The sequence below is a fragment of the Lepisosteus platostomus genome, chromosome 7 (assembly GCF_059453375.1).
Source record: "Lepisosteus platostomus isolate fLepPlt1 chromosome 7, fLepPlt1.hap1, whole genome shotgun sequence".
Lineage (NCBI taxonomy): Eukaryota > Metazoa > Chordata > Actinopteri > Semionotiformes > Lepisosteidae > Lepisosteus > Lepisosteus platostomus.
The window spans coordinates 38,341,280-38,413,368 of record NC_142617.1 but is presented as its reverse complement, the minus strand read 5'-3'; the positions used below and the strand labels follow the sequence as shown (position 1 = coordinate 38,413,368).

Here is a 72,089-nt window from a genome sequence, read left to right as displayed (position 1 = left end):
TAAAAAGTTTAGAATCAGATTGCACAAAGGCTTTTGCATCCTGATTTGCAGTCATGCCAGTGGCCAAAATTATAAATCCAGTATCACCACTATTGTCTATGGTTTCAGAGCAGCAGAAGGGCTCTCGTCAGCACATCATGGGTTATTAAAGGTCAACACACGTCAATGTAGTACAACAGAGTTTAGTGCACAGCTGGAGAGTACTCTGAGTCTCGACAGATTACTGTATGTCAAACAGAGCAGAGCTGTGACAGTCCAACAGAGGGCAGCACAAAGCAATGTGTGGCTCAGAACAGTGGCTCCTCCAGCGCTGGAGGCACATTATGCCTTCTGGGTTTTATTCCAGCCGGGCTAGACATCTCCTGGGTCTTCAGGTTCATTAATAGCGAATAATAGCATTAGATAAAATAATTACATATCCATTTCATTTTATATTTAAACTTGGGATTCCTATCTGTTAATGATTCTGTGAAAGGAGCCCTTAGAAAGGTGAAATCTTCATTGGTTTATACAAAGAAACACCACAAAAGTTTCGGTTTAACAGCTTCAGCCGCATTAGGAAATGTTAGCTGATCGGTAAATTTGAACTCTGCTTTAGGACAGCCACAAGAGTCACGCACTAAAACGACTGCACGGCTGGCTGTTGGCGGACGTGACCACAAGATAACCACAAGAGGGCGTCCGCACACTACTGAAAAAACCATGTAGTACGCTATTTCTCAGCGCGCTACCAAAACGGAGGATTTACTGCATTCTAAAACTATAAAAAAACACATAAAGATAAACGCTTAATATTTCAATTTAATATTACTATTTTTATTTATATCCTAAAAGGCACGTTTGTTGTTGCTGTTGTTAGTAACACAAACAGATGTAAAAACAGACTCGTGGATACAATCTGGCCGGCTCAGCCCACTGACTCAGGCTAGAACCCCGCAACCCGCTCCAGACATGCTCTCATGACTCAAGCGACGCACCTCAGACCCTCTTCGGCCTATCACTGCATGGCTTACTAAGTGGTCACACAGACGGAGTAACCAAACACGGGCCTGATGAGATTCAGAGCTGTCCCAGCGACTCACAATTGCTTTAGAATATTTAGGTATCTATATATACAGTATATACGGATAAAAGAACTGAAAAATATCTAATATATTCTAAATTAATTACTTCATTAGCAATCCTACGTGCCACTAAATAGCATGATTCCACGGTCAGTAACCTTACAACTGATGTCACTCACGTGCATTTATAATAAAAACGCATTTTGCTTAATAATTCAGAAAATGGAAATAGACGTGGGTGTACATTTTTCTTCCGTTGCATTCACGATTGTGTTGTGTGCGCACCAGATTCTTTATAGACAAAGTGACGCAGTTATTGACCAAAGAAAAACGTAAACAAATAGTTTTGGAGGTTGCCATACGATATAAAAGGACGAGACTACTCGAAGTAAATAAAGAGTTAAACCGGCTTTAACCGTCCTTGGTTACTGCTGGAAATTAATCTAGGGGAAAGGTTAGCAGTCTGAAGCTGCAATTTTTCATTAGTCCACCGGACGTCAGCAAAACACAGCAGTTGGATCTTCTCCGGCGTGTCGGGCCTCGCCTGCTGAGACAGGCTGGGGGCGGAGAGTGCCCGGAACAAGTGATGTAGCGAAATTAAAAGGTACCACAAAAAAACAAGTAGAGAACAGATCATCGCCACCTGGTGCTGCCGAAAACAACGCGCAATGAATTGCAAAAACAAGAAAACTACCTCTCCTCTCTTCTTTCATTAACAACCAGTGGAAATTCCTTGTGTGGTGCTGCCAATAATAAAACGAAGCGTAATAATTCTATTTTAAAAATCCCCACATTGTCACAAGACATTCAGTAACAAGCAGACTGGGATTTCCTCCACTTTTCACTTTCAGCATAACAATTTAAAGAAAAACAGAGCTAAAATAAACACGACGCAGTTCCCACTCCAACTGTTAGTAAGTGTTGGTGTCTAGCAGTATGTTCATGTACTCACTGACTCACCAGGAAAAGATTAGTTAGGCCAGACAAATAAAGATGCTGATAAATACCAGTATATTACAGTGAGTGGCCATGACCCATGGATAAAACAGTAGCAGCTAAACTTTAAGCAGGCAGTGAAGTAACAACTCGCATGTCTGTGTCCATCAGGTCAAACTTGGGTGTCACACAGGGCCTGCATCAAACGGTTATGCTGAAACAATATTTATGCTCCAGGGACACAAACATCACGAGAAACTGGACAGTTACACTTGTGTTTATTTTCATAAGCCATGGCTCTGTTAACAAAGATGAGTGCTCAATCCTGTTTCAGTCTGCAGAAGAAACCGTGACTCCTATAAAATAGTCTGATTGTCAAAAAAACACATTTTATACAGTACGTGGAAGTGCTTTTATTTAGCAGAACAATGAACAGCCTTGTCTGTTTGTTAACAAAATTCATAGCACCGGCGTGACATTTGTTGTCAAGCAACAAATATCTGTCTGTTGTCTTTCGGAAAAGCGGTTTGCCGAGACATGTTTTTGGGGAAACATTTCGCAACAAATCCTGCTTCCTACTGTTGTCATCCGTAATAATAAGTGATCACGTGAACAAGAACCTTGATGTGCTGTAAGTACTTGTGTTTGGCAAAGTCGTCTCTGTTTTCCTGGAATATGGGGGGTGGGGGAACAGAAGCAAAATAAAAACAGCAACAGGGTGAAGTCAAAAAGTGAATTGAAAGAAAACTCAGTGAAAAAATGTTGGGAATGCGGGCTTAGTGTTGATACGGAAACTCTGTGTTTTGTTTGGAGGCAAACATGAACACTAGTGCTGGGGACCGGGTGTCTGTCAGCCCTGAACAGGAGACAGCCTGGCTGTTTTTCATTTCCCTAATGAGTGTTCTGTCCTGTGACAGGACACCACTGTTCTTATGGATGAACAGCTCTGTGGTCAACAGCCACCTGTGATGTCGCTTCTAGAGCTGTGATTTGTTCTGCAGCATGGAAATCTGAGAGAAGAAAATTAAAACTGGAATGAAGGAATAAAAATTATTTTGTTGACTATTTGCTGTTGTCTTTTGTGCCCAAGAAGTCTTATGGGGGCTGCCAAAAGAAAATTCATGGAATTATAAAAACAATTTAAACTCATGCAGGTGTAACATATCTTGAGGTCTAGTAATTTACCTAATGCATTACGCGCACATCACACAGTGCAGGGAACACTTTAGACATGCAACAAAGGGGAGCATAGCACTAAAAATTGTAATGACACACTGGCAATATGAATAGAATATGAGAAACAAGTTCTATTCAGATCTCGGAAAACCTGTTTTTTTCCTGCTGGAATGAAAGCCACATAGTCTACTGAAAACTATCTTTAGATTTTTTGATCACTAAGAAAAAGTCCAAGATTACCTGGGTAATTCCAATGTGGTGAAACAGCAGGAGTAACCATATCTAAACAGGAGAAGGTAGAGGAAAGCCTAGTAGTAAAAGGAGTAAATAATAAAACTGATGTCCGACAAACTATTGCTCAAAGATCTGTACAGGCTGTTAAAACAATTCTGTCATAACAGAAGTCTTAAAATGGACTGTTTTTTTGGCTAAGGGACAGCCAAGAGATCTGCTCTTTTGACAAACATTAAGTGTGGTCCACCTAGGAAGTGATGCGGATATGTGGTACTTCTTAATAAATGCTGAAAGATGTGTCTCGGAGAGAGAACCAGAACTAACTTCCTCTGCTCAGTCACGCACCATAAGTGTAGTCTGGCCTAGAGCAGCATGCAAGGCCATGAGACTCATCTTTTTCAGGAAGATATGGCCAGATATGAGCATGATGAATTTTCAAACGTCTGGCCTGTTAAGGTTCCTCTTGTGGTATTGATTATCAGCAGGCTATGTCTAGCACAAATAACACTCAGCAGCATTACAGGAGCAGCTCTGTGGAAGAAGTTCCTTTTTACTTTATATTGAATCCTTGAAACTGAAAATCAGTTGAGTTCATAGCACTTCCTTCCTATCCATAGACTAGCCATTGACAGGCAATTATAGATTGGTAAACATACCTATTAATTACCAATTTTCACATTCAAAATAATTTTCTTGCATTGTGAAACAGAAAAAAATAATGGTTGCATTCATAGTAACGTCCTTGTTTTTATAAAACACTATCACTCCAAAATAACCCCCAAAGCTGTACCTTGTAAGATATTTAGCTTTTCATCCAAATCTTTCTGCCTCCAGAAAAGGAACAACATACAATAAATGAGATTTTTTTGTGTGTTTATCCATTAAGGTGGTACAACACAGTAAAACGGGGATTCTGTGCAACCTAAAGCCAGTCTGCTGCCACCTCTGTCCTTCCAGACCAAATGCACTACAGGTGACAGGGGCTTGGTTCATGTATCTACAAAGCAGGTACAGTACAGGCAACAGGAATTCTGTCTGTCTATCTACAGGGAGATACAATGCAGACAATAGGCATTCTGCCTATCTATCAGGGAGATGCAGCACAGACAATGGAAATTCTATCTGTTTATCCATAGGGAGGTACAGTACAGGCAGTGGAAATTCTGTCTGTATATCCACAGAGAGGTACTGGACAGGCAATGAGAATTCTGTCTGTATCTCGATAGAGAGGTACAGCACAGGGAGTGGGCATTCTGTCTGTATATCCATAGTGAGGTACAGCACAGACAGTGGGAGTACTGTCTGTCCACTGGGAGGTACAGCACAATCAAAGGGAATTCTGTCTGTATATCCACAGAATCTATCATATAATTCCAACCAGGCTGTAGCTGTAAGAGCAGCAATAATAATTATAATATTTTCAAGACCTCTTCTCTTACAGTGCCTATGGATTTTTAATAATTTGGGACTTCAAATTAATATGTCATCCAATGAACAGCACCGGGGGGATTCTGCTTGGAAAAATCTCATCTGGAGGGAAGAGAACTAACTAGTGATCCATCTAGAATGTCAGTTTAGCCATTAAGACATCTGAAGTAAAATAAAATGCTTCCTTTGAATTTCTCTATCAAAAAGGTTACACTGGAATTTCAATCATTCAATCAATTTCAATCTTTTTGGAAAGGTTCTCAAAATGTAATCCGAAACATTCTTTTCCCATAGTGGCAGAGATTTACAGCAGAATGACCTCTTACTTTTACATAAATCCCTCCACCCCTTCCATCTGAGGGAGAAAAACAGGTTTGAATGAGAGTGGTCCCTTAGGTGGAGTGGGGGCTGGGGTCGTTAAAACTTTACATTAAACAGTCTCTCCGGGGAATGCAAACAGGCTGAAAAGCTAAGTGTAGTTAGAGATTTAACAGAAAAAAAATAATGACAATACTCTGAAGAATAGAAATCCGTGCTCTCCTGTCACTATGCATCTAAAAAGCCTTGCTTAACAAAGCTCACCTGACAAAGGCTTATAAAAGCGAGCTGTATGCTTGACTGCATTGCTGGATGTTATGTTGATCGTGAACATGGCAGTACAAAACAAGGGTGTGGAGGACCACAGTCCAGCAGCAATGTTTAAACATCTAAAATATTTGTTCTTCGTAATAAATAATTCTCAGGTGACTTTATCTTTCAGATCCACAGCTATTCATTGTCACCTTCTTGAGGTGTACAGCTTTGGTCTGCTGTTGGCTTTTTGCTTGTTAAAGAACTGTCTTTAAAACGTAGAACACACAGATCTTGTAACCTGGGCATCTGGCAGAGACTTGGCACTGGCCTATCAGTAAGTCATTTTGATATTTTCATGGTGATATTTTCAGCATCTGCTAGAAAAGAAACAAATTCTTGTTGAAAAACAATATGAGCCATAGGTTAGGAACTCATAGTGCTGCATTGCTTGTCAATTTAGTATCACAGAAGACAAGCAGTTACAGAGTACCAAATCCTCATCACTCCAACTAAATACAAAACAAAATCTCTGGAGGTTTGGTACTTATTGGGGGAATTCTCAAAACCTTCTGCCCTTTCTTCCTCTCTGAAACATCCAGCTGATATACTCCAATTCATTTCGAAAACATAAAAATTTCATTTCTCATTTTTGCATCAATGTTGCCTCTTTCTAGAAGTGGAGCACTGAAAGTGTCCAAAAATGTTTACAAAACAAGACCCACAGAAGAAGTACCACAACAAGAGGTTGTGTCGACTTTCTTTCCTTGATTTAGTGGTAGATTGGATCTCTATGAAGACCTGGAATATTCCGTAGAAAAAAGCAGGCATGTCACCTCTGCCTTACCCTATCTTAATTGGATAATCCCACAGTTGTGTTTGACCAATCAGGAATCTGTATCTCTGAGAGTGATACTTATGTTATAAACCTTGTCACCTTGTCCCTGGTGTCTTCCATCTCCTCTCTTGTTGAACAGCTGTGGCCTTCACTTGCCCCAAGCTTTGTGGCTGACAGAGTGAGGATATGTGCCATCATAGAAAGGTCACTGTCGTTTTTTCATGGGCTCTTACAAACCTAGTATCCATGGCGATGTCGCATGCACCGTGCAGTGGTGTGGTAAATAAGTCTTGAGACTAAGAAGGCCCTGCAGACGTAAGAGTAAAATAAGGCAGACTAGACTAGAATAAAACCAGGATTTATTAAGTAAACATTTAAAAGACTAGTTATAACATCCTTGTAATTGATGACTAAGGTAAGTTATCATATTATAATATTAGCAATCACGCAACATAAACATGGCAAAGCTAGTGGAAAGTTTAGTAACAACAAGCAAATTGGAATAAAACACAGACAAACGTTTGGTAACAGTGCACAATTAGGACAATACATTTTTTACAAACGAGTCCACTGAATCACACTCCTACACTGCTTCCAGACTTCCTGCTGGATATCTGTCTCAGAGAATTGAAACTGCTGGAGGAGGGGCACAAGCAACTCGCCCAATTCAGACCCCAGGCCACTCCAGGCAGGGCTGAGGCCTGCTTGTTGAAAGACGAAGAAAGAAACCGAAGGATGTCTGAAGCACAGCGTTCAAGGCAGGCGTTCTTTTCTCAGAGAGACAGAGAGCCCGCAGGAAGACAGGGAGGAAGGCAGGGAAGGTGAGAAGCAGACAGAATGAGGAACTACCATGATGACAGCCTTGGAAAAGAGAAACAGGAAAATAAGTAACATTTGGGGATTTTGTGGTGTAGTGTCTCGTCATGCAGCTGTCATCCCAATCATCTAATTGTATTACACTTAATATTTTCCTTTCTGACGTGGTGTCTCTGTAGACGTGATATCAGAGACACTTGGATTTGAAACCATGAACTCTGTCTGACCTACTAGTAACAAATTAAGATCCCTTTACTCATATGTTGCACCATTAACAGAGGAGAGCCATGATTTAATTTCTCTGAGGTCAAAAACTGATTGCACTTTTTTATCATTTAAAGCTCATCAAAATTAAATGTATATATAAATCACAAAGATAAAATGGTTCATTGTCACCCATGCATTGTTGTTATTATTTGAGTTGAGTGCAGCTCATGGTTGGAAAGTTGCTGGTTCAAATCTCATGGCTGGCAGCGGAATCTTACTCTGTTGGGCCCCTGAGCAAGGCCCTTAACCCCAACTGCTCCTGGGGTACTGTATAAATGGCTGACCCTGCGCTCTGACCCCAGGCTTCTCTCTCCCTATCTGTGTGCCTGTGTGTCTCATGGAGAGCAAGCTGGGGTATGCGAAAAGACAAATTCCTAATGCAAGAAATTGTTTATGGCTAATAAAGTGATCTTATCTTATCTTTTATCCAGAGAGACAACCAGTATATATCTGCCTATTCCTACAACTGGGCATTTTAGCGAAGCAATCTGGGCAAAGTACCTTACACACAAGCTGAACCCGCAACTATCAGGTGCTGAGTCAAGTTGACAGTGGGGTCCAGAGTGGCATTGTTACAATTACAGAAAGAAACACAGCTGATTGTAAAAAAAGAAAAACCTACCCGTCAAATGCTTGCCCAGTGCTTGTCTGTTAGGCTGTTGGATTCACTGAGGCAACCATGCAATGGAGCTGTCTCACTCCAGATTGATGATTATGCTGGGTTGGGTAGACTAATAGACTAATTCTTCTCTATTTCACTGCAATACACTTTCTTAAACAAAAACAAAGCACAGTACAGCAAAGTATAATCATGTGTAACAGTGAAAAACTAAAATAAACTATAATACTCTATGCTAACGAACTGTATAAACATTGGAAGATGCTGTAAAAGTGCTATGATACCCTTTCCCAGGGGCAACCTTATGCGTGCCACTGTGTATTTACAACATGAATAAGGTGCAGGCTGAAAGAGATTATTCAAGTACTGCAGCTAACAAATCAGTATTCCAGTCCTTGCCAAATGGCTTGATGACTATTCCTGGTTGCCCCATTGGGTGAGTTTGGTCTGTGTTCTGATTCACTGCTGACAGTTTACATTGAACAAGTAATTGATACAAGAGAACGGTCCTGAGCTGGAGTTTATTAGGCAAAAGTTTTAACATTATTTGCCCTGTCGGCACAGCAAGGGAAAGCCTGGAAATGCTGTTTTTGGCAGGCCGGTTGTGTCACTCTTAATCCAGGGACACACACAGTGTTAGCTTTGGAAAGCTAACCCATGTTCTTTTATGAGGGCATTTTTTCTTCATTGCAGGCTTGTCTGGATTGATGGAAATGAAATCACAGCCCACTGAGAGACAGAGTAAAGAAACACTCTTGCCCTTCTCCTTGTGTGATCCGTGTGTGCACCACTAAGTGTGGGAAGTGCTTTCCTCTAGTGCCAGTGCAAACTGTTCAGCCATAAAAGCCTAGAATTTGAATTCCATTTCAAAATAATTCAAATTTAGCTCTCGCTTTTATCCAGCCTCCTCAGAGATGCAAGCAGAGAGTGTCGGACACACCCACACACACAAGGAAGTCTTCTGCTTCATTCGGAGACTCTTTGGCACATGCTCATAAAACATTTACTACTATTCTTAGCTTCTTTTGTATAATCAGGAAACAGTACAATAAAGCTATAAAGTGTCGTTCCAGTTCTTCAGGAGGCTGATGCATTTTAAGCCTTTTTTAAAATTATTAACACTAGGATTGTGTATTTTTATTTTTCAATAAAGAATAGGAAATCTAGCATGATGCCATATGTTGTTATGAACATGGTGTTTTCCCAGTATGGCTGTGTGCAGTTAATTGTATAATTGTTAAGATCCACCCTGCAGCATCATTCAGCACCATGATAGGGCCAGTAGGTATTTCTCATGGTAACTGTGAGGTAAGGCCTAACAGCCCTATTTTATCAATCAAGTTCATTCCAGAGTCACCCCATCCTCGTTAAGCCTCAAGATCGTTAAGCTTTCAACTACCTTTCATTCTGGTGTCTCTGTTCTCGGACACATTTTATTTTTTACTTCACATTTTCGTCAATCAACACAGCAGCTGTAACTGTTCCTTCAGGCAACAAGACAGTAAGAAACCACTATTTGAGGTCTCCCCCCACCCCCCCACCCCCCCACCCACCGTCCAGCCGAGATCAAACAAAGAAGAGCTTGGAGACACAAAAGAACATTTTTAAGAGCCACTTAAAGCATCTAATGTTTCTTCAAAAAGATTAATGAGGCTGACTCTCCCCCAGTGCACACAGACACACAGCCACTGCTGCTGAGCCATTGATCTGGGACCAGCTCTTGAGTGGTTTCTTGTGCTAATAACTCCTGCTGCCTCCTCCTCCCTTACATTGAGGTGGTTCTCTGAAGCAACCCACTTCCTCCCTGAAAAGAACGAAACCCCCAAATCACACTAACAAAAGATAGCTGTGGAGCTGCAATACCACAGACTGAAGCCCACCCCACCTCCCACCCTCCCATTTAAACACAGGAACACTCTTAGGTGAGTCTCTGCAAACTAGGGGTGTTGAAGTATTGTGTAATGGATTTGAATGCTTTACTCAAACAACACATACCTCCCAGATTTACCTGGAGTCTCTTTTTTATTGACACTTCTTCCAGCCAGCTCCCTGGAATGTTGTATTCCCTTACTCTGTTGTTTTTAAATAAATGCATCACTTAACTGGACTCTGGTACTGTACGTGTCAAGTGGATGATAAATGATGACTGTTGAACTGATGTAGTTGCTCAGAGAAACTTGTGTTCTAACCAAGTCCTGAACAGTTAACAACTAAAGAGGTATAAAAAGCAGCGTAGACTACAAAATCTACAAAAAAAACCAACGTCATAGTGTAACAGTAAAAGGTAAAAATGTCATAGCAAACATCGAGATGAATCACAGAGATGGCACCTGAGCAGGCGGGTCATGAGCTCTCTAGAATGTGGTGCTGATGCTTCTAGGGCAGGAGAGGAAAGAAAGCTGAAAACCAAGTGATCAGCAGAAGAGGAGGAGAGGGGGGACAAGGAGAGATTGGGAAGCAGAGACAGAAGCAATGCAGGGAGCGGTCAAGGACAAGAACATGAGTGAAGACAGATAGCCAATGAAAACTGCAAAGAGAAGGAAAGACTGTATGCATGTTAGTTTATACATCTTCCTTTGACTAAATGAATTCGCCTCACAAAATACCCTGCAAAATCCAGTTGTAGAGCTTTTCCCCTCAAAGTATCCCTTACGCCAAAAGCCCAAAGATGATCTGTTTGACCAATGAGGTACATTGTCATACCTAAGATCCTCAAGACCCACAGCTTTGTCACTTAATTTGAACTATGCTTAATAAAATGTCTGGATTAAGGGATTTTTTTTCCCAGCCCCAAAACTGACAGTTTATAGAGACCTGACAAAAGACACAAAAGCTGTGCAAACCACAAAAGAGTTCCCTAGGGCAATGCTCACACGTTACCCTAGCAACTGCACTGCACGACTAATGCAATGCCATGGTGAGGAAAGCCAGGAGCCACACCAGCAATAGGGATCAATTCTGCAAATCACCTCTTTACTGGCACTTGCTCTGTCAATGGCTGCCAGAGGCTAAGACTGTTAATAATGCCGGAGAAGAGTTCATGAAAAATGCTGTTCCACAAGGAGGCTCCTGGTTCAAGTCCCAGTTCTGTCGCTGACTCTGGGAAGGTTACACAACTTCCTTGTGGTCCACACTTTGGATGAGCTGCAAAACCCCTGTGGCTCTGCAGCAATAGCTCTCAGCACGGCTCAGTTCACTGCCTGGTCTGTGGACATTGCTCTGGATGATAACCAAATGGCTACCTGTAACAGTTCGTGGAGCTGCAACAAAAAGGTCACGATGACAAAATTCCTAAGTGACATTCCAACTTAATTTGGAGACGCAATGGGAGTTTTGTTTTCTTAGACACACATAGAAATGGCACTTCTGAGGGGAAGGAAATTGTAACAACTTCACCACCTCTTGCACATCCTCTTCCAAGTCCAAATTCAGTGTGCAGGTGACGAATACAGAACATTTATGTAAGTCTTGCGCTCTGGCCCACTTTTAGGTCTCTTATGCCAGTGATTCCGGCTTTGAGTCAGACAGCCACACAATCCAAATAATGTAGGGTAGGGAACTGGGTCATTCCAGCAACAAAGTAGGTCACTCTCTCCCTAGGTTTATGAATGAAAAGAGGAACTGTATGAAGTTGTAAACTGTGCCACTCACACAACAGTTATCACGGGCAATGGATGCTACAAGATTAACACTTGTTTTTAAGAAGCTTAGCCTAGCCGTCAGATTCTGCCAAAATCACTGTCAGTGCTGTACAAGTGGCATTGCTATATAAACCCTCATTCAGGAAAATTAGATTAAAATAAGATATTTTAAAAATAACATTCAAATGAGCTCATGTAAATTCAGGCAGTGACTGATTACAGTGTGAGGGATGTTTGAACAAATGACATTCAGAGTAAAATACTGTGTTGCTAGGAATTTCCTTCATGGGCGCTGGGGAGCTGGTTATTAATGATGGGTGTACTGAACAACGCGGTGTTAGCAGGCCTGTGTTCCCCAGCCTAGAAAACTGTGGGTACAAGCCCAGATCACAGGGACTATGTGAACAGACGTCTGTTGGGAACCCCTCCCTTAAAATTCCCATGGTTGTTTTCTATCTTTCCACCACTGGAAATCCGTTTTCTTTTTTCTCAAGTCAACAGATATATTAATGGACTGCCTGAGCTTGATGACAGAAACAGATGAAGGTGCATTTCTCAGCGGCCTAATGAATTCCCTTGCTTCATGGCTAGAACACCCCATCTCTGTCACATGTTCTTCCTTTCTGTTCACTTTCACTGCCCTCCAAAAGCTTTTTCTATGTCTAAATTAGGACACCACAGACTCCCCATGATTAGTGTTCTACATTTTCTGTGTTTATTTTACCTCTCTTTAAAATACAGTTAAAACTAATTGTGTCATCTCTAGACATCAATATCAGAAAACATTAATAGCCATCTGAGAAAAGGTTTTTTAATCAGCATCACCCATGATAATATGAAATATAAGAGCTCTGATTACAGTGCATTATATACATCTCTAAAGGGTAGAGAGGTACAGAATGGAAAGTTAGTAAAGCATGATAGAAGACACAGTTCTATATTACATTTACAACACTTAAGTGGGGTAGAAAACAAATTCATTTCTATTACTATGTCGATGACATCTGTTTCCATGTCGAATGAATAATGGGCAAGTTAATGATTGATGTCAGTTTGCAATTTAGTTCCTGTCAAGTGGCCGGGGATCAATATACTTTGCTTTCATCTGGGGGTCTGAAGAGTGGGCACCTTGGGTTATCAAAATGAAAACCTGTCTCATCTGGCCTTCAAGCTCCTGTGTCATTTCTCCGAGCTGTGTGTTTAACAGCCAAGCCTGATAACTCCAAGAGACAAAGACAGCAGCCAGCGGCCCTTCAAAGCCAAAGATCCAGTTGATGATCAGCCTGTGATGCGGACGTAGATGCTTTGATGGCCTGGCTGTGTTGTGTGTTCCCTGCTCCTAGTGAACTCTAGCAAATAAGTGACTGGCAGCTCTGCAGGTACATGTTTATATATTTACAAAGCCTGCAATTCGGGCTGAAATAATAAGATAGCATCAGGTGGGAGATTTTCTGAACAGTGTCCAGAGTCTTGCTGGTCATCGAGAGCACTGGAATTAAAATAGCATGACTTGTGTTAAGAGTTTTAATAGTTTTAATCACATTTGTAAATGGTTAAGATCATGTTTTCCTACTGTATATATAGTGCTTAAATAGTAGCAGTGCCAAACTAAAATGGAGATCTCCTAGGCACTGTACAATTATCTGGTTTTCCCAAGATCCCTCTAAGCCCACTGGACAAATTTATACCTTTTGCATGAGCATCTGCATCAGGCCCTGCAAGGTCAAATAACAAGAGTGAGTGAGTGAGTTTGTGTCTGATCTGGTTGGATTTAACCATTGTGCATATGACCTCCATGTTAAAACTGTATATTATAAGAAAGCAGAGGCCTGTATATTGAGCCCGATACAGTTTTAGCTGTAAAGTAGTAGGTGCTGATTATGTACTATAACCACAAAACATTAAATCTGAAGTTTGAATTACTTTAGAATGCAATGGTTCACTTCACAGAAAAGTTTTTAATTATCCTGATAAAACATCAGTATTAACAGCATAAGCACATTTTGGATAACAATAGTCAGAGTACTTAACCAGAGAGACATTAAAAAATTGACACCAGTAGGTCCACATTCAGAGAACAGAGCTGAAATTGCACAAATTAAATCAAGTATCTAGCTAAATTATCTCTGAACACTGGTCAGCAGAGAGACAGGTTTTATGGCGCAAAATTTCCCAAATAATCTCGATGGGCCAAATGGTCTCTTCTTGTTTGTAACATATCTTATAAAAGCTTACAGGTTGGTGGAAAACCCCCAGTTTCCTAGCAGCACAGAAGTAGAGAAAATTAGTGACCATGGCAAATAGCTGGACCTCAGTGATAAATGGAGAACCTAGACTACTGAATTGCCAGGTGGGGAGGGGGGTTGTTCCCAGGGCTGTTTTCGCTCTGCTTTCAGTGTTGTGACAAACAGGGTCTAGTTTCCACATTAACTTTGTTTTGAACTGGAGGGCCTCTGCCTTCATAACTGTAGCTGATCCAGCAGCCTGATGGAAGAGAGCGAGACAAAGACAAACAGGATAGGTAGAAAACAGTGGGTAATGAAAAACACACACAGTCTGCTTCTTTGGACTTCAACAACAGCTGAGCCACCCATCTGGTCGTGATGGACTGAAGCCCTTCCTTTTTAAAACATGGTACATTTTTTAACTATTTGATATCATTGCTACAATATGATTCAAATGATCTAAGTAGTTTGATTTTACCCATGCTATAATATCATGTAGAGCCACATAAAATTCAAATCACAACCACCAAATCCAATAATTTGAATGGACAAAATCAGAACACCATGCCAATCCATTGCAGATCACACACACAAGAGCACAATTTAGAGATACCTGTTAATCTATCCAGCATGTCTTTGGACAGTAGGAGGAACATAGGGCACCTAAAGAGGAAACTCACATGAACAAAGGGATGCTGACTCCACACAGAAGGTGCCCCAGATCAGAATCGAACCCAAAAACCCAAGAGCAATGAGGCAGAGGCCCTAACTCCATGTTGCCTATGAGTTCTCACCTTACTCTCGTGCACAGCTGAAATAACTAAAATAACAAATTTGCTATTAATATACAAAGACCTATAGGTGTAGGTTATAAATTCCAAATAATTTATAATATACTAGTTGTGTCTTATTGTTTTAGAGCTGGGCATTTATATTTTAGTTTTTGTGGGCTTGTGGACACAGATTCACAAACAGTGAATCCGCTAACTACTTGGCTTGTGGTAGTTACCATTATAAATTGTAACAGGAAGGATCTAGAAGAAGGCAAGCTGTGGTTACCACTGTAGAAACTCTAGGAGTTTCACCTCAAGCTCTCTGATTTTTTTTCGCAAGTTCCATGGTACCACGATAGAGGACTGGAATCTGGAATCTCTCAAAGGGATGCTCAAAACTGTTCTTTAAAGCAATACCTGTTGCCAATTTCTCAAAACAATTGCAAACATTCAATGGCAGGGATTTGCCACATGGCAGCAAAGCTCCTTTAACTTTAGTGCAGTTTTGAAAAATTACCTGTTGGTGGAGTTTATCTGGAAAATAATATGGGCTATCACAACATGGGAATGTGCCATATTGATACCACCTTAATGTGTGAACTCATAAGATCTCAGAAGCTAAGCAAGGCTAAGCCCATTCAGTACTGGGACAAGAGAAGCAAATCAGATTGTTACTGTGTAAATAGTGCTGCTGTTCTAGTAAGAGGCATTATGACAAGTGAGGTGGCTTCAGGATCACCAGATTGGAGCACAGTATTAATTACACTTCTAATTCACAGCAGGAATTCTGGTGCTGTAGAAGGTACCGATTTCAGATGAGGTCCTTGGTTGGGGTGTTAATCTCATAGGTTTTGAATCAATTATTTTTTTATGAATGTGCTAAGTTGGAAAACTAAGGCGACAAAATGTGCTTTTCATGTTGTTTTTTAGACATTCCAAAGCCTTCCTGCTCCGAAGCTTTTCTGCTTTGCTGTCATGAAGGTGACTAATATCATAGCTGTTATTGTTTTGCTCCTCCGAGTTACAACATTCCTGTTTTTGCTGGAGAGCACTGACCTTGCGGAAGTGACTTCCTGTTATTCTCTCCCAGTCTCCACACTCAACAAAGCCGCAGGCCTGCAGTCACAAGATCAGCCTCCACCTCCTCACCACTTACTCAATCACTAATGCTCTGTGGACTTGGGGGCCAAGTGCAAGCTGTCAGCACACAGAAACTGGGAAATAGGTTCATCCTCACGTGATTTGCAGGAAAACAGAAGTCAGAGGAGATCTTGCATGGACTTTATTGCAGATTAGACTGGGCAAAGACCCACATGGTTGCAAAAAGACAGCAAAGTCAAAGAACACATTGTACTCATTGACACCCACTCTGACCAATGTCCAATCATCTGCTTTTGGACTCCTTTCCATTTATGCACAATTCAAAAATTGGGCAGGGATTCTTAAGTTGATCAAAATGAATTACTATGAATCAATTACTCTACTTTTACAACTATTATCATAGCTTATACAGTAATTCATAAATAAATCATTCAGATATAGAAGACTCTCACTGCACAGCAGCTGCATCCTTTTCACGTTACATGATCTGCAGGCTCTCATGTAAATTGTACGACTGAGGCATGAGAGCAGTGTTGCTTGAACTCCACATGCCATTCTTTGGTAAATCAGAATAAATCAACCAGCTTAAAACTATTTTATCAAGCACCTGGTGCTGGTTTAATAATAACAGACTACAGCTCCCATAGCTTGGAATAGATCAAGCTGCTATGAAAAGTGAGTCCCTCACTGCATCATCCTCATCATTATTATCATTATTATTATAGCTGACAGATAGCTATCATTCCAAGTGTACAGAGCAGCCCAGGATAAACACAGAAAACACATAGTCAGTGTGTGTTGTGATAACTGAAAGACTGCCCAGGGTTCCCAGCAGACTCGATGTAATCAGGGGTATCGATTCTTTCTTGGCAGCAACAAGGGTTGTTTCCTGATTTACCCTTTTCCCTGCTACAGTATCATTAGAGCTTAAGTGACAACGCGAGGCAAGCGCCCGTGGCACAGATCTCTGCCCCAGATTTTTTGGGGGGTGGCTCCTCATCTTCTCCTCTGTGTGTCATTTTGAGTTACGTTTAGAGCAGTGGCAAGAGGGCAGCCTAAGGCAGGATGCCCCCGAGATCAGCCCCCGAACAATTGATCAGTTGCATTCATCTAAAGTCTGTAGCATTACAATGACAGCACATGTCTCTGACCTGTTCTTCCTAAAGCATGCCCATTGAGGTTAAAGAACATTTTTTTAATTCTCCCACATTTGTTCTTGCAAGTATCCTGGGTCTTTAAGGTCATATATATCTTTAACTTAAACAGATAAAGATTGTAACTCCTCAATAAGATAAAAATACATTACAATATTATACTGTATCTCTAACTGCTTTATTCTCACTATAGCTAAAATGTCAGTCCCGATGTCACAAAACAAAACTCTGATTCTTATTGTACTGTGTGAGTTTATACTAGCAGCACTGCCACCTAATGCAACCTAGGCCTGGTCAGTACAGAGCCTGGGATGGGAGACTTCCTGGGAGGAGGTGTTGGGGGATGAGTAGGTGGTGCTCTTTCCATTGGATGGAAGAGCTACCCTTCATGAATTTGAAAGGAACTTTAAAACCTCTAACACACTTTCACGTACATGCTGAAAAGCATGCAGAATTTATAATAAAGAGAACTATCTTGTTCATGATGCAGCCATGGTCACATATTGGCCAATGCTAACTAAAGTGTCTTTGATGGGAAACCTCACTTTTCACATGTGCACCAATCTCCAATCTCAGTACACACAGAACCCAGTCATACCTGCTTATATAATTCTGGACAATGGGAGACAAGCCAGAGTGCCAGTGGAAAATGTTAGGAAGCAGCTCTAACTAGCACATCAGTGTGCCAAACCATCGAAGGAACTGATTTCTCAGTACCATCTACAGTTCTTCAATTTCAGAAGTTTCTCACCTTAATCATTTGATATTGTGGTCACCCCTCCTCCATCATGCTGTTTCTCAGAAGATCCAAGGAATCACCTTTTAACTGCACTGTTGTGTTTCAATTATGTGTGCAAAGAAGTGCCTTCCGATACCCCTCAATTTTAAGAGCACTAGTACACAAAAAAGGCATTGCTAGCACTGTCAAGGCATCATCACCAATGGACCAAAGCTTTCACAATACATTACATTTGTCTTCTCAAAGCAAAGCTTTCTTTATTTAGAACTCAATCAATTTCTAACCTGTACACAACATCTTTCATCGCAAAGCACCTTATCGACAGGAGAGGACTCATTTCACCCACCAGTGAAGAGCAGCGGCTTCTAGCTCATCACAGCTGCTGATACGAGAAATGAAGAATTAGTTAGCCATGTAAATGATGGAGAGAGGGGCGAGATGACTGGAACCAATAAATAACAATTTGGCAGCGCGTGTAGTCTTTTGTAGATATCAGATAATGTCCTGCGTCTGACAGTTCTGCTGCCCTGCTGAACTCTCAGAGACAAGGAGGATGTTGACTGTGAGCACTGCTTGCCTGTAGGTCATGTCAGGACAGAAGCGGGGTAGGGTGGGGGGGGGGAGTGTGCAGTTTAGGGCTCTGCCAACATCCTTCTTTCTGAACTGTGCTGCACACATAAGCACAGGAGAAGGAAATCCGAAATTAATAGGCTGTTCTTGTTTTCAGTCCTGACAGGCATCCTGCCATGAGCTTTTTCTTTTTTTTTTTTTGCAGGCGAATCAGAAACAGAAGAATTATACTAATAATAAACATGTTCTCCACCTGAAACAACCTCAGGCCCAGAAGGGAATTTCAGCATGAGCACATTGTGTGGCTGGCAGCCAGAGATGGAGAATATAAAGCAGTAACCATAGTCCATGGGGGGATCACCACTGAGACTGTGCAGAAAAGAAGCTTTGATTACTATGAAGAGACATACCTAATCACAACACAAACCTCAGTGAACACTCCCACTGACACAGCCCCCTGGACACGGCACACCTGAAGTGACACACCCCTTGCTCACCCATTGTACACTAGCTGTTGCTGATAACAAAGCCAGGGAACAGGAGGCTGAGGCAGTGGGAAACAAAGCAGTCTGTTTTCACCACAGTAAAATGTTGGAATGCCTTGGCAACATCCAGGGAGACCACAGGGCAATCATGTGACCACATCACCACATGGGCTCACTTCCTGGCCAAAAACACAATATTTGAAATCACACGATTGCCATATCGTCAGCAATACCCACTGCTTTGTCTCACAGGACTGCCACAAGAACAGTGTTCATCCAGCAGAGGAGTGCTTTAATTCAGGGAAAGTCTTGGTTTTTCACCAGCTTGGCTGTCTTCCGGTTTTGAAGCTGAAAGCACTTATTCCAGCATTACATAAGTCAACAGCTGTAGTGCGATAAGGCGATCCAACATTTAAAACTCATATAAGTGCTGAGTTAAAAAAGCACAATAAGATACAGATTTTGAATTACGCACAGCTCTTCATGCCAAGACACTTCAAAGAACCATGCTGTACAGGCCTTAAAAAAGCACATTCAAAGCCATTCCTTTTCAGCTTACACTTGAAGTATACAAAGGTTTGGCACTCCTAAAGTAAATCAGAATATCCTAGTTTCACCTCCATAGAAAGATGGTAGAGGGGCAGGGCAACAACACTTTGTAATAAATAGACTGCAATGAGACTAATTTCTTAACTCAAGCATCTGGAGCAGATAGAAGCAAGGTTCCACATTCATTCCTCATGGATTAGGACATAAATTACAGAAACAATGCACAATGCAAGTTTACAAACACAAGGAGGTCATTCAGCCCATCAATCTTGTTTGTTTCATAGTAGCTAAATTAAGTGAGGACCTTATCCAGCTGTTTCTTAAAGGAAGGCAGAAAATCAACTTGAACATCGTAGCTGGGTAGCTTGTTATAGACTTCCATCATTCCTTGACTAAACATAATGCCTCCTATTCTCCATTCTTCCATTTAGGTTCCACTTGTGTCTTCTATTCTCATAATACTCCATGCTGGCTTTGCAAGAAGCCAAGGATTTAAGCTACTTTAAGACACCTTCAGTCCCTTAAAAGTTCTGCTTGAATTTAAAAGACCGAATAGTATCCTGTTCATACAGTTTATTACACCTTCTGTGACTTATTTTTTTATTGCACTTGCTGATGATCATAGTACCTGATTATATTTCATACAATGTATCTTCACACTCAAAATGCCCTATGTCAGATTACTAGAAATGTTTTCAAGAATAATAGTTACCAAATCACCATTTCTCAGTGGTACTTTCTGTAATCAATGGTACTTTTCTCCTAGGTCAGGATTGGAAATGCCAATAGACTTGAGTTAACCTGTACTAGGTGGACTAAAACAGTATCTAATACAGGCAAGAAACACAACATTTGAGGTGGAGCTCACAGTGAGAAAATGCTCTACGACACAGACAGACTGTTTGTTGACTGGGCTTGATCGATTGGCTTGTCATCGAGTCCCTGAGGATGAACTAGACACAAGCCCATAGCAAAGCCTTGAGCAGTGAGAAAGAGAGACAGCTCAGCTTTACAAACAAGAAACCACAATGACTCTCCGAAAGAGGAAAGCTGGGTCAGGTTCAAATTCACAGAAAGGAGAAGTAGAAAAAGGGTAGTGTAACATATTTCCATTGAGAAGATATCACACTTATCGCTGGTGTGTTTCTGCGGTGAGTTTCTGGAAAGTGAAGTAAGAAGTTTGCTAGCACTTTACTGGAATTCAGACCAAATCAGAACAAAGGGAAGGGCCTACTGCTTCTTGTGGTCTGCCTGGAGAGCTGGGTGGGGAATTGGGGTGTGTTCATCCAAAGATGTAGTAAAATACAAGATTTGTTACAAAAATCTATTTTTTTTTATTTCTGAGCACGATTTTCAAAACTAAAAATAGAAGGATGAAGGTTGCATTAAATTGAGATAGTGGTGACGTAGTGTGCTTGATTCAACTCAGGAAACATCACAGCATTACAGTAATGCAAGAAGGGGCTGTATAGCTAGTAGTACAGAAGCAACAAAAATGAAAGAAGACAGAGTTTCCCTGAGTGCCAAAATCAGGTTCTGAAGTAAAGTGCACTTGTCACACATGTATCGGAGAAGACCAGCACAAACTGCACAATTTTATGCTCTGGGATATAATTTGCTCCAGACTTTGTTCAAGTAGTTGTCAAAATCTAAAGATGCAAATCTATAAAAAATGACAACCTAGCAGTGCAAAACTCTTTATCAAAGGGTAATGCTGGAAGGACACATTGTCTGGGCCAAAGACTTAACCCTAGTCATTAGCCTTCCATGCAGATTCTAAAAAGCCCAAATCGCTTAGCGAGGTTGTTATTAAGATGTGTCCTGCTCACTTTACCGCTGATCTCCTTAAATAATTAACCGAATCCAATACGGATCAATTAAACATGAATTACAGGGAGATGTGGGAAACTGCAGCAATGGAACAATTTGAAGGCAAGCGTTTTGGCTCCAGTGCACAGGTGTCAGATTTCAGTATTGTCTAAACAGGACACCCAGGGAAGCTTCAGGGGAATGGAGTTTGGGGAGGAGGGCTATCTGGAAGCCTACAGTGTCAGGCTGGCACTGTTTCATCTCAAATATCTTCTGCACTGTGGGCAGCTTGTGTGGGTCCTGGCTCTGTGAATCTCTAAGATAAGACACAGGAGTAAGAGGTATTGGGGAATGACGCTGCCACTCTGCAATGTCAGCTACCCATGAATCACTGAGTGCAGCGTGGGCGTCTGAATGAAGACACCTGGAGAGGCAACAAGAGACAGAAGGAGGGAGAGATTATTTCCTGACTAAATCACAAAAAAATTAATAAGGAAAATTAACAAAAGCCGTGCTGATGAAGATAAATTCCTGGATCTAAGTAGGTATGGAGAGGGAGGACTGGGGTATTATTCCACAAAGACTTGATTGAGATCAGAGTCTTCACCCTGCCTGTATCTAGGCAGGGTGGAGACTCTCCGATCTCAATCAGGTACTCTTTGACAGTACGTCCTGTGTCTTCCTACTGTTGGCGTTCATCTTCCATTTGATTCAGTTCTAAACTTCTAATTCCCTTTGTCCTGCGGATTCTCACAAAGTGGTAATGATATCACACAGCCAATCAAGTCAGGGGTTTTGGAAACAGAACGACTCGGAAATAATCATTCCAATTGTTCCATTGTATTTGAAAACGTAACATAATCTGAAATAATGTGCACACATTTCCTTGAACTAACATACATGTTTTTAAATACAGACAATTATTAAATACCAGAGAATGCAGTTTTTTTTTTGAGAAAGAGGATCTATAAATTCCAGAAAAGGCAACCGTAGTGTCATCTTCTGTGACTTTATACTTAGTGGTGGTGCTAACCCATAGCCCCCATTGTGCAGCCCTAGCTACCTTCGTGCTGTGACATCATCAGGCTCCAGTGCCATGTGACTGGCTGTTCACGCTGTCTTACTGGCAAAAATTAGCCCGAGCAGGCAGACACATGGTTGAAGTACCGCTCCTTGTTTCCATCATCTTATTTATCTTGTTACTCAGACAAAAAAAGTTTGCAGTTCATTGGAAAAACTGATAAGACAAAGACATAAGACTGAGGTTTTCCATCCGTTTCCTGTGGGTGAACACAGGCAAGGCAGAAGACAAAAAAATAAAAAGAGATTGCGAGAGAACAGGAAAAAAGATTGGGAAAATCAAGGAGAAAAAGAATACTTAAGATGGAGGAGGAAAGAGTAATTAAATGGGTGGAAAAAAGACACAAAATAGAGGAGGACTGAAGAATAAATGCAAGTAAATACCAAAATACCTTTTTACAGCCCATGTAACAGTGCAGACACACACACATTTTGAATATTGCACCAGAATGTTTCCCACAGCTTTTATCAATTGATGGTGTTGTTTCACAGACCTTTGGAAGGAGGATAAAATTTTGATCTCACACCTCCACTCTTATCTGTAAAAAATACTCACAGAGTTGCCACAGCTCTGTGGGTAACTTTCCTGCCCCCCCCCTCCCCCCTCCACTCCAACTGCACCCTTGCAGCAGCTCCCTGGTTCATTCCTCGAAACTGGGAGGGGGGGGGGTGGTTGTGACAGCTCCCATCTTTGGCCAGGACTGTTATTGCCTCAAGTACACTGTCCCTTTACCTTCATTGTCTCATGTCTTCCTTATTAGAATTTGACCAAACTACTGAACTGAGCATTTAGCAAACACCTGGAGGGCATGTAGTGTGTGACAATGCAGTTTCTAAATAATTCAGACATGCGGTGCTGTTGCTGTCATAGTCAACTGTCCTCAGTAGCGATTGAGAGTCTTGACTTAATAATTCCACCACTGGCTAATGCATTATTGATAACAACAAACATATAGATATAATGCAAACAAAATATTGTTTCGAAATGAAAGTTAATTACTTGGCAATGTTCTGCAACCTTTTTAAATGAAGGACTTTTCAGCCTCAGGAGTGTGACTGCCAGGAACAGAATTCAATAGTTCTGACCCCACCCTAACACACTGACACACAGTGACCAGTCTGCTTACTCACAAGCATGCTCTGTGCCTGTCTGTGTCAGTGGGCTGTATGTAGGCTTGAGGCTGCTATATGGGACAAATAACAAAAACTGTCTGAACTCTGACATAAAGAATAAATGAGTCATATCACAAGAGGGATATTAGCCCTCTCTTCCTCAGTGCCTGGCAGAGGTGAATGCCAGTCTAGAACCTAACATGAGGTCCACCTTCAGAGAAGGAGATACACCTGCTGATGAGCTCTAATGCTGTTGGTGATTTATGGAAGAACTAAACAGATATCAAATGAAAAAAACAATGGTCACTGCTTTCCGAGAGCTCTGTTGACTTTGCAGCCAGTACATGATTCCTGACCAGTTTACACAATCCATAATCCAGCCGCCCCTCAATCAATAGATCCCATTTACTTTATCGAGCTCTTTTTCATTATCAGAGCCATCTCAAAGTGTTCAGCAAAATTTTAAGCAAGAATGCAAACTTCAGCCTTCTTATTTTCTAGTCAGGGCGGGCCTGCTGAGGAATGCACAGGATCACAAGACAGGAATGCCAGCAAGTTTTATCAAAAGAGAGGAGGAAATAAGGGCTTGTTAAACTCTGAGGAATGAGTCAGGAATTCAGAGAGATTCCACTCATTCCAGATGAAGCATGGAGTGTGCAGGCAATCTGGCTTGTCTTTAACCTCTGTGCAAAGCCAGTGACTCATTCTCTCAATGCAATGCAATGCCTTCAGAGGGACAAAGTTTATATCAAATGTTGTTTGCATTAATATTGTTTTCATCCTGAAATGTAATTTGATTTGGGAATTGCAAGTTAGTATCTACAAATACATTAATTAAAGTCAAAACACAAAATAATTGTTGCATAAAGTGCACTTTGCATATGAAATAAATTTGAATTTATATAATCAGACTGAAAAATGATGTGCAAAAACTAAAAAATACAGCCTATCCAAGGCAATACTGTTGTACCAGATCCCAGGTCATCTGCATAGTAATGATTTTTGGAAACTAACTGTAGGTATACAGTAGGCCTACTGTGGCTTTGTATCATAGTAGGAGTCCATTCAAATTGAAATCCTGTATATTGCCAGATTCTGAAAAGGTGCAGAAAAGATTCTTGTCAAGAACAATCTGTCATGAGCCATAAAAGAAAGAAAAGAGAGTGCAGGTAAAGCGCTGGATAATTACTTGCTGTGTCTCAGTAATGAGGGCAAGTTCATGCCTCATTAGGGACTGCCAGCAGAGCTCCCCTCACCTCTGTCGCAGACAGTAAATGGGCAGCTCCAGGCTGCTGCATGTCATGTGTGTGTCCAGAACAGAGCCAGGTTAGGAGAATTGATCATGATGGCAACAGGGAGAAAGAGCTGCAAACACTATTCTCACAACGTTTCATCCACAACAGGAGAGATGCGCCTGTGAGACACAACTATCTGTGTGATGATGCAGCAGGTTGTCCGCCCCTGTTTATTTCTGATCAGGATCAAAAGATCATTTAGTGAGAAACAGAGGGGGATGAGAGACAGGCTTAGCAATCTAGAGAGTTGTTACGGCGGACTAAAGAGGGAAGGAAAGAGATGGTCACAGGTCCGTATATCTGGAGATGGAGGGACAGAGGAAGAGCGATTCTTCATTCCATAGCTGCAGAGATGGAGTGAAGCAGAGAAACTGAAGATGATGGAGGGCAGCGAAAGAAAGAAGGAAAGAGACTCAAATAGAAAAAAGCAGAGTAAGGGTGTACAAGGAGAAAGAGAGAGTAATTTTCAGAGGAAATAATGAAAAAACAAAAGAGTGAGGGGAAGAGTGAGAACTCGGAAAGACGAGTCCTGGGCTGTCTGTCCTCTCCAGAGCATGGGAACCAGACAAGGAAATCATGTTGCTTAGGCCAATGAGACATAGAGCAGGGCTCCAATATTAGTTATGCGGTTCTTGTCCCAGGCTTTCTTTATGAGATATCCTTGTCTCGTGTTAACACCTGAACTTTTTACAAGCATTACCTTAAATTCTCTCAGCTTGTACAAAGAAAGCAATACTGTTGTAAACATGTTATTTTGTATAGCCAGGATACAAGAAGAAAATATTTTTTTCTTTTTGTACAAGACATTCTAGTGCTTTTTTTCTGGTTGTTTAATACATTAAACATATTCTTCTGTATATGAATTCAGCTAATATGAAAATCTGATATTCCAAGTTCCTGTTTTCTCTGAGTAAACATAAATAGTGGAGACAGAATTCTAGCAAGAGGCGGTATGGTTCTGAAGAACTTTATTGGGGTTCTTACTGACTCGGTTAATGTCTTCCAAGCATTTCAGATCCTGAATGGAATTGACCAAGTCAATCCAGGGTGCATCTTCCAAAGTCATTCATGATATGAAGACTCAAGAGTACAGACAGAAATTATGGACATGATTCCAGTCAGAAAATGGGAGACATCTTTATACAGAATCAACGGTTGAAGCTAACTCCATTCAGTCCTTAAAGAAAACGGGCTGATCCTGGATCATGAAGATACTCCCAGCCAAATCAGGAAGATGGGCCAAGTTGCCTTGACTTTCTTGTAACTCCTTAATTTTGGCAGCCGAGGGCAAATTCTGAACATGAGCAAGAAGCTTTTGAAGTTTCCCTGTTTGAAGGGTTAACAAAAGGTGGGAATCACTAAAGCCGAAACTAATTTTCTGCTGAGGAGGTCTGACATCATGGGCCACAGAGGAGCACTTAACTCAGTCCCTGCATTGTTATAGCTGGTAATGTGAGGCTGTGGGAATACTTTTTACAGCACTTTAAAAAGAGAGCTTTTCATTGTTAACAAATTCCTGGAACACCGGGACAGTCAGGTATCGGAGCTCAGAGCGGCTGTATTTGGAGGTCTGCACAATGTTCAGACACTCCCCTAATTTAGAAGAACACGCTGCACTGCTGAAGCAGGAGGGAGCACACAGAGAACAGAGGGTTCTTGGAGAACAGAAAGCAGGCTACAATTACTGTGCTCACATAAAGGGGGCCTGTCAGCTAACCAGGGATGAAAAAACAAAAATAAATCACACGGCCATTTATTCTGAAAGCTCCAGAATAATGTTCTCGCCTGTTATTTTAGAAGGAGACGCACGAGACAACGACTTGAGTTTGATGCTTAAATTGAAGACCTTTGGTTGATTTGCTTTGGATTCCCTGGTCACCAAACCTGGCAGAAAACAAAGCCTTCTGAACATCCCACATGATGATGTCCTACATTCTCTCTTGCCTCTCCTTTTGGCCTCTGGGTCTCTGGAAGTTCATCATCTGTTTAAGGAGGGAAGGAGGGAGGGAATCATGCCATTCTTGTGCTGCGTTACGGGAAGAATTTCAGGTTGTGCAAGGCCTTGCCGTGAAAGACTGATAAGCTCAGGTCAGAGAAAGAATTGCAAAAAAAGTACTGAGAGATGAGGAAAGAGGAAATGCTGCAAATATGGAGAAAGAAAGGCTTTACTACATCTATCTCCTTTTCAAAGGGAATTAACCCTTTAAGGGGACAAAAAGTGAAAATTGATTTGGTGACGTGTTAAATAGCTGTATGAACAAATGTTTTTACTGATCGTCTTAAAAACCAGAACACTGTTACAACACTCAGAGAAATTCATCTCACTAAAGCAATCTAAATCACACACAGAAAAAGCACACCACGCCAGCAGAACATGATTTCAATTACAACAGCCTGGGCAGTGCAAAGCCTCAAGGAGCTTCCATGAATCCAGAGCTTTGCGGATCACGGGCTTTTAAAGAACCTTATCCTGGAGCCCTTTCACAATTCTAAAGACCCCATACTGGGAGAGCTTAATATGAGAGGAAGCCAGCAGCACAGCATGCCCACCAGATGAGAGTAAATACTATTTCATCTCCGTCTCTGGTTGATAATGAACAACTTCTGTCTTTAATCTGTGAAGCCCATATTCTCTCACTGACGTAAGGCATGAAACAACTCAGTCCTCTGTCCCTTGCATTGTTTGCAGAAAACTCATCTCACCCCCTACCTCCTATTACAAAGAATATTAATCCAGTACTCTTTTTAACCCTTTTGCATTACCTTAGGATTTGCTCTGTTGGTTTCCATGTGATTAAATGTAATTTAATGTAACTGTGCTTAAACGGAGCAGCTTTTTATCACATTGTCTATTAAATTGACTCTTTAACCAGGAACATCCACGCTGTCTTTGTTTGAGAGCCCGACTGAATAGAACAGTCCCAAACACCTGTCTTCACAGTGGTCTGTAGCTTATCACCCTTCGTACATCTGTTCACCTTGATCAGTGCAGGAGCTCGGGTGTTAAATGTGTAGCACTGATATCAAATGTCTTTGGTGATGGAAGCAGCAAAAAACAAATGAAACTTGAAGTCCAGATTGATGCTTTCAATTGCGCAATTAAATGTGAGTAAACGGTATCTACATTCTTCTCCTTTTTAATGCTGAATTCTATCTTTGCACCAGTGTTCTGTACTTTCTGTACCATTGCTGAAACTTGCTTAAGGAGGTTCAAGCAGGTGTCTTTCAGAGAGTGTTACAATCAAGTTCTATTAAAAGCATGAGGTCACAGCATTGCATTAATGTTCCTTTTATTATAGTAGATGGCAGTATGAGGCAGTGGAGGGCAGCATGGTGGTACAGTGGTTAGGATTGCTGCCTCGCAGTACTAGGGCCTGGGTTCGATTCTGGGGTGCTTGTGCATAGAGTTTTGATATTCTCCCCATGTTCATGTAGGTTTCCTCTAGGTGCTCTGCTTTCCTCCCACATTTCAAAAACATACTGGTAATTTAACTGGCTTCTGGGAAAATGGGCCCGGATGTGAGTGTAAGCGTGTCTGTGTCTGTGTGCCCTGTGATAGGCTGGCACCCCCCATGACTCTGTATTGGATAAAATGGTTAGAAAATGGATGGATGAGGCAGTGGTCAGGGGCTCTGGAAGTGAAATAATGACCTAATGCAGCTGTCAGTCCTTGCAGAAAGAATAGTTCATAAAAATCTGCACATGATAAAAAAGTAAGAAATACTAAAACAAGCGTTTCCTAAAGACTGAATAATACTGGTAGCTGACAAGGATCACTAAGCATCTGTAAAACCACTGAGCTTAGAATAATACCTTTAAAAAACAACAAGTAAACAAAATGCCATGGACGTGTGGTGCAGGAAAGAAGTCACAGCAAATGCTCGCTAACTGATCTCTAGGGTGCTGTTGCCTAGGTGGTGTGTGGCCGGTGTAAGTCTGCATGTTGCTGACTGTCCTCTGGCTAAGTGCTTTCTTGTCCTTTTCTTAAAACATTTCATATGGGCTGTAAAATTAACATTCAAAACAGAGAAGAAAATGAAATTCTTATTATATTTTGGCACATTCCTACCCAATCTGGAAATCACCAGGTTTTTTTTTTTGACTGTGTACCTTGCAGGCACTCACAGGGGAGAATGATGAAGTGTAGGCAGACTCAACCCGCCCACCTTCGAGTTTTAACATGCCCCAGGAGACAGAGCCCCATACAGGAGGTTCGGCTCCCTTCAGCCCCAGCTGGTCCCTTGCTTACTGCGAGGGGGTCGTAGGGGTCACCGTGTCACCGTGAGCCAAGAGAGCCCAGGTCAATTAATTCCAACTTTGTCCTCAGCACTGTTCAGCCAACTGTGCATTTTTCCTTAAGGAATCCTGCTGGCACTCCAACCCATAATGTTTGGATCATAGAGCTCAGCCTACGTCCAGGTGTGCTCCATTATTGGTTTAGACACTCAGCAGCCTGGAAAATAAAACTCCTGTCGAACTGCAGCACCTTCCATGGTTCTGAAGATCCCAGACTCTTGATGGGATTGTTCGGATGAAGCTAACCTAAAGTCCTAGTTGATACCTATGCTGAAATCCTACTTAGAATGGAAAGACACACTCAGACCATTGACTCATGTAAAGACTTAATATCCACTTGATGACAAGAAAAACAAAGGGATACAGTTCACTGGAATTTTTCTTCACGCCTGAGGAACCATGACCTCTGTGCAGTGGAGTGTGAATTTCCTTCATAGCCAGAAAGACTGACAACAGCTTTCAGAAATAAACAAGATGAGAGGCATGCATAAATCTAGGACTAGCCAGTACATGGTAATGAGGGCTGCCTAGTCTCTTTTTTATTTTATTATGTTCCCTCACTCTTCCCTGTCTCTCTCAAGACCTTTCTTTTCTCTTTATCCTCCCTCTCATACACTCCTCTCTGCGTCTGCTGGTTATGTAATCGTTGTTTCTTTCCTTCTCCTGCTTCTTTTAAGGCTCAATGTCTTCCATGGCCCAGTGTAGACACACCTGTGTAATCTTTACCTTTCGACTTATTAGTTATCATATTTGGTGCCCTGTTGTGTTCTTTACACTGACATTTAGAGCCTTGCATTTTTTAATCTGGGGGAACTTGCTTCTGTAATTGTATTAACAGTTTCGCTTCGTTACCTTTTTGATTTTGTATACATTTCCTTGGATGAAGGAAAAACAAATGAATTATTCATTCATTTAAAAAAATAATTAAAATAATTTTACTTCTGAATGAAAAATAATTACTGCCATTACTGTATCAATATCAATAAATAACCATATCAGTCAGTGGCTCTTTCCTTCTTGGTAGTGTTTTCGTAAGATCATCCACACTCTACCACTATGAAGACTGCCAGTATAAGTATTCAACATTATGTAACCGGTACATCTATTTCTGCAAACACACTCGTAGTAGGACTGCAAGAATCTTCTGGCCAAAGTGCAAGACGTACAAGAATCTGCACCTCATATACACATGGAATAGTTGAGTTCCATCCTCAGTGACCCCCCACCCACTCCTTCAGCCGCCAGTCCTGTCAGCTCAGAGCACCCAGTTCAGCTTGTGAACTGAACTTTGCACTTCCTGAAACAGCTGAACTCGGTGTTGAGCAGCAGAGACCAATCAATTCCAGCAACGCTCCTGGTTGCAATGAGCTCACTTTGCCCTAGAAAGGCTCTTCTTTCCCCCGTCCTGCGGAAGGCAGACCACTGTCCGCAGTGCACCTAACGCCGCTACTTTTCCTCTTTCCCAAATATAATTATCCACCATTTCAGTCAGCCAATAAACAGATAATTGCAATATTTTATTTACAGCTTTCATCACTAATATTATTTTCTGGTACAGCAGGTGCTGGTCTTCCCTCTTGAGCAGCTTTTCTGAACTGAGACCCCAACATGTTGACCAACGCAGTCCCTGGGATATGCTCAACTAAGGTCCTGTTATATTCTTTGCTTATAAGAATAGGAATATTACCTCAAATGTCTTAGCTGAATTATGCCATGAGTTTGTACACTCTGGGCTACTTACAGCTGTGCAGTGGAATCACTGGTGTATAATGCCTTCAGTGAAAAATGAAACAGGTTCGCTTTTACACGCAAAGCTCTTTGTAACCCTTTGGGATGAAAAGCTCTAGAAAAATAAAAGGAATTATTATATACTACTGTACTGAATTAATAACAACTGTATGTTAATGCTTGTACAGCTTAGACAGAGCTCTAATATATTTTCTCCACAGCATAGCTAATTTATTTAGTGAAGCTCAGTGCTGAACGGTTATTATGCACTGGGCAGATTGCAGTGGGTTGTACAGGAATGCACGGAGCTGGGATTTTCCGGTGCTGCTCTCGTAGTGTATTTCCCTAAGGATGCCCCTTTGAGGTTGGAAATTATTCAACGAAACCTTCAATCCTACGCACACTTGCACATTGTTACACTCGCGCTCCCGTTCCCTCAGTCGTGGACACACGTTCTGGCGCGGCCTCTCATTAATACACGCTTCCCAGCAGCGTTAATCAGTACGCTCCTTTTCAGCATGGAGTTGTTTCCCTGTCCCAGAGTACCTTGTTGTTTAGCAGAGGTGTGTCATTGGTGCACTCTTACTAGACACACACATCACATATAACCATCCTTCAGATTCAGTTACACAAAATCAATCACTACTACACAAATATTTATAGAAAACCCTTGATCCATATTTGACCATACCAAAGTCAGATCCTTTTCATATTTAGAAAAAAATTACAATTTTCAATATTTGGACTACATTTGCAATACTTTTGCTGCCTTACAGTAATTATGTGATTTCCGCACAGACTGCATAATGAACAATGCTCAGAGGAACTCACTGATGTGTTAGTGCCTGCTCTGTTTTGTGCTGGCTGCTGTTGTTTTACAGTTGTTTTATCTTGGTGTTCTGGGTGCTTCATCAATTACTGCAAGCTCTTTGTCCCGGGCTTCTAGAATTAAGAGCAGAAAAAGCAAGAGCCGCTATCAGGGCACTTGAGTTTAAATAAAACACACAAGCAGCGAATTTAGATTAGCTGTAAAACCTTTGTAAAATCCTTTGTCAACATAATATCAGTTTCCCTTTGCTGGTAAGCAGGAGGGACGTTTTAGTTCTGTTTTCTCCAAGCCTTATAGGGAAGCTGGAGTGCTCTTTTGCCGTAAGAGAAGTGAAATGAAATCTTTTCTGATGTCTGCCACTGATAACAACATTGCAGGAATTAGCGCTGGCGACTGTTCCCTCATTGATAACACATTACCGTCACGCACATCAAAAAATAAAAAATAAACATCTAAAAAAACAAAAAGCACAAACAAACTGAAAAACCACACTGTGGTATATAGAAGCTTTAGAAGATTTTTTCCTTCAGATAAGGATATTTTGTTGCGTACTTAAGATGAGACATTCTCTGTTAATGAAATGTGTGGTTTTAAAATAAGGAACAACAGTGATGACATATAAGCAGAAAACCAGTCTGTAAGTGATACCAGAGATTCCAACAGAGAAGTGCCTTTTCCATTACGGAGTTTAAAGTTATAAATGCCCCTTTCCCCGGGTTCCGTTAGCTTTTTTTGATGCATTTTACTACTGCTATTAATTGCATTTAAAAACAAAACTCTTGTATTTGGAATAATAAGCACCATTGCAGTGTTCTTGGTCTCCTCTATTTTCAGTTGTCTTTTGCGTAAAACGTACATTAAGTTACATAACATACAATCACAATGTAGTATAGGGTTGCATTCTCATAGCTTGGTGACTGGACCTTACTCGACACAGATGTCAGTCCTTCGCTCTTGTTGCTCTCTTCCACTCCTCTCTGCTTCTGAAACACGGCCCTCCTCCCTCAAGATCTGGACACTATGCTTTGCCCCATACTGTATGTGACAATCACCATTTCCCACAATTAACAGATGACCCAATGTTGCATCTCTGACACAGAATACCAGATTGTAGCTTCACTCTCCTCTCCCAGCTCCAAGAAGAACATAGAACCGTTAAAAAGAAAAAATTCTCATTATTTGCAGGCTCATAGATTTGTTCATGACCCCTTTTGCCCTGCTATCCCCAAAATCCTGTATTCATTCTATTCAGCTTCAGTCTGACGGCAAGGGTGCGATTTCTTAAATTTTTATTGAAATCACCGAGCTGCTCTTTGCTTTGTGTATATGTGATACGAACTTTCCAGATATTCCATACTCACACCTCTTCAATCTGAGCCACATGTGGAGCTTCATATAATATGTCACATTAATTCGTCCAAGATTAAATTGGTTAAGAGTTTCAGATTGGAAAAAATGTTTCAGACTTTCCCCACAATGGTCCAGATCTCTGTTTCTGAAGTTTTTTCCCTTACTATGTCTATGCTCCTTGTACCTTTTCCTCTTATTGCAGCCCTTGGCATTGTATCAGGATACAGTTAGCTACATGAGCAGCTTTAACTCTTTCAGCTGACTCTTCCATCCTTTCACAATGTCACACTTTTTTTCTGGGTGCTGGATATAATACAATCCACACCAAAAAAAAGGTATTACAGGAATCCACAGGCAAATTCCTTGTGATTTGGAATTCTTTCTTAAACTGCCTTTCCTCACCTGTGACATGATTCCCCATTGCTCTCAGCACGGTGCTCACTGAGGGCAGAGGTCCTGCATTCTTTTATTACTCAGAGCTATCACCATCAGGCCCTGTTTGGGATGATGACAAGTGCACTGTTAAAAGTATTGCTAATGTATTTATTAATGAATTCAATTGCACGTTGACTCATCTTCGTTTAACATAAAAATGAAATCTATTAAATTTTCCTACACTCTAATTGATTAATTTCTTGCATCTGTATAACAAATTCAGTCCTAAAGCATCCCAAAGTGCTTTACATATAGGAGGCAACCTAAAGTATGTCATCCAGGTGCAGCACTACAAGGGGTGAGACGCCAATACATCCATCCCATCACAACACAGATACATTTAGATAGCGATTAACATATGAATCATGTGTTACTGTGTTGAATGGCCTGCTGCTGGCTGAGGGGAAAAAAGGGGATCCATCTGCAAGGTGCAGTGGTAAAGAAATGGGTTGCTTGGCCAAGGAGATGACCAAGGCCTGCCAGAGGTATCTGAGTGAGGTGCAGGCGTGGGGTGACAAAGGGAACCAAGGTTATGCTGACAGAAGTAACGGAGAAGCAGGTGATGATCCAGAGAGACAGGACAGCCACTGCACTGGTGTTGAAGGGGAGAAACAGGACTGGCGAGATCAAGACACAAGGGAATATTCTTTGAGCTGGATCTGACACAGGAAGAGCAGGCATAGCTGGTTCTCAAGCTTTCAGTAATCCTTGGCGTGAGCAAGCGACATGAGTCAAGTCTGCTTGAATAACACAGCAGGAAGGCAGTGGTGAGGTTAAATACTGGGCAGATTGCTAATTAGTTGATGGTGGCTGAAAGAGCCTTCCATACCGGGTCTGGGTAGTGTCAAACTCCTCATGCGCATGCGGGCGGTCCTAAAGGTAGCCAAGAATCGTGAATTCTGAACTGTCGGGGCATAATATCATATGGGTTTAAACCAGACCTCATGGCAAATTCCACACAGATGGCACCCCGGTCCAAAAAAAAAAAAAGAAAACAAGCACTGTGAGACTGCAGTTCTTACCAGCATGCCACTATACCTCTCTAGCTAAAACACATTTCTCTTAGAAGAAATATCTTTTAAAACAAAGTCACGCTCGCTTGAACAAAACCAGAAGAGCAAGGAAAAACCTTCAGAGATTTCCAGAAAATGAAATATGTGTGACATTACCATCCGGAATTTTGGTTGTCAGTTTTAGTGTTTTCAAAAAGCTTACTGAAGCATGTGTTTGCTATCTATAACCCTGTTTTGCCACATATTCTGCACCTGCTCTGGTTTCTGTTTCTTTTTCCTGGCCTCAGAAGGGAGACAAAAGGAAAGGAGTGGAGGTCAATGGAGGTTATATTTACTCTTAGTCCACAGAAGGGTCATGACAATTTAGATATGGTTTCAGATTCTGTTGAATTCAGTTAAAATTCTGACAAAAACATCTGGGACTGCAGTTCCAAAGGAGGTTTCTTACAGAACTGTCAGATCTTGAATCCATCCAACAGTTTGGGTTATAGTACTGGAAACAAAACAGTGAACACAGGGGCAATCTATCATATATTTAGTCATAATGTTCACCCAAACAATTGAACTTCCAGTATCAAACCTTAAATGCAATTTTTCATTAGAAGGAGCAGCAGGCCGTCATGAAACATTCCTTGGCTTTAAAATCAAATAGTAAGAAATAACAGCGATAGATCTAATAAGAGCCTATGACTGTTATTGGTTTAAAAAAGGAGATCAAATCGTTAAAGGCCTTCACAACAGTGTCTAAGCAAAACAGAAGAAAAACAGGACTTCTCCTCACTTGGCCTCAATTATGTAATCAAGTTTCTTAGCATGTTTTAGCACAAGTTACTGACATTTTCTTTTATAATTAAAAGCTACTTTTAAAGCACGTATGCAGCATTAACATCCAGAACTGTAGTGTTGCAAATGTTGTAACAGAAGAAACAAGGTTCTTGATCCCGAGATGAAGTGAAACAGATGAGTTTATTGCATGCAAGGAACAATAAAGCCGAAGTCTTGTTTCCCGCAAGAAACAACAAAACCGAAGTATTGTTCAACGTACTGTTACAAACTTTTGGGTTATATAGTGTTTTCTTCTCCGTTTCTGACGTCACTCGGTCTGATGGTAAAGAGGGGGGTTCATGGTATTTGGCCAGTTTACGATGTTCTGGGCAAATGGTCAGTTTAACATTACACCCAGGGGGGTTCCTAGTTTAACATTACACCCAGGGGGGTTCCTAGCTTGCATCTGCAATCCTTATCAGTTAACCCCCTTTCCTGCCATAAACCCTAGCTTGTGACTTAGAAGTCTAAACCCCCTACAGAAAGGATTAAATTCAAACCCCCGTCTTCACATCTTTCTTCATTCCCCCCTTATAAAATATGGCATACGTCAGTGTAGCCTATTTTTATACATACAATGTCAGGGCAGATCTTTCCTTTCTTGGCGAACAGGTATGTATTGCCATGTCATTGTACGTTCCACGGTTATAGCAAGATGTGATACATGTTTTTGTGAATGTGATGATTACAATTATACATATAAACAATACTACTCCTACAGATAAACACTATAAAAAGGTTCCACCCCAGGCCCCAAACACAGACTTTACCCAAGGCCCAATTCCCCAATTTTCAGTATAATAGTCCTGATATTTCTGTCCCTCATTGTAAATGTGTTGGGCCAGATCTGAGATGTGCTCAGAATTATCAGGAATATATGTGCAGCATTCAGTGCCAATTACTGCACAAGTTCCTCCTTGGGCCGCCAGTACATAATCTAAAGCTAGTCGGGCCTGCATGGCCACTGTTCTGAGGGCTACCATCTCATCATTAACAGCCTTCAGACTAGATGAGGTAGACTTTGCTAATTCTTCTAAAGTCGAGGCCATTTGAATTAACTCTCGACTCAGAAAGTTCATGCCGGCTTGTGGAAATATTATACCTAAATAATATTCCCAATCAGCCAATTTTCTTTGTGGTCTGTGGTTAGGTCCGAAGGGGCTGTGGATTTGAACACGGATATGAGGAACCACATATCCTAAATAACATGAGCCAGACCACTGGGCTGGCAACCATGGGTAGGCTCGTTTTCCACAAATGAAAGATGTTCCGTTTGGCGCTCCCCATGCCTCTGAAAATAAGAAGCTTATACCGAATTGTGGGGTGTGCCGATCCCATCCTGGAATTTGGAAGGTAGAGGTGGATATATTTGCAGCGATGGTAAGGTTGCACCAATTAGTGTGCTGAAAACATACGTTTCCCCTCACGTTCCTTATTGAGAGTCAGGTATGGTGGTGTATGGCTTCTGTTATATTTAGGAGCATAAGAGCCTGTGAAACTCGTGGGCTCTAAGCCTCGCTCCTGTAGATATTGTAATGTTTTGCAGGTTAAAGTCGTGTTATGGCAACCCCCATAGTTTGTCATATTAAAATCTCCTAAATTATCCCTCCAAATGATCATGCCTATGACTTCCTCGCGACGCCAAGTAATGGCTCCCATAGGAAGTCCTCCCTGTACATATTTGGGTAATGCGGCACACACCCAGCAGGCACTTTGGTTGGTTTTCTTAGCTGTCAGATAGGAGAGGCCTAAAAAGGAATTAATTCCATGTTCTCCTTTGTGGGAGAGATGATCATTAATTCCTGCGGAACATAGTCCTACAGCAACAATTATTGTTATAAACAGAAATTATTTCATTCTGAGTCTGTAAATGGGGATGAGGCTCGTCGGCAGTGTGGCGCGTGGATCCAGCGATCTTTTCCTTCCACTCGAACCGCAGACTCGGTTGTCAACAGGATCTGGTGGGGTCCGTCCCACCTGGGCTGGAGAACCTGTGAAGGAAATTTCCTGATCCACACCCACTCTCCTGGGATGAGGTTGTGCCCTCCTTCAGGTGGTGGTCCCCACGCCTCCAGGACCTGCTCGCGGGCTCCTTGGGTGGCCTCTGTCAGCTACTTGCAATAATACAAAGGAATGGTTGATCCATCTGAGGAAACCCCAGTCTCAGCACCTGTAAGAGAACTTGTTTCAAATTATTACAGGTGGCTTTTGCTGCGGGAACCAAGGCAATCTTGTCCTTGTACTGCACTCCCCCCTTAAGCAGATCTGTTAAGAGTTGTGCTCACCCTGTAAAAAACATTGCACCCAGGCCCTGTTAAAATTTCACAATGCTAGACACAAAAGGGCCTTATCATAACTGCTTCTATTAGACACTCTAAAGCTGAAGCAACTCAGACTTGTGGGTTTCCTTGTCAGGGGAAGCACTCAGAATACCATCAACATACTGAGTGATCACAGCCAGTTGAAGCCACGTGATACCCTGTTCTGCATAGTCATTCTTTGTAATGCATAATATTCCAACCCAATAGATCTGGAATAAAACCACCCATTAAAATCTGGTACTCGGCAAGTAAAACTTGCTGTCCCAATACTCCTGTGGCCTCCTGCCATCTTCCCCTATACATTGCTCTATAGTACACTGTTGAACAGAGGAGTGAAACAAGCATGACAGTAGTGCTCCAGTATCCCCTAACAGAGAAACCATCACTCCATTAACAGTACATTTTTAACCACTGGACTGGGACAGACTTAGGGAGGCTACAAGGGATTTACAGGATCTAATCGTTAGGTAAACAGATTTTCTCACAAGACGTTATTCTCCCCAGTCTCGATTCTAAACCTACAGCGTTTCAGCATGTCTGGTTTCGAGACATTCGAATAAAACCAAATTGTTTCCATTATTGCAACTAATTGTATAAAAATACAAAAACTGTTTAACTACTTTTACGTCCACCTGTACTGTACTTATACGTTTCAGACGCTCTTATATTTTCCAATCTCCTTAAGTTGATTTTCGTCAAGTCTCTTTAGTTACGTCTCTAGCCAGTCCCGCTGGCTAAACACACTCACACCGTCATTTAGTATACCAAAACTCACAGTTACACACATACATGCCGGCACACAAATTCATAAAACACACATACACATCGAGAATATATTTTTCTCTTCGTAATACAATGTGCTGTATTCTTGTTTTACTTCTACATGAATCCTTTTAATTCCTGAAGCGCACTCCAGGTTCGCTGCATTTCTAATTTCGGGTGCGGTACTTTAGCCCACCGGTCAATATCTTACGGTTTTGGATTTGATCGTATGGGGGAAATCAGGGAAGGTAGGTGCGATTGCAGACCCCCTCGACGGGGTGCGAGACAGTGTTAGAGTGGCGCTGTCATCAACGGCGCCAGCCCCTGCTACATCAAGTCCTTTCCCACTTCGAGTGAGAGTACAGATCTGCGGGCACCCTCCCTCTAACAGGGGAGACCCTGATCAGTCTTTATCACACTCATACCAAGTGTTATCCCAATCAGACCCCCCTTCTCCATATGGCCACTGAGGGAATTGATCCCAATTATTTTCGTTTCCTGCCTGTTTGTTCCCCTGTGGGAGAGCAGGATATAACTTAGTCGCTGGCTGCAGCACATTAACCAGTGCAGCGTGACCAGGAGTTAATTCCTAATTCGTTTCTCATTCTCCTGTACTGCCTCTTTTAGCTTTTTTTTTCCTATACTCTTTCGTAGCGAGTAAAGTATATCTTCTTCCGGGTTTTATTTTCCCCGTAAACACACTTTTAAGTCACATCCCAATTTCTTTTTTTTTCGTCATGTATCTGTCACTACTGGTGCCGGCCGTGCACCAGGGTGGGAGCTACATGCTTGTGCTTTTGCCAATCAATACTCATATATGCTTTCTTTACAGGCGTCTTCGCCCCAAATTCCCTCTGACAAACTCAGCTTTTTCCATATTTTTCTCCTTCTTTTCCGTCAACTTACACTTTTCCGATATTTAAACGGACCCTTCCACCACTTTCTCAAACCATCAGTTAGCGCACATGTTCGGTCTCTTTAAGATTTACTTTTGTCGTGGGTGAGGTAACAGCTCATTCAGTAGGGGGATGCTTTCCCTTGAAAAACCTGTGCATTCCTGCACTCATTCAGCCAAGGGCGTCTGTTACCTCAGGATCTAAATGCCTCTCCGAGACTTTAGAGAGGACTTACACCGCACTGTTCACAGGTAAGAAACGAGACCTCGAAAACCCCCTTTCTTGATCAGTAATTCACCATCCCCAGAACGCCAGCATCGCTGCTTTTGCCCCGGGGTGGATTTACGCACTGAGCTCAATCAGGGCGATTCTCGGGTCCCCCAAATCCTGCCACTTAATGCCCCGCTCCCCACTATGAGGTGCGCCCATGCCAGTGTCGCGCGTATGTATATGTATTTCACAAACAAGGAAAACACCAAAAACATACATACATATATCTCCTCCACTCCTGCTTCCTTTAAAACAAAAAAAAACCACGCCACGCCAATCTGTGCACGATCAAGGCGTAGCTAATCTCAGGACCCCGGGCGTAATTAAAGCCCACACCAATCCTGGATTATACGTGCATTTAATGCACCACTCAGCTCCAGAACCCCGGGCGCAATTAAGGCCCACACCGATCCCGAGCCACAGAACTCCGGGTGCAATTAAGACCCACACCAGTTCTGACCTTCAGAACTCCGGGTGCAACTAAGACCCACACCAGTCCTGAACTACGTGCATTTAATGCACCACTTGCTCTAGAACCCCGGGCGCAATTAAGGCCCACACCGATTCAGAGCCTCAGAACTCCGGGTGCAATTAAGACCCAAACCAGTTCTGAGCTTCAGAACTCCGGGTGCAATTAAGACCCACACCAGTCCTGACTTCACGGTAAGGGTCCAAAACCCGTTCAAAACTCCACGCGCAATTAAGGCATACACCAGCTTCGAACGCCTGTACACAATACCGCGGAACCCCTGCCAGACCAAATTCTGGGCTTACAGCAAACAACCCATTACATACACCGGTGCCTTCCCCGGGCCAGAGGAATTCAGAAACTCACGTTTACTCCGTCATCTCGGGCGATTCTCGCAGGGAGCAGAGATTTCCCAATCGGTCAGAGAGAGTCGGGACTTTTAAATAAAAGAGGAGTCCTTACCTCTTAGTTATGTGCGCGCTGACCGTCTCTCCTGCCGATGGGAAGTTCTGCGCCTTCTGGAGCATCCTGCCGACTACGCCAAATTTGTTGTAACAGAAGAAACAAGGTTCTTGATCCCGAGATGAAGTGAAACAGATGAGTTTATTGCATGCAAGGAACAATAAAGCCGAAGTCTTGTTTCCCGCAAGAAACAACAAAACCGAAGTATTGTTCAACGTACTGTTACAAACTTTTGGGTTATATAGTGTTTTCTTCTCCGTTTCTGACGTCACTCGGTCTGATGGTAAAGAGGGGGGTTCATGGTATTTGGCCAGTTTACGATGTTCTGGGCAAATGGTCAGTTTAACATTACACCCAGGGGGGTTCCTAGTTTAACATTACACCCAGGGGGGTTCCTAGCTTGCATCTGCAATCCTTATCAGTTAACCCCCTTTCCTGCCATAAACCCTAGCTTGTGACTTAGAAGTCTAAACCCCCTACAGAAAGGATTAAATTCAAACCCCCGTCTTCACATCTTTCTTCACAAATCTACAACATAAACATTTTGAAAAGCACAACCCAGTCTTCCTCAATAATCTTAAACATAATCAATAAACTTGCGATCTTTGCAATTGCAGTGTAGACACAGAGTCAGCACAAATAGCACTATAATAAGCACTTTTACATCCCCCCCTTAATCAATAAGCAGTCCATCAGTCAGCCAGACGCAGCCTGGCTCTGTCATTCACAGCCTTATCATAGTACCAAAACCCACATACACACCCCCGTCACGCACAAATGACTGAAAAGATGTATTTTTTTTCAGTGATACATTACCAGTTCATTAATGCTAGTTAAAAACCTAATTAACCCCATAGCTCCCTGTTCAGACAGGTGAGTTAGCACATTTCTCCATAGGATGATATGATTTGATGATAAGAAATGCAGGCCCTGTTAAAGTTTTGTGCAACACCCAGGTTCCAATGTAGACAGTCGGGGGGAGAAGTTCAATATGTAACTCAAATGTGGACAGAAATACTGCCAAGAAATTTTGCACAAAAAAACCCTGTGAAGACTGTTTTCTGGGGGGTGGGGGTTTATGTACAGCGTAAGATTGCCAGTAACAGATCAGCAGCTTTTGACCCTCAGGAGCTGTGTCACACGTGAGCTTTCCATTGGCGCGTGCCTGCAGAAGATGCGCGATTTCTGCACAGAGATGCAATGTGTAGCTGGCACGGGGCCTCGGTGCCCAGCAGCGAGACGTGATCTGATCGTGTGTGACTTTGTTTACTGTCCCCTCGGCTAGCCTTGGTCCTACGGGTCAATCAGCAAGCAAACCACACCAAATCATTCACACCTTGTCTTAAAGCAGAGGTGCTGCAGAGAGTTTGAAGGGAAACACAGGTAGTGACTAGATGGGGCTCCAAGCAGGATCTACACACAGAGGAGGAAGTGCTATATTGAGAGAAAACTCTGTATTTAATTTTCCTTCTTTCTTCCGCCCTTAAAAACAGGATATAATGTTAATGTTGTGCCCTTGGGGACTTCATGTCAAATATTACCCAGGCAGCACAGTCTCTTGCACACCAACGTCAAAACAATATGCTAATAGCATGCAGTAGTATTTTATTAGCCTGCGGCTGAATCCCATATTGACAGCTACGTGTGGTGAAGAGCCCAGGGCTGATCTGATAAGTGGGGAAAGGAAATGCTTTGTCAAGAGTGATCCTGTTCTGTGGTACCAGCAGACAGCTCCTAAGACACATCTTACGTGCAGAAACACGGCTACTACACGCACAATGAAACTGATGGCCTTGCTGTTGATAACAACATGATTTGGTGCAGAAAGGGCATGTCTCGACCGGCGGGATCTAGAGTAAGCATATCCAGGGTGTCCCCTGGTTTCTGTTGTAATCACTTTAAACTGCCCCCATTTCCCCGATTAAGTATTGTAGTTTTCAACAGCACTTGGACTTTGGTTGCAGAAATATTTCACGGAAGCTGAAGAAAGTTAGCCAAAACAATCTGTGCATTTTCTTCTCAACTTATTTATGAAGTCGTGGCTCTCCTACTGCTGTCTATACATCTCTTAAAAGTCTCAATTAATGATAAGCAGACAGGGGAAGGTGAATTTATATCAGATGTCTGCATAACATAAAATCTTGTGAAAGAGCAGGCAAAGATACATTCCATGCCGAAAGGTAAAGAAAAGAAACATTTTTGCTGTGGTGCTTTATTCAGGTATGAGGGAATAAGTGACTTTTCCTCTCTCCCTTGCTCCTGGAGAAGGCTTCACAGCCACAATGTAGTGTTTCTTTCCATTAGCTTTCAACAAGAATGAACCTTTCTCTTTTGCAACCCATGCACGCTGATGAAGATTCCTACTCGAACACCTTATATAAAGTCTAGGTTATGCTATGGCTGAGGAGTTCCAAACTCCATTTATAAATTCTTTCAACAAATGATTAATTGCACAATTATCAACAAATTCAGACTGTTTCCCTATATATATCCTTCTTTAATGATTAATGATACAAAACATGCTAAAGGAGTACTTCACATAGGCTTTTACAGTATAGAATGCCAACAATATACCCCATGTGAGGTTCTTCTCATTTAGAACTGAGCGTGATTGTCATTTAACCTGTAGCACGTTATTCATTTGTGAACACCTGTTTACAGTAATCATTGAAAAGTTCTTCTCATCTTCTAAGAAAGACACAGTTTACATTCAAGACACTTTACTGCTATTTTGCTTTGTAATATTTTCTAAAGCCCTCGGCATTCGATTTAGTTCCCACGGCTGTATTTCTTTCTGTCCCTGTCTTGTTTCTTTTGATAGCTTTCAGCCCAGCGTCCTCTCTGCGCTTTACTTCATCTTGATCGGTCACTTCTGTACCCTTCTGTGAACTTTTACAGAAGGGTACAACAAGGGTTGTTCCCTTGTTGTGTTCAGAACACCACAAATTCAGCACAAGTCAGTAAAATAAACAAAACGTTGGTCAGAAAAACAGGGTTCAAAGAGAAACCTTAACAGTGGGAAGCAAAATGCACCTGTGGTTTTTAACAGTTTGAAGATGCTCCAAATGCAAGACTGCCAGCATTCTCGTTTTGCACAGTAGAGCAGGTCTGTGGTGAGCTGTCTGTGCCACTAGTTCAGAGATTCTTGCAGAAATGAATCAGCCTGGCTAACGAACACGTTACAGAGGCACAACATGAAAGCAGACCCTTCATGCACTTTTTATCAGCACATTAATTAATTACACAGTGTGCATTATTAACAAGTGTACACTGTTAAACTGCTGTCTATAAGGTGAACAGAGCCTAACTAAAGGTGTTGCCATCCCTATCTACAGTGAAACTCTGTGGTTTGGGTGTATGCACTGCAAAGCTGCAATAAGTTATAGCATCCTTTCAAATTCTTGGCATTGTATTACATTTTTCATTCAGTACACTCAGCCATCTGAGCCCAGCAGAATGCTGCTGACCCATTCAATCAAATTATTCAGACAGATAACCATAAGACCCCTGGAAGTGGAATGACAAGGAAGCGCACTCCAGTATATACTTTACAACACTCCAGCTAAGCCTTTGCTAACATGAAATGCCTTAAGTGAGGAATATCTGACTTCTTAAATTGGATTCTTTTAGCTAGAGAAATGCCATCAGTGTGTTCAGCTGCTTTGCTCAATGCCCTTGAACCCAAGGAACCCTGAAGCAAAAAGAGATGGTCTTTAGCACATGTGTTCCCTGGGTTGAACTTTTGAATTTAGTTCTGTGTAAAACAGTATGAACAGCCCTAACCCCAGAAACAACTGGACAGTGCCAAATGACAGCACCCCCACCCAGCACACACAAACACCTCAGTATGTGGGAACTTGCCCCTGTGCTTGGTGTGGAGTCTGACACAGATGATTCTGAAGAAGGACTAATGACTCTAACAAAGGTGTGGAAGTGCTGCTGGACAACTGGACAGTTTAGCAGCTGTTCCGGTAGGTACTTTGAAATCCAGGGTTCTGTAATACAGAGAACTGTCAGCTAAGTAAAAGTACTAACCCGGCATGTTGTGACACAACCTACTGTACCTTTCCTTGTGCAAGCCCAAATATGGTCAGTCTTGCAAGGTGCAGAGGTGCACTTCATTTAGCTGGCTTCCACTGTGTAATACGGTTAATTCCACAGGTTTATGCTAATAGCCCAACCCCACCTCCCTCTAAGCCTACACTAATGGCCTTTAATTTGAATAATTGTGGAATATTCTCATGACACAATGAATACAATTATCAAGTGATTTGAATTATCTGAGTACATTACTGGGTTCCAAGGAGAAAAAAAAACAGGGACTAATTAGCACAGTCTTTTGAAAATATAAAGGAGTATGCTCTTGTATTAATAAGAGGATGAAATGATTCTGTATTTAAAGTGAATAAATCTTAATTTGGATGATTGCTGTCATCTGAGTTTTTGTATACATTATTAAAAGGAATCTGATCAGCAGTTTGCTTTGTCTAGGTAAGCCCTGAACAATCCAGTGAATTTACGATTCGAATGCAGCACAGGGTCATGATTTTCTAATCAGATCTGTTATTTGAATTGCACGCATGCATGATGAACGTCCTGCTTTAGAATGAATTAATCTTAATCGGCGATGCAAACGAGGCCTCAGAGACATCTTATTCCTCATGTTTCTTCCAATCTCTCACATTGTATCACCAGTTCTTTCCATTTTGTTTCTCCTTAAATCAGACGCAGTTTTGTCTCCTTTAGCACAAGTTCCATACTTGTATACAGTAGATATGTGGCTTAAGTGAAAGCAAGAGTCAACTCTTAAATTCAGAACAATAAATTAATTAAACAGATCCCTGTAGATGTAGCACAGAGAAGCACAGGGAATATTTCTTTCATCAAACTTGAAATCTATTAAAGCCATTTTAACAGTCTCTCCCCTGTAACAGGGCAAGGCCCTGATGATAGACAAGCTCCTGACCTGGTTAGGGTAACTATGACCAAGTGCTGTCTTTCAGGTCAAAACATGGAACCAGACAGAAATAGGTAGAACAATAGGGTTGAACAGTTGTTGTTAATGATAAAAAATCAGATTACACTGCAAACACTTTTATTTTTGTCATTTTTAAACTAATTTGATTCTCAGTAATCCTTACACAAAGGCGAATCTAGTGGCTTTTTTGTTTAGGAAAGACCTTGTGCATCAAAGTCTGTATGAAATGCAAAACGGCAAACAAACATTATTTCAGACCTGCTGCTATGACCTGCTAGTCATCTTTACTGCAAGCTCTATGTGATCCTACAGGAAAGTTAGATTTGATTGGTCACATCTCTCATTGACATCACTTCCAGCCCAGGGGCACATGGGTAATTTCAAGAGTCACTGCTTTCCCAGGTGCTGATAAAACCCTAGGTTGATTAATCCCAGCTCTATTACGAGTTTGAAAAATTCCAGTCACAGTCAGCTATGTGACTATGACTGGTACTCAAAATCATAATGTCTAGGCCACAGTGCTCAGCCTGCTCTCTGAGCACACACCTGTACTGGTAGGGCAACCCAGGTTCCCTAAGGCAGCTGCATTTTAGAAGAAAACAAGAACGGTAGTCCTGTTACGTAGATGGCAGCCTGAAGCATCGCACAGAGGGGCTGCGTGAAGCTCAGCCCACTAGTCCAGCAGCAGCTTTTGCTTCAAGACCTCCAACCTGAGGGGCCCCCACTGCCTTCAGAAATAAAAAGAAAAACATTTTTTCTTAATGAAAAGAGAAATAATTAACAACTCCAACAACATGGTTGTATTTGCTCATGTAGTTCAAGATATTTAGAAGATATTTCTTGATTCGTAGATATTTCTAGGTATTTTAGCCTTGGTCATCAAAAATCGTTCATTCCTAATAAGGATTGTAGCAACAAGGAGACTAACCCTGATGCACAAAGGATAAGGAGGAATTACACCTCGGACAGAACCAAGGATCAGTCACTTGCAGGGCACACGGACACACAGGGACAATTCAGAGACATACATTGACCTTGCTAACAACGCTCTGAGGTTGGGAGGAAGCAAGAGCACCCGGACAAAACCCACATGATCAAAGGAAAACATGCAAACTCCACACAGAATGCATTGCAGTTCAATCCCATTGTCTGACAGTTGTGAGACACTATTGCTAACCTTGCTGTTCCCATACTGTTCAATGCATGATCTAAAACACGCAGCTAAATTCAGTTTTTGGTAAGGGACTTTGCAAATACACCCCTTACACTCTGAGGTCAGAAGCCTATAAACAAGCCGGAAAACATCAAAGCAATATTTTATTATTTCTGAACTATTATTCGGTTGTTTTGCCAATTCTGTGATTAGAGATCTAAATGCAAGCAGGGATAGTTTTAGATTTTTACACACAGCCTTTTGTTATGTTTCCACATTCAAATCATCCATTCATGGAAGGAAAGTCAGTGACCAACCATGCAAAACTGCCAACCTAATTTGACTCTTATTTAAAACTGAGTTTGCAAACTATTAGCTACAGGAATATGTGACTCATGAACCAAGGTGGATATTGCCTTTCTCAAACACACGAAAAGAGATAAGAGACCTAGTACTGGGAAACTCTGTTGATGAACTATGCCGTGGCTTGCGATATGAAGAGCTTCACAAACGGGTACACACAAAACTACGCCTTGCAATTTCCAAACTCCATGCGGTCTCAAAAGCTTCTATTATCATAAATCAGCCCAGCCCGCACAAGATGCTGTAGGCACACAGTTCAACACAAAGCACAAAAGGGATGAGACACAAAGATAGCAGTATATGGTTAGTTGGCATTGGCACACCCATGTACTAAAATTTATAGGATTTAGTAGGACATATACTTAAAAGTTAAATTGAGTGGATGTTAATAAGGGAATAATATGCTCAATTGTGATCAGGAGAAGAAAAGATATCTCAGGAATCAGTTTAGAGAAGCAGCTTTAGAAAACAGATACACTCCCTAGCTGAATGACATGTCCTGCACTAAGTTCTGAAGACAGGAGAACTCAATAATCATCTTTAGAATCAACAGTCACATAGGGAAGCGCATTTAAAACTGAAAACAGGAGGCTCATTATGCACAGTGTTGTGGGGGTCTGGAGCATGCTACCCACACGTGTTGCCAAAGCTGATGTCTTGGCTTTTTTAACTAACTACTGGCAATCAAGCTAGTGAGGCTGAATGGCCCCCTTTCATATGCAACCTTTATTGTGTGATTTCTATCCCTGTATTTTACAATGTCAATTAAGAATAAGTTCTCATTCACACGATTGCCGGTTTTACACAACGGCGTATTTACTGCAGCAATGCAACTGAAGTACATCGCTCAGGAGCAGAACAGTAGCGTGTCACAGAGCATTTGAACCAACGACCCCCTGGTGCAGAGTCTGGAGATCACAGCGCTAACATGGTTTTCACGTTCTATATTTATACCACTGGCACAGAGTGTTTAGGGAATGCTGAACAACTACAGTTTTTTTATTCATACTGCTTGACGTTGTCAACATTTAGTTGTAATTATGTGACACCCCTTTAAAGAGATTTTGAGCGAATTCCATCCTGACAAAGTTGAAACGACAATAACTCATTTCTTGCAAAACAAGGCATCTCTTTTCTCCAAAAGCCTAATTTACCTTCCTGCATCTTTGATTTTTTTTTTTTTATCACCATCATATTGTAAAAGTAATCAGCTTATATTAGTAGTTTATCCATCTGAAACTGCTGCCTTTAAGCTTGCAGCGTTTTAAGATTGTAATGATTTGTATGACTAGAACACATGCAGTGTTGAACACACTTCTCTTAAATTAATTACAATGCAGTTATTCTGGTTTAAAGGTAGTTGTGTGAAAGCAAGCTGTAGAAACTACAAGCCCTATGCCTAATAAGGTTCTGTTTATTTGTACTGTGAGAGGCTTAGACAAGAAAAAGTCTCTTCAATGCTGTATCTGCAACTCTCTCAGGAACTAGTCCTGTTTTATTGGGTTGGGTGCACCCAGTCACACTCACTTTAAAATGTGGAAAGTTTCATATTTTCTGTAACACAAAGAACGAGACAATGGACTTCGAGAAACAAGAATTAAAAACCTCCTTTTCTTTCCACCATGTCTGTACATCAGGACAACCAGCACATCCTTGTTTGAATCCCAGGTTAATCACACACATACACACAGCACACTCTGTGTAGGACAGCATAGCAAACATTTACAAAGTGGGATCCAACCTGAAAGACACCACAGTCTATGTCCATAAAGAGCTTAATGCAAATTTGATGTTCTCAACACTTCTTCAATGTGACAATTCCATTAATCAAAGTAGATGTATAATGTTATTCCCACTTTGCACGGAAAATCTATTCTTCTTTAATTTAATGTTATATGTGAACATGGTGAAAAAATTCTGTTAAGATTGAATTTATGACAAACCCTTTTTTGATTGTAGGCCAATGGATATAAAACACAGATTTCCTACCTGGTCAGGCATGCTGTCTTGGAGTGGGGGGTAGAAACAGCTGACAACTCAGGTGAACTGGATCCAGGCCTGATTGGGAGAAAAGGATGGAAGACTTCTTAAAGAGACAGATCTTCCAACACAATACAGTAGCCCTAGAATGATACAGCTACTGCTACCAGCATTAAGGAGATAAGTGTTCATTGGACCAGACAGAAAAATGTTCTGTCATTCCAGTTCAGAAAAAAACAACTGAAGGAATTGAGCAATACCTACATTATTTGCAATATTAAAAAAAGAAATACATGATGAAAAATCTAAAGTAAAATGAAATGATGCCAACACAGAATTTATAACCCTCCCCTTGCATAGAAGTGTTTTGTTACTGTTTTATTAATATCACCGCATAGCTCTTCTAAGAAACAGGAAAAGTGCAAGAGGCAAATGATTCCAAATAAAAAACTTGACTCATCCCAGAGCCACGCTGCAAAAAAAAACAATCATTTAGTTATAGAATGGTGAAGATGAGATAAAGATGAATAAAATAAAGAAAGCTCTCAAGACTCCAAAAGTTAAACAACCCATTCAAATGCCAAAAGCCACAGTATTCAAATAATATTCTAAGTCTTTTCTCCAATTCCACGAATTCAGACACCTCCTATAAAGATTATCTTACCCTCTGCGTGACACCTATTACTAGAAACTAAAATTTGCATCTCTTTTTGGTCAACTGAGTCCTGTCTCATAAACTGCACCAGTCAGGGAGTGGTGCTGTCAGCTTTATCAGGGGCTTTTAACCAAAGTCAATGAGGCAGAGAGTCTCAGTGTTCTGCATTAATAACTGGAGGGTTCTGGGTTCAAATCCCAGGTGAGACACTGCAGTTATACAGTTGAGCATGGTGCTTCACCTGAATTGCTACCCAGCTGTATAAATGGGTGCAAATATAAGCTACTTTGGGGAAAAGAGTCAGAAATAAGTTAGTAGTAGTAAATGGTCTTGAATGTTGAGATGAAGATCCAGTATAACTTGCTCTACAGGTTTAGGGGTGGAGAGGTGGCTCTGTGGCTAAGGATCTGCGCCTGTGACTGGAAGGTTGCCAGTTCAAATCCTGCGGCCGGCAGAGGAATCCTACTCCGTTGGGCCCCTGAGCAAGGCCCTTAACCCCAACTGCTCCAGGGGCGCCCTACAATGGCAGACCCTGCGCTCTGACCACAAGCTTCTCTCCCTGTCTGTGTCTCCATGGAGAAAAGCTGGGGTATGCGAAAAAGACAAATTCCTAATGCAAGAAATTGTATAGGGCTAATAAAGAAACATTATTATTATTATTAGAAAGGTGACCCTTTCCTACTGTTGAGTGAGAGATAACCCTCTCCCTTGTTTTGTTTCTCCTTCTACATTCTCCTCTGATTCTCGTAGTTGTACCAGAAAAGAAAACCTAAAAAACGATCACCAACTCCAGCTTCTTCTAATTTTTATTCTTCCTGAGCTCTCATAGTCAATCTACTTATTTAATTAACTGCCATGTGGTAATGTGTCTAACTAGTTTAACTGTTGTTTAATAGGCACCTCTACCTTAAGAAAAATCCTATACATGTCCAAAAAACACATAGGTTAAGTGTTTCATTGACTGCTCAGTTTGAAAAAAATAAAACATCTAGGAAATGGACTTGAGACTGCTGTTGAATAGTGTCAAACTGTGAAAAGATCTATACTGCCATGTGTCAACCTAACCTCATCTAAGGCACTCTTCTCAGTACTGAGCCCTTTCCCTGTGTTACAGCAGGTATTTATCATAACAGTCCTCAGCCACGTGTTTTACAAGAACCACACACCTTTACACAGTATACAAAACACTTAACATGTTCTCTCTCACCAGTATTTTTAGTGCATGTTTTATATACAGTGGAGTACACTTCCTAAAAATGTTCCTCACGAAACAAAGTATTTATTTTCTTTACATCTTTCCTAAGAATATTCTTAAATAAGGTTCTTCTTATTTCATTTCATTCTAAGAATTTCCCAGATTCCATCTTCAGAAGTGAAAAGGAATAGAGATGAAATGCTAGTTTAATACTGCAGTAAATGCAAAATTATGTTAGTAATCAGATTCTAATAGTTCATATGATGAGTATTATCATATGAAGTGTTTCCATATGGTGTCTGTCAGCCACTTGAGCATTTAATGAGTAGTAATGAGCATTTCATGTTGTTATTTTGGCATTGCAATTTGTGAAGCACAAATGCAATACACGGCAAACTTATTTGCTAGTTAGAAAACAGCCAACTCTGACTAGTAGCAGTTTTAAAATCCTATTATTTTCTCATAATTAAAAGCTTTCATAGAAAGCCTTTCAATCCAAGGCATCTTAAATAAATAAATGTAGATGGTACCTCACTGAGAGTAAATATAGTTTCACAACTGATAAAGGCCACTCTTAGTAAATTGGTGAATAACTTGATTTTAGATGCAAGGTGCCAATATATAAGTCTGCAATTGTAGTAAAGCATGATAAAGAACATACAGCAGTGCTTTTACACGATTGAAATGTGGTGTACTACACCTTTGTGGGTTAAAAGGTGGAGCAAGGGAGAGGGTGACAATGATGTTAGGCAAATACAACTTGTTCTGTTTTCATACAGGTGAGTCTTTGCTTAAATTCACGACCATGCTGCTGTTTTTCACCCACAGGAATACCACCACAGTTCAGAACAGGACCCAGAAGTTCTATTTCTCCTTTTGAAGAGCCAGGACTTGAGCTGGTAAGCCTAGCTCACTAATGGCAACCCCTTCAATTTCTCTCATTACACCTGTCCTCTGTCCCGAGACAGAATGCATCTGCCAAGCCGAACAAATTCCAGAGAAAACCACACAGAATGACTCTGACTATGGACTAGCTGAACATGGTCATACCCTCAGTGGTATCCTAACCCTGTTCCTGTGTTTAGCCATGGAGTAAAGCAATTGAAAAATGTCACTCTAGAGCAGGGGTTCCCAACCGGGGGTTTGTGACGGTACTGCAGGGGGTTCATGAGATTGTGATGGAAACGTCAATGTCAATTTAAATAGTAAATGTAATAATAAGAATAAGAAAAACAACAGTGGTAATATTAATATTTCACAAAGTGAAAAGAAGTATGTTAAGACGGTTGCTGTAGCATTTATCTACATTTATTGAAAGGTTTGATTTAGTTAAAATCTCAAGGGGGCACTTTGGCAAATAATTTAGGTTGAAGAGGTCCAGCTGACAAAAAAGGTTGCTCTAGAGTACAATGGAATTCCAGTTTAAACCCTCAAAGGTTACCCAACAGACATCCTTTCATGCAAGGTTGAGTTGAAAGTGACTCTAGAGGTGCAGCCATGGTTCTCTGTGGTGTTAGTGTAGAAAGCAAAAGCAGACAAGAAACAAGCGCCAGTTTGTTTGTTTTTTACCTGTCCGATGCAGGCGCTCCTGCCTGTAATAGTCTGAAGAAGAGGATTACAGAGACTTTAGTCCGGTCAGCCCCCCCGGCTGCTTTGTGTGTCCTGGACTGCAGGAGATTGCGGGAGGAGGATTGAACAGAAGCGAAACAGCCAGGAGGAGACAAGTCCACCGACACCCCAGACAAGCAAAGAGTTTTGGTGGCAGCAGTAAGAACCAGCATGTCCATAACCACTAGAAGCAAATGCTCCACATGGAAGGGAAAAAAAACTAAGGGTTTAGTTTGTGGTTCTATGGAAAGAGAAAATACAAGGAGCCTTGATGTCTAAACCTAATAGGATATTGTTTGCTTGAAGTGCTCACCAGAACAACTTAGGATCTGTTGGATGGAGAAGGACAGGACCTGAGCTCTGTCCTGCATTACTCTTCCTCTTTGCACTGGGGCAGGAGCCATGGCCAGGCTCTTGTAGCAGCACGAGGAGGGCTTTGCACCTGAGCATCTATATTGGTGTGATATACAGTAGATCCCCCACTTTAAGGATCAGTGGTATAGCACGTCCCTTTCCCAATTCACAGTAAAGCCTGTAAGTGGACGTAGTGGGAGTCGGAGGTTTTCATGGCACATCATGACAAATTCGTGAGCAGGGTGGATCCTGCACAGGCCTCAATCAGTCAATCACCTTCTGATCTTGAATAACAAAGCTCCTCTCGGTTTCATTTCCCCGCTCTGCCAACAAGCTGAATAGATGCGTCACAGATGGGAAATGGCAGAGCCACTTCTGCTTTATCTAAGACCCTCTACTCTGACCCCGCACGGAGCTGCCCGTATCCTCATCCAACCCCCTCCTTCAATCTCAGCGTCTCCTCTTGCATTCTCTTTGTGCACCGGTACCCAGATCAAGATGTCAGCTTGTGGATAGGTCTGAAATCGCACCTGCTCCAGCTCTACTCAGTAGCTGCTGAGTAGCAGGGCCACCCCCGATCTCTACTCTGTACACTGGAATACTTCCACACTCTTCTCTGACCTACGACACACACACCCATCTAGTCATTCATCTGACCTCCTGCAGGCTCCATAGAGGTACAGTGCCTTGCGAAAGTATTCGGCCCCCTTGAACTTTTCAACCTTTTGCCACATTTCAGGCTTCAAACATAAAGATATAAATTTTTTATTTTATGTGAAGAATCACCAACAAGTGGGACACAATTGTGAAGTGGAACGAAATCTATTGGATTTTTGAAACTTTTTTAACTAATAAAAAAATGAAAAGTGGGGCGTGCAAAATTATTCGGCCCTTGGGGTATGTCTCTATCAGTTTTGCACATCGAGAGACTGAAATTCTTGCCCATTCTTCCTTGCAAAACAGCTCGAGCTCAGTGAGGTTGGATGGAGAGCGTTTGTGAACAGCAGTTTTCAGCTCTTTCAACAGATTCTCGATTGGATTCAGGTCTGGACTTTGACTTGGCCATTCAAACACCTGGATACGTTTATTTGTGAACCATTCCTTTGTAGATTTTGCTGTATGTTTGGGATCATTGTCTTGTTGGAAGATAAATCTCCGTCCCAGTTTCAGGTCTTTTGCAGACTCCAACAGGTTTTCATCCAGAATGGTCCTGTATTTGGCTGCATCCATCTTCCCCTCAATTTTAACCATCTTCCCTGTCCCTGCTGAAGAAAAGCAGGCCCAAACCATGATGCTGCCACCACGTTTGACAGTGGGGATGGTGTGTTGAGGGTGATGAGCTGTGTTGCTTTTACGCCAAACATATCGTTTTGCATTGTGGCCAAAAAGTTCGATTTTGGTTTCATCTGACCAGAGCACCTTCTTCCACATGTTTGGGGTGTCTCCCAGGTGGCTTGTGGCAAACTTTAGACGAGACTTTTTATGGATATCTTTGAGAAATGGCTTTCTTCTTGCCACTCTTCCATAAAGGCCAGATTTGTGCAGTGTAAGACTGATTGTTGTCCTATGGACAGACTCTCCCACCACAGCTGTAGTTCTCTGCAGTTCATCCAGAGTGATCATGGGCCTCTTGGCTGCATCTCTGATCAGTCTTCTCCTTGTCTGAGCTGAAAGTTTAGAGGGACGGCCAGGTCTTGGTAGATTTGCAGTGGTCTGATACTCCTTCCATTTCAAGATGATCGCTTGCACAGTGCTCCTTGGGATGTTTGAAGCTTGGGAAATCTTTTTGTATCCAAATCCGGCTTTAAACTTCTCCACAACAGTATTACGGACCTGCCTGGTGTGTTCCTTGGTCTTCATGATGCTCTCTGCGCTTTCAACAGAACCTTGAGACTATCACAGAGCAGGTGCATTTATACAGAGACTTGATTACACACAGGTGGATTCTATTTATCACCATCAGTCATTTAGGACAACATTGGATCATTCAGAGATCCTCGCTGAACTTCTGGAGTGAGTTTGCTGCACTGAAAGTAAAGGGGCCGAATAATTTTGCACGCCCCACTTTTCATTTTTTTATTAGTTAAAAAGTTTCAAAAATCCAATAGATTTCGTTCCACTTCACAATTGTGTCCCACTTGTTGGTGATTCTTCACATAAAATAAAAAATTTATATCTTTATGTTTGAAGCCTGAAATGTGGCAAAAGGTTGAAAAGTTCAAGGGGGCCGAATACTTTCGCAAGGCACTGTATATAGGAAGTCCGATACTGATGAGAGATGTGTACCTTACTGACATCTCTGCAAATATAAAGGACCAAGGGTCACTGTTTTGCTCAGAGCAGAGTGCACCTTTTTTGACTCATACCATCTTTACCCCAGAGAAAGCTGAGCCAACTGTGGACCGCCGTTTGGGAAATTCTGGTCACGGGTAACTCATGGCGTGTCCCAAGCTTGAAATTGCGATGTTTTGGCATGAGCGCTTACCAGCTGAGCCACTGGGGAGGCCCCCGAAGCTCCCTTCCGAAATCCTCCAACCTGTCCTGAAGGGTTTGAGCAGAACGCATGCTGTGGACGAAATGGTGACATTGTTAAACGTGCTTAGCAAATACGGAGTCGAGAACACGGTTCACCGTGGGTGCCATTAACTGTGACCTCGATAGCTGTTACTTAAGAACCTGATCACGTTTTTAGGCCCTGGATATGACTGAATTCTGGCTGATGCTGGTGCAGGAATTCCTCCTGCTTTGAGCACACCAATGATTAACACACAAGAGACCCTTTGTGACAACTGCAGGTAAGAAGCAGTGCACCCAGTTGTTAGAGACATGAGGATTACGCCAACAAAGCCCGTGCCTCCAGTACTTTAATCTTCTTTGATTAAACTTGTACATGTTTATCCAGATAAGCAGATAAGAGCATAATCAAAGTTTTGATAACTGGATTTAAAGAGAGACATCAGCTCAGTCTGTAGCACTACAGACTACTTCTGCGCTTCAGCATATGGTAATTGTCTAGTTTTCTTTCCTCCCCCTTCTCAATTAAAATGGTCCCTTTCAGCAAACGATACTACACTGCCTACCTAAAGATGATTACAGTGAAGAGTAGTGGCCACAATGGGCTTTACTAAAAACAAGTTCTGCATTTACGTATGCGAGTTTGGTTTTCTTCTTCCTTCTCTATTGTGGCTTTATTTCCATTAGGACTTCAGACTAAAGTAAATTGACTCTTCGAACTAAATTTTTAGAGGTTGGATTACATTCCTTTGTTATTTTGAGCTATTTTCAGTTATGTGATTAACCATTTTCAGTTCAAAACTTGCTTACATAATAAATTGCATTATTGTTCACCATGAGCTCTTGAGAGGGATCTGGCAAAAAGCCTTTCAAACTCATGTGACACCAACTACCTAAGCCGATTACAGAGCTTGTGTTTTAATTGAGTTATGTTGTGTGGCTTAAGGCTGCCAATTAGTTTAATTAAAGGCCACACTCTGTATACCAGCAATGCAAAAAAGCTCAATATATTTTTATACTGGTGAATTAACAACTTCCATCACTTCTGGCAAATTTAAGCATCAGTGCAGGGTGACAAGTTGGTCTCAACTTGTGATTTTATCTTTCCATAAAGTTTAATCATAATTCAGTATTAATAGTACATAAAACACAAGAAACTTCAAGATCGCAACCAAATGAGAGAGGAGTCAAAAAGGTAAGGCCAAAAAAAATATTTATTGAAATTGTATAAAAATAATTTTTATTCTAGTATAATTTACAATTCTAATTCAAAGGACAAAAAAATCCAAGCTGCATTCATGCAACTGCTAGTGTAAAGACAAATATGTACAAAAAAAAAAGAAAAAACTCATCGGGATACTTTCGACCCATACAAATGCACGGCAGACATTTTTAAAAAAGATATTAATTAGGTAAACAAAACCGAACTGTTTCTCTTTTACCTGTTCAGTACACATTCAGTACACCATGCATTGAAAACCAGTGCCCGGAAAGGTATTTACATGCGCACATAAAGTCAAATTGTTCAAAAACAAACTGAATTTTACATTTCAAACCATAAATATGGTAAAAAAATATTAAAAACAATCTGTGGGCCCTTCAAATTCATTGTGGAATGAAAACGTGTGCAGAAGACAACCTTCTGCATAAATAAATAAATAATCCCACAAATCCTGTTGGAAAAAAATTCACACAAATAAATAAAAAAAAACTTTATACAACTGCTCCATAGTGGAATTGAAAGCCAAAATAAATGTACATATATACAGAAATTTACAAACAAAAAAAAAGTGTAGTTCTTTTGTTATTGTGGTTGCATTGCTTGTGCATTTATGACTTTGTCCCAGCGTGCCATGGCTTCAGGGAGATCAGATGAGGCTAGAAATGTGAAAAGGAGAGTAAACTGAGGTCAGTCTTGTCAGCTTGGAGTTTGCACAGAGGTTGATGAGGTCACCCGGTTGAGATTGATAATGGGAGTGCAGAGGGGTGCAGACACCCAGACAACGGGGGGCCCGCCAAATGAGCAAGAGACGGAAGCAAAAAAGTCCAGTTAAGGAACAAAGCGGTATAACAATTTCAAGTATTTTTCACAGTCCTTGACGATCGAACTCGCATAGAAGGCACTCTTTAATGATTTGTTTTCAATGTCAGGCTTCTCTATCTTCCCCCCCCCCCACGCACTGCGCTGAAGTGCATGTTCGTTCTGTAGTAGCTGTGGCTATTAGTAGGTGGTCAGGTGGGTTACAGTACTACCGGAACAGTCCCTGGTCCTTTGTGGTTTTAACTTCATCGGATGTATGCCCTTGTGGTACAGTAAGGATCGACGCCCAGAGCCCGCCGCGGCGCTCTGGAATCCAAAAGCAGCCGTAGTAAACAGCTATGCGGTGCATAGACTCAAAAAAAGATCAGTCTGGTTGAGGAGGAACGAGGGAGGGGGGCGGCCGGGTGGCCTCCCCTCCTCACCGTGTCGACAGAGGCGCGGGTGGTCGGTTCTCTCGCGAATGGTCCTCCCGTACAGGTGAGCAGGGGGCGGGCAGGTGTTTCCCCTCGGCTCCTAAGGCCTCCCCCAGCACCGTCCAAACTTGCTCGGTTCCGGCAAGCGTCTTCCTCCCCGCCACGTCTTTGACTACAGTATTATATAAATATGCCGCCTATTACTAAATAGTAGAGTCTCTTTGTTTTGTTAAAACTGTGATTATTGGTTAATCGCTGGCAGTGAAGGACGTGGGCTCGTGGGTCAGGCTGTGCAGTCTGATCTCGGTGGAGTCTGCTGGCACGGAGGCGCCCTGCATCCACGGGTGGTTGATGATATCCTCAAAGGACGGGCGCTCCGAGGGCCGCAGAGACAGGCACAGCTTGATGAGCTGCTGACATTCTGCAGGGGCACAAGAAAGAGGGCACACGACTGCGTTACTCACTTGCCAGCACACTGTCAAAATTATAACTTTCTAGAATTTTCCCCAACACCCCTCTATAACCTTAAACTTTTTTTAAAAAATTCTGGTGCGATATCGAATGGTTATCTTTTTCTAGCAGTTGACCTAAAGTGAGGCTGAAGGCCTGTGTGTTCAATAAAAAGGGGCTCACCTGCTGAGATTCTCCTCCTGAAGAGCACCTGTCCCCTCAAGATCTCTTCGTCCTGTTCAAAGGGAATGTCCCCACAGACCATGTCGTACAGCAAGACCCCCAACGACCACACCGTCGCTGATCTGCCGTGGTATCTGTGGTACTTGATCCATTCTGGAGGACTGTACACTCGAGTACCTATTAAAAAAAAAAAGACAGAACAGTCATTAAAACTTCAGTTGAAATGCATAAGCCGGATATGTTCATAGCTGCGAGCCAGATAACACAGCCGCCGCAAACACAAACCCCGCGCGCGCGCCGGCGGAAGCGGGTTGGCGGAGTCCCGAGCTCGAGAGCGTGTGAGAAACCGGGTTGCCATGTGACGTTGTTTACAAACTTTGAGTTGTAAAAGGCGCCGCTTCCCTCCGAGCGGTGGCGCTACAACCAAAACACAGCCGAGCAACGGCCGCAGCCAACCAGCGAGTACTGATACAGGAAACTTGGCGCTCTTCGGAGGGCGGCTAGACCAGTCAAAATAAACAAAGGCTTTTCTGTTTCGTTTGTGAAGGCTCGGTCGTGACGTATTTTAAAACGGGGCAACAGAGACGTTGAAGTACAAGCTCTGAATACATCTAAAACGCAGGTTCTAATTGAAGAGAAAGTAATTTCAACGTCTTTTTTTTACAAACATACACGCTAAAAAAATGAAGATTTGCGCACATACCAGACAGTGCTGTTGTCCCCGGTTCAGGCAGTGTCTTGTTCAGTCGCACTGCCAATCACCCGGTAAAAAAAGAAACCTTAAACCCCCTCCCCGACACCGAAGCCGGGCGCCTGATACCTCACTAAGATCTCCGATTTCAAAACACTCCAATTTCGGAATTAACAGGTATTAAGCGGGGAATTCTATCCCACAGTGTGTGTGCGGTATTTCGTTAATGAATCATTAATCCCCTAACCACTCTCCAACGGGAAACGTAGCGTCAAAAAGCTAAGCATTTGATTCTAAAAACAATCAAAGAAACAAAAACCCCACTCGGGGTTTTTTTAAGGGTGGGGTGGGTAGGTGGGCGGGGTGGAGCTGGATCTTTTGTTTTGAAAACAGACCGGCAACGCGTCCCCATGACCCAATACCCAAGCATAAGCCAACCGGCCTGAAACTCCGACATAAACACTGCGCCATGGCAACGGGACAGCGCCCCCCAGCGGCAGTACTGACAACGGCTGCGCAGCGTGAACGGTCACAGGGTTTCCTCGCCTCGTAAAATATAAACAAACCCCGGCTCTCTCGTGAGATGCTACACTTCAAGATCGCAATAAAAACAGCCTCGGAACCATTCGCAACCCATAAACTAGCCCAAAAAGAGAGAAAAAAATAAAATGACTGTCTACTGTTACGGTCTTAGCTTCGCGGGCACACGGCAGCCACGGCATCCCCATCGAGTCGGGCTTTTTGAACAAAATAATTCTGAAAGGTGAAACCCAGCTGCTTACCGTCGAAATCGGTGTAGACGGTGTCCTTCAGGAGCGCCCCCGACCCGAAATCGATCAGCTTCATCTCGCCGGTCCGCAGGTCGATGAGGATATTCTCGTCCTTGATGTCGCGGTGCACGACGCCGCAGTTGTTGCAGTGCCGGACCGCTTCCAAAACCTGCCGGAAAAAGTTCCTCGCCAGATCCTCGGGCAGGGCTCCCTTTTCGGTGATGAAGTCAAAGAGGTCCTTGACGTGCTCGGGTCGCTCCATGACGATAATAAAGCTGTCCGGCCGTTCGTACCAGTCCAACATCTTGATGACACCCCGAAAACCGGTTCCCACCTTTTTCAACAGCAAAACTTCCATGGGCACCCGGGAACCATTTGGCTGCAAAAAGGACACAAAACGACAGTTTTAGTTATAGTTATATTTTCTAGACATATTTATAAAATGTGAAATACTCATATTCCGGTTAAAAAAATATTTTCTCCTTACCAGTTCACCCCATTCGGACACCCGGTCCTTCGCCACATGCTTGATAGCAACCTGTAAATAAGAATTCAGTCCATTAGTATCTCGGTTTAATACTAAATTTCAAAGATGTATTCCCAGGTTATTTTTTATAATTAGAAACCTTGGACGCATATATGCAAAAATACGTACAATATTATCTTTAATGTGAAAAAACCTAATGCATAATTTAAAAACCTACCGGCGCTCCGTCAGCAATCCTTAGACCAGCATAGACAGTCCCGAAACCGCCGCTTCCCAACACTGAGCCGACCTGGTACACTTTCTCGAACGGCTCTCGTTCCTTCACTGTTAAAATAAAACACAAAACATGGATTTAAATCCTTTGATTTGGATTTTAGTTTTGCAGTTGTGTTATCTGCCGGTTCGTGGTCGTCCCGCTTTTGCTTAGAGTGACGCCGAGTTACACTCTGACCACGCATGAAGTCGGCATCCTCAGGCTTGAGAAAATGGATATCCGTACTTTAATTTGCTAACCTTGTTGAAGCTGGATTTTCGCCGGCATATCCACGGTGGAGATGTGAGCAAAGGTGTTCAACTTGGACAGCAGCATTACTTAAATTCCAGCAGGGTCTTCGGTTCAAGAAATATCACGAGTAGCCGCGCGTCGGGGGGTCTTTTCTCCTTGCTCGCGTGTGAAGCGATTGGGCTCAGGGGTCCACGTTGCGGGAACAAATGCACAAGATATCCCTTTTCATCAAAGCGAGGAGGAGCCGTCCTTGATTCGCTTTTTTATAATCTCCACCAAAACAAAAAAAAGTCCAGTGGAAATTCAAGTACAAAAATCCAAAGGCAGCAAAAAAATATAAATTAGAAAGCAACCCAAAATAAATAGTAATAATAATAACAATAATGATAATGCGTTGCAGCCGTGCTGTAACCACCACGACAACCGGCTTTCACTACTGTTTGAAATCCGGTGGCAACAGACTAATATACCCGTAGTAAAAGGGAGAGGCTATTGCGGATTCACAGATCTTTGCTCCGCCCCCTGGACCTGCCGCGGCCAATCAGCGACAGGTGCCTTCTTCAACATGCACGTCAATCATACGTACAAATAAAGGGAAAAAGGAGAACAGAATGGGCTCCGGCTAGACTCGACGTGGCGGGAATTAAAACGCGCCAAAAGAATATATATATAAATCCAGACAAAAAAATGCCGTTGCACCAAAAACGTTTTTTTTTTTTTTAAAGCTTTGGTGGTATTGTTCGGGACGTCCCGGGTTTTCCTTCTATAATCTGCAGAAATACCCCTCGTTGTAACAAACGCATCCAGGCGTGCGTGTAAAAGTAAATTACTTTGATGCAAATATATGCATATATTTTAAAAGTCCGTTGTGTTTAGCAGCGTGTTTGCTGCTGTTCCTCATTAAACTAAAGCTGCAAATCAAAAAGGGGATGCTGCTGTCCCTGCTGCAAGGGGACACGTATTGGCGGGACATGCAGACGGAACAGACAGCATTGTTTCTCTAGCGTGTGGATGCGAGTTTTAGCAACTACTTATCAGTACTACGTTTGATTACCAATCTTGGTTTAGGCATGGTCACTGTGCCTGTGTATGAGCAGCACAGGCTGAATAAACACATGCACATTCAGCAGCAAAATAAAACCGATAACCCAAAATAACAGAATAGTTCGCATTGCGATCTCAGTCTCAGACAAGCACGCTCACGCTTCTACAACTCTGATCTTTCCAGTTGTAGTCTGTCGGCTCCGGATACCCCCGTATTCCAGGTGCGTAGAGCAGGAAGTCAGAGGACGAGGAACTAAAAGCAAAGGATTTAGTTTTACTGCGAAGTTTAGGATTGCAGCATGATCCCAGTGATTTAGTATTAATACCTGTATTAACTGGGGGAAATGCAGCTAAAAGTACTATGTAAATATGACTTGCAATAAAAATATAAGATTAAGAAATAAATCACAACAAAGTTAGCATTAACATGTTTCAAAATCTGAAACCGGCTTTTTAGAGTACAAAATCCGAACTCCTTGATGCTACGAATTAAGGAAGGAGGAAGCCCCTTTATCATGTGACTTTCCTGCAGAAGCCAGCGACAGTTTTTGGCTATTGGGTGGTTGTTTTTGTGGTGTGCAGGAAAATCCACAACGCTTTAAAAAATAAATTGTAAATTAAAGTAACCCTTATAAAAATTTAATGGCGCAAAAATAGAGCCTTAATTATAAGCACTAAAGCACCACCGTCCTCCAACCCATCAATCTAATAACCTGAGCTCGCGTAGACATTTTTTATGGATAATCTATAAAACGTTTAGATGCCTGTAATCTCATAAAAAAAGGAATTACTGGAAGTAACACCCTAATAATGTCCCCGCCGGTACCTGCACGTAATGCAGTATTGTTATCGGTAAAGCAAAAAAGGGTAAAAAAAACTCGAATTCCATCCAATATTGAATTAATTAAAAATAACTGCCATAAAATTATTACAAATGTACGTATTTTAAAAGGGCGGACAAGTAGGCGCGCACGAAAGCTAGTTCACCCGGTATATAACTAGTGGCTTTATTTCAAAAGACGACTGCTGCATTCCTATGTAAATAAGGCGCTGAAGGGCGATTGAGTGTAATTACGTTTTATCACCTCAAGTAAACCTACTGAGTTGCTGGGGGCTGCTGGAGTGTGTGTGCGGTGGGGTCGTTGAGTTATCAGACAACCGTCACAGAAAGGCTCCCTTTTTTACCTCGGGTGGGCTTTGCTAAGGGTCTTCAGAAAGAGACACCATTCCGCGCCCCGCACTTCCCGCAGACAAATGGTGCGCCTGTGCGATGGTGTGAAAAAATGAAGGGGCGTACGCTTTAAAACTTAAGGCACGGTTTTGCGGCGCCCTGTTCCTTTTTCCAGTTTTATATGGAGAAAAATCATAGAGACAACAAAAAAGACACAGACACACATGCAAATGATCCAGTATATCGTCTTTGTGACCTTTTTCTTTTTTTGGGAAGGGCGAACAGCTCCAACAGGCGATCCTAATCTGTCTTTTGACTGCTGCTATAGACGATAGACGCATTCCACGCATTCTTTCGAACTGGGTGGCCCGCCTTTTTCTCGGTCGCGCAGGATGTGGGAATGAGAGATAAAAAGGCACCGCAGTCCCCGCCCATCGGGTTTGGGTGAAAAAAACAAGAAACATCAGTAGTCTCTCTCTCTCTTTTTGTTATTAATTCGTAGACAGAGGTCGCTGCTGAAAAAATTTAAAGACACAAAGTTTCGCAGTCGGATCAGGAATTCTGACACCCACCCCCTCCTCTCCTTTTTACGTTGTTTTCAGGACGTTGGGGAGGGGGATATCGAGAGGAACAGTTGCAGTTTCTTGAAGGGAAAAGGGCGGTCTGGGCTGTTACGGGAAGGGGTTTTAATGTTGAAACCAAGCAGAGGGATTTAAAATGTTGCCAAGAGGTTTTTAACAACCCCACCATAGTCCCGGTCACTTGGAAGAGGGAAATCTGTTTCCATCTCTCAAATGGCAGCATCTAAACGTCTTTAATAGTTTAATAGTCAGGGAATAGTCTTCAGAAATCATAAGATTACCAGCGTAAAAGCACACACAATCCTCTAGTATTTAATAGCTGTTAACGCCCTTCTCTCAAACCGGCAGCATTCATCTCTCGCAGCAGGCGGCATTTTGGTCATCACGAATGTACCCCCGCACCACGGAAAACGGCTTTTGAAACGCCTGCCTGCAAGATTTGAAGGACATTTCCAGTATTGATCCGTCGTCTCAGCATAGTTTCCATAGCAATCAAGTTCTTGAAAATGTCACTGAAATTAAGAGAATGATGTATGGCGGGCCGGCTTTAAGCTGCCCCTCCTTACGTTTGATACGACCCAAAGGTGTGCTGTTTTAATCGTTAAACGGTATCTTGTGCGACTAGTCACTATTAGTATGATTTACAGGAGTATGGGGGTGAAATGGCAGCTGTGCCAAAGGGTTTCCTCAATCTTCTCTATTCACACTAAATTGAACAAACTTATTCCATTAGATTAGATTCCTAAATGCATTGTACATTGTTCACCCCATTCACTCACAGATAAAAGTGTTCATTAGTGACAGGGAACAGGATTATATGGGAAGATCCAAAAAAAGATAACAAAAGTTTTCCAAAATTCCACCCTTTTTGACCTGTAAAACTCTTGGGGATTCTGGGGGGAACGGGGCATTTAAACAGGAGGGAGGAGTTACTGCTCTATGCATATGGTCTAGGTCTGCCCCCTGCATTGTTTGACTGTGATTTATATAAACTGTTTACCAGCAGTTTTCACCAAATGACTTTAGATTATTTTAGGATTATCCCATTAATAAACTGAGATCCAAGATAACTGACAGCAAACATTTAACATGTAACATTCAAACATGGACTGTTGTGAAATTAGATGCCTGGTTCCTACCTTGGTTATTATTGGGTGGACACAGGTACAGGTATCAAATCTTTCTACAAAATAATACTTATCATTTATTCCTCACTTCATGGTTAGAGCAGGATCTTCAAGAAACAGGTATGAAGAGCTGGGAGTCTTCCTCAACGGTCCTCTATCTCCTTTAAAAACAAATTGTTAGAAGGTAGGCTAGATGGACCAAGTGGCTTCCTCTCAGTAGTAACTTTTCTTACCTTGCAAAACTCAAACTCATCCCTAAAACAATGAAGCCCATGTCTAGTGAGCAAACTATGTGGCCTAGATAGTTTACTGGTAAAATTGAGAGGAAAAAATCAGAAGGAAGAAATTGCTATACCAACTGCTTAAAACAGCCCAAGATTCAAAGATAGAAAACAAATTTGCCAGGTTACAGGCACAGCTGAACAAAAGGCATTAGAATTGCCAAGAGACAGAAAAGAATTTTGCAAGAGAGGCAAAAAAAAAGTAATGCAATGCTTTTTTTCAGTACTACAACAGTAAAAGAACTATAAAAGCCTGAGTAAATAGTTCATGAGATAATAGGGCATTAATAATAGAAGTTGACAAAGATATAGTAAACATGCTAAGTGAATATTTCACATTGGTGTTTACAATAGAGGACACTATTAACATGCCCCAAATTAGAGAAGAAACTGCAGTAGTATTGGGTCATTTTAGCTTAACTGACTTGTGGGATATACAAGAGCTAGGGAGGCTTAAAACCTATAAATCATCAGGGTCTAATGGTTTTTTCTCAGTCATAGTCAAATATTCAAATTTATAGAGGTTACCAAAACAGGAGTATGGACAAAAACAGAAGCAGCAGCAAAGGAAACACAAAAGTCTCAGACATGAGGTCATTGCTGGAGGAAAAAAGGGATGGACAAAAGAAAAGACTTCTTTAAACAAAGAATCGAGGGAGTGTGGAACAGGTGGTTTGAGCCACCACACTCTGGGCTTTTAAAAAAAATGTCAGGTATAAGCTTTGGATTCACTTACTACAAAGTTTCAGTTATCTACTAAGCTACAACTGAGCAAGATGGACTGAAAGACCACTTCTAGCCTTTTTTATATTCTTTGTGTTCTCAATGTACGTGTTAATGGCAGTGATTATGGAACACTGCATTGGTGTTAATTAATTATCACTGCAAGTTGCTTTAAGTAATGTCATTTTAAATTCATCTTCTCTGGTCTTTAGCCAAATCATGCTGAATAGTGTAGAAACAGACAATGCAATTTGCACTTTAAACATTTTGGAACCACAGAGGAATTCGTGACTCTGTTTTCAGCTGCCTTCTAGAGCAGTTACTGTCCTATCTCTCTGAGAATGGTGGGGGATCCAAGAGGAAGCTAGCTTTCTCTTCAAGTGCTGCGAATCCCTGTGCTTTCTTTCATATACACTCACATGTGCCACAGTTGTGACACTGTTAAGTTTCCTTTATTAAATGAGCTGACAGCATGTTACTTTTTCCTTGTCTGTAGGAGGGTAGGAAGGGGGTACTGTCTCATGTTTTGGGAACACAAGTTACCTGACAAAGTTAGCTGTTGCATGTCAGTAATCGTGCTCTTAAGTTCTTTGTCATTCACAAAAATGCTCAAAAAATAAAAGTGGTATTATTTCAAAACATGTTATGGCTGTTTTGGGTTTTATTTCAACAAGGACACAGGGAAGAAGAGAAGAAGCTTAAACCAAACATTTTGCTCTTTCATTTGTTCATTTTTTGGTGTCTTTCTTCTATTTTAAAATGCAGAGGGAGAGTTGGCACTATGGTTTGGTGTGTAAGTGCCTGTGTGGAAGAGCTGTGATTAAAACCAAAGCCAGTGCTGTTTATGTGAGAGGTGTGGAGATTCAATAGTCTCAGTGAAGCTCTTTTCAAACTGCTGGCTTGACAGTAGAGGATGCTTGGGGAGGTAGGCAGGGGCATAAGGAGAGAATATGTATGTGTCATAATTTACAGGACACCTCAGTGATTGAGCCTACATAATGTGGGGAGGTACTGACGAAGAAAGAGTGCACCCCACATGCACCCAGGGGTGAGTGTTGCAGCCAGCTGGCATGGCTCTTTTGGAAAGCGCAGAATTGCAACTTGGTGAACCTGTTGACAGTCAAAGATGGCTTTATTGATTGATCTTGTATTGCATCATTGCTAGCCAATGGCAGGCATCTCGCTGAGAAACTTAAGAAGGCATGGGAAAACAATCAAGAACAAGCCAAAAATACAACAGGACGATGCAGTCACCCTTTAGAAGCCATGGAGCAGGGTGGTCTCCCCAGAGCAGCCGTCACAGTGTGGGAAAGTAAAGCTCTTTAAGCACAAGGGAATGGTTTTGAGCAGCAAAGCCGGGCAACACTATTTGCACAAAGCATTCAGCAAAGTGTTGTAGTATACAGCCAAGTCTGGGTGCTTATTAATGTGTCATTATACAAAATGTGCAGTGATACAACATTCTACAATGAAGTGCAGTGTCTAAGTAAGTGAGTTCTCTACACACTGTAAGTACCAAGTACACACAAAACTAAACTTTCTTAGCATGCCATAGATGAATGATCATCGGCAAATGTTGCTGTTGTGTGAAAAAAGTCTGCCATATGTATATGCTGTATCTAATTAAAGAAACACCCACTGAAGGATGATAAAGCAGTATCGTAATGTGAAGTGGTGTCAGGTCTTCCCTGCTTATTGAGTGCATGCCTTTGCACGTACTGTAGCTGTATACAGGAGACTTTTGTCACCTAACAGGACCTGTCTATTTATGCCCATTCCTGTGTGCTACTGTGCTAATGGATGTGATTCCCAAAAACACCTGCAATGTAAAATTCCCTCATCTATTCTAGGTCTTTGAATCACCACAACAATTACAACAACTGCAAGTTAATTGTCGATGCCTGTTTTCTTGTGTGATCACTAGCCCCACACCCACAGAAATGTGTCTTTTCATTTTTATAATAACCACTCCATGATACTGTGGAAGTCCGAGCCAAAAGGATACTGTTGTATCAATAAGCATTCTTACCGCTTAGCTCTCAATCATGGTCTTGAAGTACCTTGAATAGACCAGGACAAGTCAATCAGATTGACACCTTGACACCTTTGCTCCTCCAAAAACTCGAACCATCTCCTTCTCTCGCCCTGCCTCCTGGTACAATGACCATCTGCGATCTTTGAAGGCAGTCTCCCCTGAATTTGAGCTTAGGTGGCATATTTCTGGCCTAAATGTACATTATCAGGCTTGGAGAGATTACTTGTCTGAATATAAGTTTACAATAGAGTCTGCTAGATCCACCTACTTCTCTCAAATCATTGAAAATTACCATAACAACCCCAGACCTCTTTTCTCCACCATCAACAGTTTGCTAAAGCCAAACTGTCCCACCACATTACCTGCCTCATTGCAACTTTGTAACACATTCTTAGATTTCATTACCTCCAAGATCGACAACATCCGACATTACATTCTCTCCACTACGCATATCATTTCCATACCTTCTTCCTTATCCAGCTTTCTGGTTCCCTTCTCTCCAATTTCTCTCTTCTTGACTCAGCATCTCTCAATAAACTAGTTACACACATGAAACCCACCACTTCTATTTTAGGTCCCATTACCACCACTTTATTGCAGTCCTGTTTCTCTTCTCTCTGTCTCATTGTCTTCAATATTATAAATACTAAAAACTGCTGCCATTACACCCGTGCCAATAAAGCCTAACATGGCTCTTGACAATCTAAACAATTTTCGCCCCATCTCCAACTTACCCTTTCTTGCAAAAATTCTAGAACGTGCTGTCACATTTCAGTTACATAACCACCTCATGGCAAATAACCTCTTCGAACCCCTCCAATCTGGCTTCCATCAACTTCACACAGAAACTGCCCTGGTCAAAGTCACTAACGATTTTCTAATAGCTTCTGGCTGTGGTTCTCTTTCTATACTCATCCTTCTTGATTTCAGTGCTGCTTTTGACACTGTTGACCATGACATCTTGAGACTGTGTTTGGAGTTTCTGACACTGCTCTCAAATGGTTCAAGTCTTACCTCACTGATCAATGTCACTTTGTCTCTCTTAATGGGTATAGGTCTGAAATCAGTCTTATTAAGTCTGGTGTTCCTCAGGGCTCAATACTGGGCCCCTTGCTCTTCAGCATTTACACGTTTCCACTTTGTCAGCTTTTAAGATCACATAGCCTCAGCTTTCATTTTTATGCTGATGATACTCAGAGATACATCCATACCAAACCAGACACTGATGTGGCTGTCTCTGTTCTCTCTTGCATCTCTGACATAAAAACATGGGTGACTCAAAATTTCCTGACAAAACTGAAGTCATGCTTATTGGCACCCCCCATCAACTTTGTAAAGCCAGTCCTGTAACCTTACCTGTAGATGGTTCTGTACTTGAGCTTCAGTCTAAATTGAAAAATCCTGGGGTGATATTCAGTTCTGGCTTAACATTCGACCAACATGTTCAGCGTATTGTCAAAACATCTTTTATTCACCTCAGAAATATCACTAGACTACACCCTGTGTTATCACTAACTGTGGCTGAAAAGCTGATCAACACATTTGTGTTTTCCCGAACTGACTACTATAATGCTCTATTGCTGGGGTATCTAAATCTACATTGAACAAACTGCAGTATGTCCAAAATTTGGCAGCCAGAATTCTGACTGGGTCTAGTGCACATTACTCCAATCCAGGAGTTCTTGCACTGGCGTCCTGTCAAATTCAGTGTGGACTTTAAAATCCTCAAGCTCACTTATAAGGCTCTGCATGGTTTGGCACCTCAGTACCTGTGTGAATTATTATCACCCTACTCCCCACCTCGCAACCTTTGCTCTTCTAATTCTGGTTTCCTAACTGTCCTCCAAGCCCGTCTACATTCTATGGGTGACAGGGCCTTCTCCTGTTATTCCCCCAAGCTCTGGAACTCTTTCCCCAAGGATATCAGAGAGTCACCTTCTCTTAACTCCTACAAATACAGACTCAAAACCTTCTTCTTTAGAAGAGCCTTTACTTAACTGGTTCCATTCTTTACCCCTCCGCTCCTACTATACTAAGTACCACCATCGATGGTCTCCTCTGTGTATTGTAATTGTGTTTTATCTTGTGTGTTCTTTTTATTTATTGTTGTCATTCTGTAAAGCACTTTGAGAACCCACCTTTAAAGGTGGTATATAAAATAAAGTTTGTTATTATTATTCATTAGAATCTATAATGTTCAGGTGCACTGAAATATTTCACAAATGTGACTGTCTGTTAATAGAAACATCAATAGTTGGAACCCACAGATCCTGTAGCTTGTTTCAAGATGACATTTGCAAAGGGCATATTTTCCAAATCATAAATGCAAGAAGGCAGTTTATGCTTTTAAGAAATCATGGGCCTGGACTGTCTCTTCTGAGCACCAAAGCTCAACACTCCCAGAAGAGTGACAGTTACGCTGTATCAGAACAGCCAAGCTCTGAAGAAGTCGGGTGGAGCTCCTAGCAAGCAAAGTACCCTGTTTCTCATTAAAATCTCTTCATTTTTCAGTAGTAAAAAAAAAATGTCATGTCCTGTTTTGAATCTGATTCTGTCAAAATAGAAAAATGCTGAGCGATTGTGAAACCTAGCTCTCAATGTCAGAAAGTCTCTCTAGAAAATGCCCACCGCAGAGCTCCCTCTGAGATCTGAGAGGAGGCAGAAATGGCAAGGGGACTGCTGTGAGCAAGCAGTTGCCTATTATAGCATGGACAGCTCTATCAGAATGCAGCCCGAGCTTTCTGAGGACAGACATGGCAATAGCTGCTGCTTGTGGTTCCTGGCAATGCTGAAGAACAGCTGACTCCTGGTCACAGCTGTTACATATATTTAGAGAGGAGGAGCAGAGAGGGGGGTCCGCTCACAGGGAAAGCAGTGGAAGGGGATTCAGTGGGAAACCTCAAGGTTCTTCCACAGGTGCGGGGTGTTGAGATTCACAGGTTAAAAAGAGAAAAAACACCCGTTGCACTCAACCCAGGGCCAGTAAGATAAACTGATTGAAGACAGTGCAAAACTGGAGGAGTCAGGAATAACAAACACAAAAAGGCTGCATATGGACTGACTGTCAGTTAGGGTTTTGTGTTTTGCCTGTAGAAATATATATATTTTTTCCGTTTTCCTCCAATTAAAATACCGTGCAAATGTCCGTGCTGACATTTGCACATCAACGATCAAAATTCATTTCAGCTTAGAAAATAGCTGATCTTACAGAGGATATGTTTCTGTCCTTCCATGGGAATTCAGTCATTTGAGTCAGTGCTGCAACATTAGTAGATACAGTATAACCCTGTATGGGCCAAAATGCCTCTTAATGTAATGTCAAGGGCCAAGGTTAATGCGGAGTGCTCTCTTGCGCAGGACTTCTCTACCGAGTCCAGGAATGATGAGAAATGCCAACCTTTGCAGAAAGGCCTGGTGACAGAAATACCCTGGACCTTCCATTAAGTCATCCCTTCCTACTGTATTAGAAACAGGGTCACTGTAGCCTCCCACTCCCCCCAGCTCCATCCTTCCCAGCCCAGAAAGGCTGTCATGAGCATACTGTATGTGATTCCCCAGGCTTAACCTTTTTACGTCATCAGAAATACCTATGATATAGAAGGGCTCCTCTGGGGCCTGCAGCGCAGCAGTTGTCTTTTTAGGATGGCCGTCCCCATCCCCCCGAATCTAAAAATAGCATCTCTGAAAACTCTAACACCCCCCCCAACTCTCCTTTGAATGTGCAAACATACAGGCAAACCACAACTGTGAAGACACCACTTAGGCCCTGCAATACCATTCAACAGGTGAGGCACCAAACAGTGCATGGCACAGGACAACAACAGGGGCAGCCCACACAGCAAACAAATGCAAAAGCTTCTCTGCAGGACAAGGGGAGAGGTGTGATGCATGATCAAAATCTGTATTCGCTGCCTGGCTTTGTCGCTGTATCCATCTGTTCACTGAAAATCAGCCTCAGATAGATTTGCTTTTTAATAACATGGCAGAGCCCATTAAAGCAACATAAAACGAGTGGGTAAAATTAACAACATGAAAAAAATATCGATACAATACCAAACTATTATGAGGAAAAAACAACAACTAAAAAACACTTGAGCTTCTAATTTAAAAAAACAAACACATTTTTTGTTCCTTATAAAACTGTCTTCTTTAACTTTGTTTCCTCCTCATTTAGAGTGATAGCTCTGAAAAAAGCTTGTATTGTATTATTTAGGTGGGTAGCTGCATCAGCATGCATTGGCTGCAAAGGAACAAGTAATAGGTTTATTCCACACTGAAAAGAGAAGAAAGAAAACACAATGTTTCGACCGTGGAGCCTCATCTTAGTGATTACTTTAGCAGAGCATGTATGTAATGTTATATCATGTATGTAATGTTAATGCTATTCTAAAGGCATTGATTATGAGTCCCTTATAAAGGTCCTGGACTCTGATGCTGTGAACTGGAGAGCTTTATGTCACACAATGTCCAGACATTGCAAGATAGATGTGGGGAGCGAAAGAACAGAGGTGAGAGGCTGATGGCAGATGACGGTGCTTGTCAGGCAGCGCAGATGAGGACTGCCTTTTTATAACTGTGGTTTCGTAGGCATGCCAGTGAGAGGCCCGACCCTCTTCTGTCCTCTCCAGTCCAGCTCTCAGACTTGTTGA

The 72,089-nt window shown here is 41.9% G+C and overlaps 1 protein-coding gene and 1 long non-coding RNA gene across 2 annotated transcripts; both read right to left on the bottom strand.

Moving 5' to 3' along the window:
* Positions 1-45,047: 45,047 nt before the first annotated feature.
* Positions 45,048-55,307, bottom strand: LOC148658681 (uncharacterized). Its single transcript, XR_015940570.1, has 3 exons — positions 54,910-55,307; positions 48,622-48,690; positions 45,048-45,844 (listed from the first exon to the last, which is right to left on the bottom strand). It is a non-coding gene; the product is annotated as an uncharacterized LOC148658681 (long non-coding RNA).
* An 827-nt stretch (positions 55,308-56,134) lies between these two features.
* pim1 (Pim-1 proto-oncogene, serine/threonine kinase) lies at positions 56,135-60,927 on the bottom strand. The gene is made up of 6 exons (XM_088640179.1): positions 60,487-60,927; positions 60,191-60,297; positions 59,974-60,024; positions 59,499-59,865; positions 58,026-58,202; positions 56,135-57,813 (listed from the first exon to the last, which is right to left on the bottom strand). The coding sequence occupies exons 1-6, from the start codon at positions 60,560-60,562 to the stop codon at positions 57,641-57,643; spliced, it is 951 nt and encodes a 316-aa protein (XP_088496305.1). The 5' UTR covers positions 60,563-60,927; the 3' UTR covers positions 56,135-57,640.
* Between the last annotated feature and the right edge of the window lie 11,162 nt (positions 60,928-72,089).

What these genes read in the sequence shown, in the direction of transcription:
- pim1 (XM_088640179.1), bottom strand. Translation starts at nt 60,562, where the DNA reads ATGCTGCTGTCCAAGTTGAACACCTTTGCTCACATCTCCACCGTGGAT. An exon ending in GAAAATCCAGCTTCAACAAG is followed by an intron (nt 60,298 to 60,486) that starts GTTAGCAAATTA and finishes TTATTTTAACAG; the next exon opens with TGAAGGAACGAGAGCCGTTC. An exon ending in TGTCCGAATGGGGTGAACTG is followed by an intron (nt 59,866 to 59,973) that starts GTAAGGAGAAAA and finishes TCCTTTTTGCAG; the next exon opens with CCAAATGGTTCCCGGGTGCC.